The sequence below is a fragment of the Rhinatrema bivittatum genome, chromosome 5 (genome assembly GCF_901001135.1).
Source record: "Rhinatrema bivittatum chromosome 5, aRhiBiv1.1, whole genome shotgun sequence".
In the NCBI taxonomy this organism is placed as follows: Eukaryota; Metazoa; Chordata; class Amphibia; order Gymnophiona; family Rhinatrematidae; genus Rhinatrema; species Rhinatrema bivittatum.
Genome location: NC_042619.1, coordinates 18459908 through 18530844, shown reverse-complemented (window position 1 = coordinate 18530844; position 70937 = coordinate 18459908). Strand labels below are relative to the sequence as shown.

The following is a 70937-nucleotide window of genomic DNA, read 5'->3' as shown; positions in this document are numbered from 1 at the left end:
ATTTGGTGCATTTTGATAAATCCAGGCCATTGTCAGGAAAAAGACATGATGACACTGAAAATTGTGTTTGGTTTAGTGCCATTTGTTGCCATCCTCACAAACTCCATTTTACGGTGTCCTTGCTACAAAAGTATAGGCAAAAAATAGTTCTGTGATTTAATGGAGCACTGGGAGATGTTGGTGATGACGTGGCGTTTAATGCATGGGTTTGCTGCAGTCAGTCACACGATGAGGAAGTGTTTTGCAAGCCCTCGGCCCTGTTTTTCTTTATGCAATGTTTGTCGAAACTCTTGAAACCAGGGCCCCTCATTTCTGATTGCCATGCAGTAACCCAGCCTACTGCTGTTCCTTGAGTGTGCTTTCTTAATGCCCACCTTGAGCACAATCACGCCCTCTCTCCTCGCTAATAGGAAGCAGCATCTGAAGAGGGGACCGAGGTGGGCTCGACAGCCCCGTCTGCTTTGTTAATAATGATATAAAAAGGTATTGAAACTTACAAAGTCTGCACTAGAGGAAAACTTTAGGGGAAAAATCCTCATACACAAATCTTTGCTTATTTTATTTATTTTGGTCCCTCAGTGTGAAGTACAATTAAGAGTTTACAGTAATAATCATTTCCATACCAGTAACTGGTCATAAATGAAACTACAGACCAAATAACAGGCAGACTAGCAATATAAAAACAGTACACAGGCCAACAAAGTGGAGAAAAATGAAGAATTCACAGTGAAAGCAGTCTATAAATCCCTGCCTCACTACTCTAGACAGCAGGCCTCAGGATTGTCATTGACCAAGTCACATTTCTTCATGCATCGCAGGATCACCTAATCCATCGTTCTCGAAAACCACCCACAGATAGCAGGGCAGCTACAAAACATTGTCTATGTATGCACCCCACCCTAGCTGAATAAGACATCTCTTGCTAGACAAAATGATCAATCAAAAAACATAAAGGGGGTACATGAAAGGCTATTGGATGTCTCCCTAAATAGCAAGGCCCTGAGTAGCTTCCTAACGTGCAGGCAGTGGGGCATCATCGTAACCCCCAGAGGTAGTTTTGGTGAATGGATGTATGGAAGGATTCCTTGCATGTCGTGAATTCGCATTTATCAGACAGAACGCTCTGTTTAGCTTTCCTCATTACATTATTATTATCTTTTTTTTTTGGATTCCGCTTTTCAGCACTTCAAAGCGGATTACATTCAAGTACTGTAGTCATTACATTAATGCTTACACGTGCACAATTCACTCTTTGCAGGGGTGTTTGGCTTGGCAGATCCTCTGGCTTCCAGCTCACTGGTAACCGGCCTCTATTAGGCTACGGTGCTATGAGTCTTCCTCTGGAACTACATGGGAATTTTCACCCTCCTCCATGTCACTGCAGCATCGGTCCTCAGCCGGGGGGGGCTGCAAGCTGCAGCTGGCTCCGGAACTCGGCCAGTGTGGTGCCTCAGTCTGGTCTTTAGGTGTCGCTGCTGGGCGATGGCTGATGTTTCCCCTCCACCCTACCCCCAACCAAGGGCTGTGGGCACCACCTCGGGGCTGCCTCAAGGAGCAGGGGGTCTGGCTCAGGAATGGAAGCCACGTCTGTCCAGCCCCAGGTCTGTCCAGCCCCACGGCTCATGCATTTTATTCAGATGTGGCTCTTTTTTTTTCCCTTCGTAGACATTGCTGCACGTTAATAAGTCTTTGCTTCCCCATAAACTGAAGTGGGTCACTCCCTCCTTGTGTTTTTTTGCAACTGAGAATGCCAATGCTGTGTATGCGGATGTTACCTTTGACTCTCACAATACTGCAGGGAGGGAGGAATATTTTACTGGTTAGAGTGCATTGGACCAGGGTTCAGAAGCACTGTTCAAGCAGAAAGTAGATTTGGGATTTGAGTAATGGAGGCTGAAGCCTTGAAGATTAGCGTTAACACAAAACCAAGTTGACAGACTGAATTCTCTTTGGTGCTGAGCAAGTGCTGCCCAGTTAAGTTAGCATCTTGCCAATGGCACAAACACCTTGTTATCTGGCTATTCCTTCCAGTGTGCAAAAACTTCTCTCTCACAAACCCACACATATACACAGTGTTTGTGCATGCACTGCTCTTTCTGTAAACACACAAAAAAGTGTCAGACAGAGGAGAAATTGACAAATGTTGGCAAGGCTGCTTTTCTGTTCTAACTCTGCAGATGGCACTATAAGCAATACACTGTGCAGAGTCAGAGACAAAAAGAAATCTCTCCTGTTAACTGCTTTTCTGTCTCCACTGCCCAATGAAAAGACAGAATGCAGTGCTTGTCTCTCTCTGACAGTGAGAGCCCTGGGACTGCAGCAGTGAAGATAACAACAAGCCCTTTGCAATGTCAAAATTATTCTCTCTCCTTTTCAAGAACCTTTTCTTTCCCTCTAAGACAGCTTCCAAAAAGACAGAGAAAATGGAGTTTCTTTGCACGTGATCATACCTTTCAGTGAGAGGACATCAGCATCACTTGAACCAACTGCCAGCTATAGGCTAGTTAAAAAAATGTTTCACCTTGATTGATCCTCCATCCTGTCTACTTGCTTACTTCTCCCGCCTCAGCTCTGCTTAGATTACTACCCACAGGTATTGCTTGGTTGCTAGTTATCGTCAAGAGAAAACCCCCAGTCTCCTTGCATTCTTTTCTATGGGCTATAGTCTTGAATGGGGAAACATAAATTAATTTAAAAAAATGCGTTTATATTCTGGGCACTCTCCATTTGTTTTGGGGGCTACAAATAAAACAAAAATGGTCAAAATCATTGTATTTTACCCATTTGTTTCAAATTAATGCACATCCCTGTAATTCTGTGGGGAAGTTCTGGTAGGGCCCCTGGTCCCTATAGCTCTGTGGCAAGGGTTGCAAATTTTGGCTTTTGTTGTGGAATTGCCAGGTCCCCAGGGAAATGGGGAGTCAAGCACAGCAGAGTCGATCTAATTCGGGAGTGGGATGGCCTGCTCCTCCCTTCCCTCTTTCCCTCACTCAGAGCTGTTCATATGGATGGGCAAACTGGACTTGCCATTCAGAGTGCCAAGTGGGGGTGGGGGGGGGGGGTGATGATGATGATGGAGGGGAAATAGGCAAGCTGTGTACCCCCTGGCCCACTTGCATATCCTCCCCTCCACCCTTGGACAACCTGCCCGAGTGTAGGGGCAGTCAGCCAGGCCCAGAGGTGGAGGGGAGGGAAAGGAGACGCAAAGAAGGAGCAGGGCTAATGAGGGGGGAAGGGGCATCTCCATATCTCCCAATGTGGATTCTTCCTCCCCCGACCCCCCCTCAGTCCCACATATCCTGGTAACATCCTTCCTCTCCCTCTCTCCCCCAACCCACACCCTCTCTCCTTCCTTCCCTCAATCCCAGATCCTCTCTACTTCTCCCCCTCTCAGACTCTTCCCTTCTCCTCCCCAATCTTCCCTCTCTCTCCTCTTCCCCCATCCCTGTTTCTCTCTTCCCCCTCTTCATTACCAGGATCCCCTTCTCCCCATCCCTAAGATTCCCTCTTCCTCCCCTCACTGTAGTAATGCCAGAGGTCCCTTTTCCCCACCCAAAAAAAAAAAAAAAGGCAAAATAAATTATTCACGTACACAAGCAAAGTTGGAAAACTATTTCCCCAATGTAATACAATTCCCATTATTTAATATACAAATCCATTTCACAAATGTTGCTGTCTACCCGAGCTGCTGCAAGCTGTGATAGTTTGCAATGTCAGGGTTTAAAGAAAAAGGTGACATAAGCAAAGACAATTATATGCGATCCACAATTTTGTTAAGATAAATATAGTAAAGTTTATTTTTTTAGTCTAATGAATGCAATTTGGATGTCTTAGTCATTCGGTGATTGCATACTATTTTCTTTTGCAGTTAACTAAAGAGAGAAGCTAGCGCACACACACACACACACACCCCATTTAAATGTACATTAAAAATAAAGTTAATCCATCACCCTTCTAAAAATAAGATTCCTGGCATATCAAGTGATTTTTCAACATTTTAGGAGGTCATTGTGTATGTGTATGTGTAGGCTGATGTCCCCCTGCCACCCCTCCAATAACTTTTGTGTTTGGTGTCCTGTCCACGTCACATTTTCAGGATATTTCAGGGGCCCAGGAGGATGCTGACAGAGTGTTTCGTTTTTGGGCTCCACATCTGTGTGCAGACGGGAGTATGTGCTTCTGGAAAGTAGGGAGCTTCTTGTTTTATGGGACATGCTTGAATATTGCATGCACGCCTGGGCGCCCATACGTGGCTGATGAGCATCTATCCAGGATCAAGAACAGCACATAAACTGCTCTCTCCTCAACCAATGAGTTAAGCTCTTTCCGCAGAGCCTCAGCAATAGATCCAACCCTAGGTTCAGTTGCTCTGCTTATCCATGACTGAAGATCAGGTGGCTAACTGATAGACCCTGAACCAACAACCTAAGCCTTGTCATAGACACCATCGATGCCGCCACTCATCTCCAGGATGAGTCTGGCCCTGGCTACGCCTGACGGTAAGGATGGATAAGAACACCCATGCTTCCAATGCCATGTGGTCCTTTCTGATCTGCTCATAGACATGCCTTGCGCTTTTGCTCATGTCTACATGGATGAGCAGCATGGGATAGTAGTCAGAGGGCTTGATGTGTTTCAGCAGTTTTTCTGTTATGTCTTGGATTTGGGCTCCTGGCTAGCTGTGCACCTCCCTGGAGAGCATATCTGGTCTGCAGATGAGTTCCTGTGTCCTACAATAACCCTCCTCCTCTTTGTGAATGCTTCAGAAGTGCTCTGTTCCCTCCTCTTTTGTGTGTTGCATGCCTGTCTCCTCCAGTGATCCAAAGGACTGCATATTGGTTTTATCACTGATTTGAAGGGGGCTCAGCGCCACGTGCTCTCTGCTATTCGTGGCTATCTTTGGATTGGTCCTGTGGTTCGATGGCAGTGCTGTACGAAGCTATGTGAAGGAACTTGAGTTTAATGAATGGCCCAGGTCCCTTGCTCCCCTGATTGGCTAAGGATGATACAGAGGCAGTGTTCACAGCCCCGAAGGTCAAGGGAGTCATAATCATTGCTCAATGGTGACACCTAGTGGCTGGATTTAGAGTTTGTGATTACATGGTACTTGGCCAAGGACTATAGTTCCAATGTCTGGATTAAAGTAAGTTGAAAGGGGATATAAAATAGGGGTAAAATCCCCAGATTCTTGTGAATTAAGGCTCATGGGGATCCAATCCCAGCCTGGTTCCAACTGAGCTGAAATCCAAAAGGAGCAGGGGGCAATTTCCAGTCAAAGAAAAAAGCAGAGAATGAGAACTTCAAACAAAAATGATGGCAATTTTACGCCACATCCACAAGTACACGATCCACAAGTACATGCCACATCCACAAGTACACGATTGTCAGTAAAGGGCGCTTCTTCCAGATGGTGAAGCCTGAACAGGAATGAAGAGGGTCACGGGTCTTTGCAGACACGTGAGAAAGGTTGAAACGTCCTTCTGCTGGCACCGAGAGGGTTCCTATTTCTTTCCAGTCCCAGATGTCAGTTGGGTAAGTCAGTGACCCGGACATCCATGCAACACTTGAGGGTCGGAAGGACCTTGATCCCTCATGAGCCAACTGCAGGACCATCAAGAGGAAAATATCCCAAAGATCCCCTATCCTGGTGGCAATTTTCACATTGCCTGCATTACTGCAAAGCCTGGGCACCATATGTTGGGTTTTTTTTAATTGTGAGTACAAAGCATCATGGACATTTTCATGGGAACCGTTTCAGTGGAAAATTAACGTGCATTACTTCAGAAATGCAGACTACTGTTAAGCGCCAAAACACGCTTTATGATGCTTACCCATGGATACAAGAACATTTAGATTTTGTAGAAAGCATCATTTTTTATTGAGCAATGTATCAGTTTTCTTTGGGGATGCTGGATGCCACTTCTCTGACAAACTGACCACCAGCATCTCGTTGTATACAGGAACTGATCCTGTATGCAACCTATGACAACCTATCGTTTACATAGGTTGTCATGTCAACAGCATGATAAGAGTATCCCTACATGACCCTGACCAGTTCTCCAAGTTGGGGCCCATTTACCATCACTCTTTAGCTAATCCTTTGTCCTGTTAAAATCTTGCTGCTCAGGGCAATCGTTACATCTTAGGCTGTGTTTTCAGATGCCCCTGTAATGACATTCTAGCCTGAGATTCTAACCGTGGCCTTCTGCTCTTGTGACCCTATAATTAGGCATCACAAATTGTCGCCAGCTTCAACTGCTGTCCAAGTGTCCTTGGAATTCCTCCAGGTCAGGCTCAGTAGAAAATTTAAAGTTCACATAGACAGAAAGGATAAGATAGCATAGGATTCTGGGTCAGTTGCCGTCTCCATGTTGGTATCAAGCTCAGGCACACATATCACTACGGGCACTGTTTCCCTTTCCCGACCTAAGCGTGCCCCCAGCAATGCCACTCCCTGGTACATAAGACATGCCATACGGGATCAGTATCCTGTGTCCGACAGTGGCCAACCAAGTCGCAAGTACCTGGCAAGTACCCAAATGTTAAATGGATAGATCCCAAGTGTTATGACCGTCAGCTGCGGCCACCCGCAGCAGGCTCATGTCACGTCATGCTTGGTTCTCTACCCCCAGTACTCTCGCAGCGGTGGCCAGTTGCTGCTGCTGTGTTCCTCCTGGCTTCGTGCGCTCCACATGGCGGCTGGGAAGACGCCGACCAGCGTTCCGATCCTGGCCCTCTCTAGGTGCGTGCGTGCGTGCGCCATCTGTCCTCCCTTTAAATGGCCAATGGCGGGAACTCCAGGCTCGTCCCCGGCTGATGACATCACTGGCCCGGGATATTTAAGCTTCACCTCCAGGCACCACTAACCTTGGTTCCTTTTGGTGCCAGTTCCTTTTCCATGGACCTGTTGTTCCTGCCTTCAGATCTCTGCGCTTCTCCATCCAGGTTCCTGCCTCAGCGCTTCCCGCTCCTCGGGGCCTAGCTCAGCACTACTTCATCTGGACTCTCTCTCTCAGTGCTTCCCGTTCCTCGGGCCCTGGTTCAGCGCTACTTCACCCGGACTCTCTCTCAGTGCTTCCTGCTCCTCGGGCCCTGGCTCAGCGCTACTTCACCCGGACTCTCTCTCAGTGCTTCCCATTCCTCGGGCCCTGGCTCAGCGCTACTTCACCCGGACTCTCTCTAAAGCGCTTCCCGCTCCTCGGGGCCTGGCTCAGCGCTACTTCACCCGGACTCTCTCTCAGTGCTTCCCGTTCCTCGGGGCCTGGCTCAGCGCTACTTCACCCGGACTCTCTCTCAGTGCTTCCCGTTCCTCGGGGCCTGGCTCAGCGCTACTTCACCCGGACTCTCTCTCAGTGCTTCCCAGTCCTCGGGGCCTGGCTCAGCGCTACTTCACCCGGACTTTCTCTCAGTGCTTCCCGTTCCTCGGGGCCTGGCTCAGCGCTACTTCACCCGGACTCTCTCTCAGTGCTTCCCGTTCCTCGGGGCCTGGCTCAGCGCTACTTCACCCGGACTCTCTCTCAGTGCTTCCCAGTCCTCGGGGCCTGGCTCAGCGCTACTTCACCCGGACTCTCTCTCAGTGCTTCCCGCTCCTCGGGCCCTGGCTCAATGCTACTTCACCTGGACTCTCTCTCAGTGCTTCCCGTTCCTCGGGGCCTGGCTCAGCGCTACTTCACCCGGACTCTCTCTCAGTGCTTCCCGCTCCACGGAGCCTGGCTCAGCGCTACTTCACCTGGACTCTCTCTCAGTGCTTCCCGCTCCTCGGGCCCTGGCTCAGTGCTACTTCACCTGGACTCTCTCTCAGTGCTTCCCGCTCCTCGGAGCCTGGCTCAGCGCTACTTCACCTGGACTCTCTCTCAGTGCTTCCCGTTCCTCGGGCCCTGGCTCAATGCTACTTCACCTGGACTCTCTCTCAGGGCTTCCTGTTCCTCGGGCCCTGGCTCAGTGCTACTTCACCCGGACTCTCTCTCAGGGCTTCCTGTTCCTCGGGCCCTGGCTCAGTGCTACTTCACCTGGACTCTCTTTCAGCGCTTCCTGTTCCTCGGGCCCTGGCTCAGCGCTACTTCACCCGGACTCTCTTTCAGGGCTTCCTGTTCCTCGGAGCCTGGCTCAGCGCTACTTCACCCGGACTCTCTTTCAGGGCTTCCTGTTCCTCGGGCCCTGGCTCAGTGCTACTTCACCCGGACTCTCTCTCAGCGCTTCCCGTTCCTCGGGGCCTGGCTCAGCGCTACTTCACCCGGACTCTCTCTCAGTGCTTCCCGCTCCTCGGGGCCTGGCTCAGCGCTACTTCACCCGGACTCTCTCTCAGTGCTTCCCGTTCCTCGGGCCCTGGCTCAGTGCTACTTCACCTGGACTCTCTCTCAGTGCTTCCCGTTCCTCGGGCCCTGGCTCAGTGCTACTTCACCCGGACTCTCTCTCAGTGCTTACCGCTCCTCGGGGCCTGGCTCAGTGCTACTTCACCCGGACTCTCTCTCAGTGCTTCCTGTTCCTCGGGGCCTGGCTCAGCGCTACTTTACCTGGACTCTCTCTCAGTGCTTCCTGCTCCTTAGGGCCAGGCCCAGCGCCTATCTGTGAGTCCCTACCGCAGTGCCCTCTGCTCCTTGGGACCCCCACGGCACTTCTCTTTGAGGACCGTGCTCCAATGCCTTTTCCCATCGAGGCTTGGCTCAGCGCCGTGCTCCAGCAGACGGTGTCTCGGCGTCCCCGCTCCTCGGGGCACTCCCCAGCGCTGCTCCTACAGAAGGCCCCGTCACCGCATTGCCGTGTCTCGAGCAGTACCTCCGCTCTCCTGGCACCTGCTACAGCGGGCTCCCCGCTCTAGCCCTTGTTCAGCATGCCACAGTTCGTGTCCCTGCACCTCCTCACCTCGAGGCCACTCCCACGTGGCCCTGCCCTACTCTCTCCAGAGCTGCGGTGGCCTTGCTCTCGCCGAGACTCTTTCTCCTCCTCCCTCCGCGAGTGCTCCTGTCTGGAACTGTGCCTGACCTCTCTGACCCTCTCTGCGCCCAGTCGTCCACCCTCTCCGGGACCAGCCACACAGAGGTGCTCCTAACTCCTGCCCGCCCCGGCACCCAGAGGCTCAACCTGCGGGGAACGAGGGTCGGCACAGGCGAAGTCCCATCTCCCCTCTGTTCCCGGCCATCCTCGCCTCCCGACGGAGGGGGACCTGCGGGGCCCAACCCTTCAGGTAGCAACAAGCCCACCTGGGAGCAAGGGTCCACAATTCCTAACACCGAGCCACTAATCCTCATTAACAGCGCGCAATTTCCGCCAGGTTCAGGGTTGGGAAAAGCTCGGGTGGCCCTTAAATTGTTTACTTACCTAGGTAATTGGCTTTTGAAAATTACCCTCCCCCAGGCAAACTGGGCTTACCCTGTCTGCTCACGGGCAAAAATGGCGCCATCTTGGCCTCGATTACTCAAAATATTCTCTCTCCCGAGGCAAGCAACCTCAGCTCCTCACTGTCTCAGAGGTCCTACTTCTCACGCCTCGCTCCCTCTCCAACTCAGAGGCAATTCATGCATTCCTCTAGTGCAGTGGTCCCCAACCCCGTCCTGGGGGCCCACCAGCCAGTCGGGTTTTCAGGATATCCGCAATGAATATGCATGAGAGAAAATTTGCATGCACTGCCTCCATAACATGCACATTTTCTCTCATGCATGTTCGTTGCGGATATCCTGAAAACCCGACTGGCTGGTGGGCCCCCAGGACGGGGTTGGGGACCACTGCTCTAGAGATGCTCTTACCCGCTGGCTGGCACATCCCACGACTGCCCACATTAACGGGGGTGCCTGGGACTAGGGCAATACCATCTCTGATTGAGAGTAGGGATTTCACTATACATTTAAGTAAGAGACCCTAGGGGCCTTGCATAAATGTAGAATAAAAATCAACATTATTGTATCTATACAATTATGCAACTGTATGCAAACTCTTGCTCCGGAATCTACCCCCGAGCCTCCGCAGGAAACTGGGAAAAGGGGGGTGGGGGTGGTTTCTGCCTACGATCTTTCTGTAAGGGTTGCTGGCAGGATCGGCCTGGGGACTTCGCTCTGAATTCTGGGAGATTCCAGGACATTCCCAGGATATTCCCGGGTGACTGGCGACCCTAAATCTGGCTATTGGCAGTCCCCCCCCCCAAACGGCTGGGGAAAGGTGTGCTGCTGGAACGATAAGATGACCGATTCGTTAGAGGTCAGATATTTTGGTCCGTGTCACTGGACTGGATGTCGTAGTCTGTTTTGCTTGGAGGTCAGCCCAGGGAGCCTGTGAACCACCTGACCCCCAGGGCTGGACCGCTGTGTGCTTTGGACGGATGAGTGAGCTGCGCTCCCTCTCTGTTTTGAGTGCGGTAGCCCTTTTGTGCTGCGGTGAAGGTGAGATCACTGCTGTGCACAGAGAGTATCATGATCAGCATTCACGTTTTCATTACCGGTATCCTGTCATTCCTGAAGGCCACACTAGCTAATGCGATTTGAACACGGTTGGGGGCCAGTCCAGGCTCACATTCCATCTCTTTGCAACTGTGCATTCTCTATCCTAGTTTGGGGAGAGGTTGGAGGAGACGGGGTGGGCTTTGCACCACTAACCTGAGACGATGTCGTCAGGGTCCATGCCGCTTGCCAGTGTATCATGGCGATTCTCTGCTGGCTGCTTTCCTGTTCCCAGCCGCTCCCTTCTCCCCCACCCCACCCCACTACCCAGCACCAATCAGCTTTCCTGCTTTTCCCTTTAGGCGACCAGTGCAGCCTCAGAAGAAGGGAGAAGAGACGAAGAATATTTTGAAATAATAATAATAATTAAAACAAAAACTCAGAAGCCCCCTCGTCAAGAATGGATGGTGTGTCCACGTGCCCCCCTCCCCCTTTGTTTCCAGCCTCCATGCCTGTTGCTGGGCTATCTGGGGAGGGAGGGGGGGAGATACAGGTTCTCCATGATTAACATAGACCAGTCTGGCCAGCCAAGCCCAGCAGACCCTGGTGGAGGGTCCTGGCTAAGGAGCAAAGCAGGACGTCTGCTGCTTTAGCAGTGGCCACATTAGTGCCCCAGACAGTTGCCTACCATGCTTCCCCCCTCCTCTCCCGAACTGCCTTGGCTCCCCTCTCCCTCCACTCAGCATCCCTCTGTCTGACTTCCTCTCTCTCTCTCTCCTCTACAGCTCTCTGTCACCAAGCCTGAGAGAGAGAGTCAGATATAATTCTCCCGGAGCTTCTCAAAATTCTGGTTTTCCACTCACATGGCAGCAGCACATTTTCTGGTGCACCAACCAAATTCAGTGGTCACCCTAGGACCCTGGGAGGAGATGGTTTATTCTCTCCTAGGACAAGCAGGATGGTAGGCCTCACACATGGGTGACATCATCAGATGGAGCCCGGCACGGAAAACTGAGCATGCTCAGCATGCCACTATCCCTGCGTCCACGTGGGGGCCCCTTCTTCAGTCTCTTCTTTTCCGTGGAGCTATTGTCTCGCGGTTGTGGAACTCTGCTCTTTTTCTGTTTTTCAAGTCATTTCCCGGTCGGTTCTGACTTTTTCCTGCACCGGGGTCCCTTTTCTCCTACCGGCTTAGTCAGTAGGGTGGCGCTGTAAGTTTGCTTCCTTCTTTGCGGTCTGTTACCGGTGTGTCTCACTCTCGGTGTCTGCTCGGCACCGACAGCTCGACGGGTACTTTCTGCGAAGGTGTCGTCGGGTTTTCGCTGGTGACCCCAGTGTCCATGGACCCGCATGAGGTTTGTATCCTCTGCCTGGGGGCATCGCACGACATCCAGGGGTGTCGTTTTTGTGACCAGATGATGCCCAAAAGCGGTTGCGCCCGGTTGGACAAGATGGAAAAACTCTTAGGTTCCAAAAAATCCAAACTTCGACTCTGGCATCGGGGACTTCGACTCCAAGAGCCCTCGCTGTCCACTCTCCCTCTAGGGCCTCCTCTGGAGAGAGGGGCTGAAGATCAACCATCATCAGTGTCTTCATGCTCCAGGATGTAGGGATCGTCTCCATCCTCCTCGGCACCGAGGAAAGACCGGGCCGAGCATCAGGGGAAGTCACGGAAGCATTGTCATCTGTCGCCATCTTCGCATGGGACCGGGCTCAGGTCGGCACTGGCATCTGCTTTGATGCCACCAAAGCAACCCCGCGGAGAGGAGGCATAGCCTTCCATTGAACCCAGGAGTCCCAGGTGTTCCCCACCGACATCGGTGCCGGGCAATGATCTCCCTCAAGGCTCTGAGGGAGATCTGCTGAATCATTCTCCTCCATCCATTCTGTCCTCGGTGGACTTCCAAGAGGAGTTGGATTGTAGGGTGCAATTGGCGGAGCTTCAAGCCCTTCAGGGCATTGAGCCACCGGCACCAGAGCCTGCACCCTCAATGCTGGTACCACTGCTGGAGCGCCTCAATGTCTTTCTAGGCGTCCTTCCCACACAGCTGCTGCCAGTGCCTAGAGGTCCATCGATGCCCCTGTGGTTTCCATTGCCTCCCCCATCTGGGGCGATTCCCATTGTGCGTTCCTTCAAGGAAGAGGGCCCGGCGCAGCCCAAGGGACCGCCAAGGCCCTTGGTTCCATGACTGGCATTCCCCAGTCCGGTTCCTTCAGAGGCCCCAGTGCCTGTGGTGCCCAAACCGAAGGGCCTGGGCAAGGGCCCTCCACCGGTGTCTCTGTGTGATCTCAGTGAAGAAGATGACCCATATGATCCATGTTGGGATGATACTTCTGAGCCCTCTTTCGATGACTCCGGGGATTTTCCTTCAGACCCGTTTCTTCCAGAGGAGCAGTGCCGGTCCCTGCCTGAGGACTTAACCTTTGTGAGTTTTGTCTGGGCCTTGGCAGAAACCATTCTGTTTCAGCTTCTGATGGAAGAAGATGCCCGACATAAGATGCTGGAGCTTCTCCAGTTCGTTGATGCTCCTAAGGAAGTGGTAGCTGTTCCCATACATGGCATCTTCAAGGAGCTACTCCTTAGAATTTGGGAACACCCCATCTCCGTGCCTCTGGTAAACAGAAAGACGGATGCGGTCTACCTGAGGCCTTAGGGTTTGAGAGACGTCAACTCCCACATCAGTCTGTTGTGGTAGAGTCTGCGCTCAAGAAGACCAAACATTCCCACACCTATGTCTCTGGCCTTCTGGGCTGAGAGCACTGAGTGTTGGACAGGCTGGGCAGGAAGGTATTCCAAGGCACCATGGTGATTGCTTGTATTGCTTCCTACCAGTTATATATGACGCAGTATTCTCAGAACCTCTGGAAACAAGTCCAGGAGTTGTCCAAGCATCTGCCCCAGCAACAACAGGACGCACTTATGGCTATTTTTCCACAAATGTGGCAAGCATGAGGTGCACTCCATCTACGACATATTTGAAACGTCTGTTAGGGTGGCAGTGGCAGGCATTGGTGCCTGCAGAATGGCCTGGCTCTGAGCCTCAGATTTCTGGCTGAAGGTGCAGGAGAAATTAACCATGAGACCCCTCCAGTATCTGTCGGCCAGTACATCGGAACCCCCATCCTCTGCCAGGAAATCCCTGCGACAGGGTTCACGGAGGTCCTTTTACCACCAGTGGAAATATTATCCTCTGGCATCCGTGCCCATGCTCAATGGGTGAGTTCTAGGGGCCACTGTAGGCAGTAGCAGCAGACCCCCAGCCTCAGCTGGCACCCCATCCAAGCCCCAGTACGGGATTTGACTGGCTGTGAGGGAGCATAAGACAATTGACCCTATCCTGGGACACCAAGCCCTCTGGTTGGAGGCCGGCTGCAGTTCTTTGTAGACCGCTGGCCCAGTGTCATCTCAGACTGGTGGGTCCTCTCCATAATTCTTCGAAGATATCAACTCAATTTTCTGAGTGTTCCTGTGGACACTTCCCCATGCCTCTCTTGGGTCATCCCTCGCATCATGAAATACTCTTGACAGAGCTCTCCACCCTCATAATGGCTGAAGCAGTTGAACCAGTCCCGCTGCGGTAGCAAGGGAGGGGGTTCTATTTTCGTTATTTCCTGATTCCAAAGAGAACAGGGGGACATCACCCTATTCTGGACCTGAGAGCTTTGAACCAGTTTCTAAAAAGAGAAAAGTTCTGGGCACTCTAATTCTCCTTCTGCAAGGGGGGGGGGGGACGACTGGCTTTGCTCCCCCGATCTCAAGGATGCATACACCCACATAAAAATCTTCCCTAGCCACAGAAAGTATCTTTGGTTTGTCGTGGGCGAAAGACATTTCCTATACAGGGTGTTGCCGTTCGACCTAGCCTCAGCCCTCCCGTTTCTTCGCCAAGTGCCTGGCAGCTGTGGACGCGCACCTCCGCCATCTAGGGGTGCAGGTCTTCCCCTACTTGGACTGACTGGTCAAGAGCAACTCACAGGAGGGGATGCTTCGGTCCCTGCATTTGACCATTTGGGTTTTGGAGTCCCTTGGGTTTGTCATCAACTACCCGAATTCCCATCTGACCCCGTCGCTGCAGTTGAGCTTCATCAGCACTCAGCTGGACACAACTTAGGTCAGAGCTTATCTGCCCCACAATCGGGTGCTTGCACTGGTATCCCTCGTGGGTCTCCGCCGGCCTCATGCTCCATCTTCTGGGTCACATGGTGGCCACTGTCCATGTTACACCTTTGGCTCGCCTGCATATGTGAAGGCCTTAATGAACCCTGTGGTCCCAGTGGCGGCAAGTCACCCAGGACCTCCATGTGCGCATTCTCGTTACTCTGCCGCTCCAGGCCTCCCTGTCTTGGTGGGAGAGCCTGCCCAATTTGCAACAGGGGCTTCCTTGCCAGTCTCCCCCTTCTCAGATTGTACTCATCATGGATATGTCGACCCTGGGGTGGGGCACCCATATGGAGGGCCTCCACACACGGCCTGTGGTCTGCTTAGGAAGCTCAACTTTCTGGAGCTTCGAGTGATCCGTTACGCACTTTGGACATTCCGAGATCGCTTGTCCAATAAGGTGGTTTTGATCCAGACTGACAACCAAGTGGCAATGTGGTACATCAGCAAACTGGGGAGGAGGGGGGGGAGATCGTTCTTCCTGTGTCAGGAGGCAGTTCCAGATTTGGTCATGGGTTCAATCTCAGGGCATGCTGCTCCGAGCCGTGTACCTTGCGGGGACGGAGAATGTGGTGGCGGTCCGCCTCAGTCGGGCGGTTCCCGTGTCTGAGATCTGCAAGGCGGCGACGTGGAGTTCCCTCCACACTTTCGTTGCTCACTACTTTTTGGACAGATGGCCGACACAATAGCAGCTTTGGCCAGTCTGTCCTCCAAAATCTCTTTCAGGTGTAGAACCCAACTCTTCCTGCCTAGGGCCCTTTTTTGGGTTCAGGCTGTTCCCGCTGTTACCAACAGCACCTTTGTTGTTGTGCCCATTGGCACCTGGTTGGGTGCCTGTTGGTTCTGTATGTGTTCGGGAACAGCCTGTAGCTAGGGATTCACCCATGTGTGAGGACTACCATCCTGCTTGTCGTAGGAGAAAGCAGAGTTGCTTACCTGTAATAGGTGTTCTCCCAGGACAGCAGGATGTTAGTCCTCAGGAAACCTGCCCGCCACCCCGCAGAGTTGGGTTTCTTCTATGTTTGTTATTTTATTTTTTCGTAATGCTATATACAAGACTGAAGAGGGGCCCCCACATGGGCGCATGGATAGTGGCATGTTGGGCGTGCTTAGTGTGCATAAGTTTTCTGTGCCAGGCTCCATCTGATGATGTCACCCATGTGTGAGGACTAACATCCTGCTGTCCTAGGTGAATACCTGTTACAGGTACGCAACTCTGATTTCCTTTACAAAGGGGACTACCTAAAGCAGTTTTCACACGCCTAGTGAGCAATGGACCCGATTCTCTCAGCTTTTTTCCTCCATAGAATCAGAATGAGAGAAAAGCCTTAGTAAATCAGGACCAGGGTCAAAAATACCAAGATAGACCTTATCATCTCTTATGCTTTCTTGTCCCCTCTTCACGGAGAGAGTGGTAGATGCCTGGAATGCCTTTCTGGAGTAAGAGGTGAAGACAAAAACAGTCAAAGAATTCAAAGGGGCCTGGGATAAATACTGTAGATCACTAAAAGCTAGAAGATGGAAATGAAGGAAAAGTTGTATGGGGATAACCTGCACAGTGCGGCAGTTATTACCCTTAATAGAAGGCACGGGGATTTCTACCTTTAACCAATAAGCTTTAATATTTTTGATGCAACTGTAAAACTTCTCTTCACTTCGACAGCAAGGGAGGAAAAAAGGGGAATTGGATTCAGATGACAAACAACGCAGGATCCAACTTTTACATCTGGGGTACTCATTCGCAGACGTAAGGGAAAAAGCACCGGACTGCTTCAAAGACCAAGTCCAAGGGCAAAGCATGTCAAGCATTATTGTCTGAATTTTCAAGAAGACTCCTCAGCCAGGTAAAAATGTTGCTAGTGGTAATTTTTTTATGGGTTTGACAGTTGCTTGGTTTTGACTGTAAATATTATTATCCTTATCATAAGGTTTGGGGATAATTGCATGGAACGGCAGTTACTACCCTTTGTTCCATCTTAATGAAGTAATGTCTGACCAGCCCCAGACTACTGAAGCATGAGAGATGAGTCAAAGGTAAATGGAGACCTGAGAATGAGCTGTATACAAGAGCAACATGGGAGACATTTCAGCGAGCCTCTCTGAACAAGCTTAAATTAATGGCATCTGAATTTAAACAAGGCTCCTGTGAGCTTCACCCGCCTCCTGCATGACTTTTCAAGAGAATATTAATGTTGGATTGATGGTTTGGCTTTGGGCCATAATCAGTTCTCTTAAAACCAGCTGTTATCCTAGCTCTTTTAAATCTTTGGCCCTTTTGGTAATAAAAAGTCAGAATTGGCAGACTCAGAACATGCAAATTACTGTTGCGGGAGTGGACACTTGAACCAAGGTGGAGCTGGAGGAAGCAGAGGCCCAACTGGAGTTTCACATATACCGGCCCATGTTCCCCTTTAGGCTGAGCCCTCGGGTGCCGGGGCCAACTGGACTTGGGTGCGGGCCTCTGTGGAGGTGAAGATCCAACAAGAAGATGGCATAGCAAACCAAGATCTAGCACAGGAGGAATACAGGTGGAGATGGTGTCTGGGCAGAGGTCAGTGGCAGGTGGAGTTCAATCGGCGTTGGGAATCAGGCCAGGATCAAACCAAAGAGATCCTTCTGAGGGCAGGCAGGGAATGAGGTAGGCAGGGAGACAAGATGAGGCAGGCGGGCAGGATGGATCAGTGAAGAACTGAAGACCAGACAACAAGGAAGACAGGAATTGAAGACTGACCATGGATGAGGAACTGAAGACTGATCACAGAAGATGATGAGAACCGAAGACCAGGACCAGGTACAAGGACTGGAACACCGGAATGAGGAGGCCATATACATTCAGCAAAGTTGAACTATTGCTGAGACATTGGAGGGGCAGCCCAGGTGGTCCTTTATGCAGCAGAGGAGATGAGGTCATCAAGTGGTGCCTCCCGAGTGTTCCCGCCATCGGCCCTTTAAATATACAGCAGATGACACACATGCGCCCTAAGGAGAGCAGGGCCATTTCTCTGAGGGTGAGAAGCTGTCGTGAAATCCAGGGTTATGCTGAATTTCTTGCACAATGATGATATTGTATTAGGTTTTTTGTTTTATTGTTGCAATGCAGTTTAAATTGTTTCTTGATTGCATTATCTTGTGATTTCTTTATTGTTGCATGTACTTCGAGTTGAATGAGTTATCTACCTTGGAAAGACAGATACATGTCTAAATTAAATTTAAAACAAATCGATCACAGCAAACAACAAAACAAAATGTCGAGTAAACAGCTAATATAATCTAAACATACCATAACATAATCTAAACAGCATATCAAAGGGCACAAAAATAAACATAACATTTTTTATGCAAAACCATAAAAGCACACAATCAAATAAAGCCCTAATCAAACTTATCTATAATGTCCTTCCCTGCTTTTGAAGAACCCATACTTTAAAAAAACCAGATAAATTATTTGATTTCAGATTCTGAATTACCATCCTTCAAAAGCCCACAATCAAATAAAGCCCTAATCAAACGTATCTATAATGTCCTGCCCTGCTTTTGAAGAACCCATACTTTAAAAAAAACAGATAAATTATTTGGATTTCAGATTCTGAATTACCATCCTTCAAAAGCCCACCACGTGCAATTCCATCCATTTTGGGGGGCTCATTCCCTCCCCTCTTGAAATTTAAAAAACGGTGGCTTCCAGACGCAGGACCATCGGTGGAGGTAACAGCGCTCCGGGCAGCGGGGGTTCCCTTCGGATGGTGCGACTGGCCTGGGGGACGGAGCCCTTTCGTGACACGGACAGCCTGCTGCTGAGAGCAGCTGCGCGGCCTGGGGGGCACACCTCCGCCGCCGGCCGGGCGCCCTTACGACTGACCTGCCAGGCCCTGGCTGTTAGTTTTAATGTCCCCTAACGGAAGGCTTTCCCCCCAAGGCCACTCTTCAGCGTAAGGACCCCCACTCATCGTCCTGGACCTCTGCCCCTCTTCTTGCAGGCAGGCAGGCCCGTAGGAGGATGCCAGTACCCCTGCTACCAGCTCGGTCTCCGGTGTTCATCTGCTGCTGCTTAGTGGCACCTCGGGACTTGGCCTCACCTGTGTTTCAAAGTTCAAGGCACCTCCTAGATGGGTGAGGGGGAGAGGTGATGAACCTAGAGGGACTCATTTTAATTTTGGGGAGATTTATTTATTTATTTATTATTTTTATTATACCGAGTTTCATGATAAGAATCACATCAACCCGGTTTACAATTAACATGTGTGTGGAGGCAGGGAGTAACATAGTGATAAACATGAGAAGTGGGTCCGGTGTCAAGCAGGAGGGAAACTGAACTCCTGAGGTGTAGTTAGCTTTCCCGTCTTAGCTGGCACGCACGTGTCTAATTGTAAGAAATTAACATATTCATAAGCTTATTTTTATTTTTTTTCCCCTTTTTTCACCCAGCAGTTCCCTCCTCCTCCTCCTCCTCCTGCTTTGGGTTTCAGGGCCGGGATCCGGTGCCGTGAGCTTTCATTTGCAATTATCCGGGGCTGTTTTTCCCCCTCTGCCTTCCAACTAACATTCGTCCACTCGCCGCAGTACTCGGCCGACCCGGCATCATCCCCAGACCTGGCTGACCTGAGGGGCAAAGGAGCTGCCCCCTTCCCCCCCCCCCGGCATCGAAGCCGGCAACCTGGCTCCCTGGTTATGACCCCCCCCCGGGGAGGAGCAGGGGGCAGCACAGATCAGCAAGGGAAAGACCGAAACGGCGGCCATTTCCGGCAACTCAGCTCCTTTCCTGCAGAAGGGTTCATGGGGAGGTTAAACCGTCTGCTTGCCCTGCCCTGGCCCCTGTGCCAAACAGACTGCAATGACGGCTCCTGTGGCTGCACGCAGAGCCCCCCCCCCCCCCCCTGGGTGGAAAGTAGAGCCTGTGGCTGAGGCACGGAAGCCGTCAAGGACCCTTCCCCCTCTCCCACGCTGAGCTCACTCGCCGTGCAGATCCCAGATTGGGGGGGGGTGGGGGTGGGGTTCCTGGGCCAGTGGTCAGTGGACTGCATTTAAGAAAGTGTCCCAGCTGACCTCTAAGGCCTCGGGGCAGGGTTCTTTTCCGCTCTAGCTCTGCCTGGCTTTCTGTAAGGTCATCTTTGGGGCAGAGCGCAACATCTGGATATGTTGTGTACACACCGCTGTCTGTTTCCCATTTGACTCCAGGACAGAGTTGCTTCCCCTCAACAGCTGCTTCTCCACCGGAGGGGGGGGGAAGACGGCATTCGGGGCGAGGGCCAGCCCGGCGGCTCGGTGACACAGCCGAGGACCCGGGCTCAGTTCCCGGGGTCGGGGCTGGGGGTGCCGCAGAGGCCCACGTTCACAGCCGCTGGGGGATGGGATGGGATGGGGGGGGGGGGGGGGTCAGTTATTATACAGTGGTGACTCCCGGCGGCTCTGCCGTCTGGCCCCTTGGCCAAGGCCAGTCGCTGACTGCATTAAAGGAATTGGGGAGGGGATGTGACGGAGGCAGAAAACCGCCCAGGCGTTTGTGAAGGAAGGCTCCTGCCGCCAGGACCCCGGCGCTGGTTCCCACGGAGCTGGAAGATCAAAGGAGCAAAAAGAAATTGCATGAAAGGATTCATCTCTGCTTAGTGAAGTTTCTTCTCCCCAGCTCCCACGAATCACTGAGATCCAACAGAGGGCCCGATGTGATGAGAGGCGCTCAGCACAGCCCACACTTCTACCTGCAGTTGTCTGCACATTTTTTTTTTTTGCACACAAACGTTAAGCCCGAGGCAGCAAGGAGTTTCGTGTAAAATCGTGAATCCCACTTAGCGCCCTCGCATGCAAGTCCCCATGCAAACAAAGACATTGATTATAAAACTTCCCCCCCCCCCCCCCCAATGCCCCGGCATGACTCAGGTTTCCTTAGCGCCGGGAATTTTACTCCTGGTCAGAGGTGTGGAGTAAAGAGTCCAGCACTAGGGTCACTCTAGGGGCAGAAAGCTGAAATTCCAACACCAGGACCCGTCATCGGGATTTATAGGCGCAAAACAAGCTTTGTGCACACGTATCATGTTCTCTGAGGATAAGTATGATTTACGTGGAGGGATCACCAGTTGTGTTGCTGTCCATGAAAGTGGTTACAAGGAGTTTAGGTCTGAAACGTTGGCAGGAAACATTGCATACTGCGTTGTAGTACCATGAAGCGGCCATTAGATGGCATTGTGTGCAACTGATGCTTGTGTTTTCTTGCGATGTGTTTAACCTTTTGGGCACTAAGGGGCTAGTGAGGGTTTCCCTTTCATTGAGATAGGAAGTGATGATTGGTTGGGGGCGTGGCCTGGGAGGATATAAAGACTGGGTCCCTCTGGTGGGAATTGCACTTTCTGAGTACGGAGTGAGGAGGAAAGGGACCTCCAGGATGTAGGGAGCCTGGAGTAGCGAGCCTGGGAGGGGAGGGAGGGCGGGCGATAGGCCCAGATCCCGCCCCCCACCCCCCCCCCCTCATAAAGGGAAGAGGCCTGAGGCCGAGGGTGCTGGAGAAGAGGTGAGGAAACGGTTAGGAGAAAGGAACAGAAGAGGGAAAGAGAGTACAAACTTTCTCTCCTCCCCCAACTCATTTTCTCTCTCCTCCCTCCTCAGACTTCACTGCCACCATTCTCCCTCTTCCCAGACTTGATCCCAGCTCCTAGCCAGCGCGTACTCTCTTTCCTCCCCCACCTCTTCTCCTTTCCTAGCTCTTCACCACCTCTAAACCTCAGGGGTCGGGATGGTGATGATGTCAGCTGATTTTGCCACCTCGTCTTTGGTGAGGACAGATGCGGGCCTGATGGCTCCGGGGGGCCCTGATAACAGCCACCGTTTTTTTTTTTTGGGTGACATGGTTTCTCCCCAGTGTGGGGCCCCAATTCCTCCGCCCCCCCCCCCCCCCCCCCTCCCAAGGACTGTGTGAAGGATGGCAGGTGTTTGACGCAGCCTCGAGGGAGTGCCCACAAGGCCTACGCCGGCAGCTGGCGAACGCGTCCTCCAGCGGGACAGTCTGGAGCTTCACCTTTACCAGCTGCCTCCCCCGCGGGCCGAACCCTTGCGTTCTGGCAGCCGGCAGGACTTAGGTGGTGTTGCGTCCGTCGGTCTCAGACGGCTTCGACCCATGTGCCTCACCTTTTTCTCTGCTCTCTCCGCTAGCCTTGGGAATATGGCTACCGCCGCGTCTGCATGCCGCTCTCTCCGGCGTCCCCGGAACGGCTATGGCGTTGCCTCCTGCCATGTTTCTCCTAAGAGCCTCCTATGGTGTGCGCACCTGCACTACCCACATCTTTATTCCAGCTATGGCGTGAACCTTGGGGGTGTCCCCCTCGAGTGACATCACGCCATCCGGGTATTTAGCCTACACTTGTTTGCTAGCTCATTGAGTTAGCAAGGATCGTGATACGGTTTGTATGGATTGGACTCGTCTGGTCTAAGCTACTCTGCCGCTTCCGTGTTGCCGCTGGAAGCTCCCTCTTGCCCTTTGGGGTATTCTCTAACCTGGGTTCCCGCTCCTCAGGGGTCCTCTGCTTTCCTTTCAGGTGCCTTACTGGGATCAGGTACTCGCTCCTCGAGGGCCTGCTCTCCCTGCCTCGGTGCCTGTTACCATCTTCTTCAGCCTAGTGGAATCACCAACCTTACAGCTACCATCTAGTGAGTAATCTAACTCTCAGTCTGTCTCATCTACAGCTCTGCCGTGCTGGGAAACCTACACTGGAATCTCCCTATACCAACTTGGTGAGATGGGTTCCCTCTGCTGAGGGTCCCTGGACTGCTACCTCTGCATCTCCTCACTACTGCCACCTCTGGTGGTTTACTACGAAACCTTGGAGTTCTAATAGATCAACAACCTGAACCTTAAAAAACACATCAACTCTGTATTAAAAGATGGCTTCTATAAGCTCAATATTATAAAAAAACTCAAACCTTTACTCCACACCTACAACCTCAGAACAGTCATTCAAGCTACCCTATCGTCCAAACTGGACTACTGCAACTCCCTGTATCTAGGCCTTCCTTTCTCCACACTCAAACCTCTCCAAATGTTACAAAACGCCATTGCCAGAACCATCATGAATGCCCGCAAATTTGACCACATAACCCCCCCCCTCAAAGACCGCCACAATAATTCACAAATCTATCTCCAAAAACAAGTCCAGCTGGCTTAATGAGCCTCTCCGTACCACGCACACTCCTCACGCCCTACCAGGACGAACCGTAAAGGTACCCTGCACATCCCACCCCCTCAAGAATGCCCGCCTCACCTCAACAAGGGACCGCGCCCTATCAGTTGGTGGCCCTGCTCGCCGGAATGCCCTACCCACTAACCCACGCCTTGAGCCCTGCCCTTACAAATTCAAGAAAAAGCTAAAAACATGGCTCTTCCACCAGGCATTTCCAGACTAGATCCATGCATTGCATTCCCCTCATTTCTAATCCCCCCCCCAACCTCCTTACTCCATTAGGTTAATTTAATGTCTTAAATCCGGCATTTACTGATGCTATGTTTAATATGTATAATATGTTTCCTTGACGTTACATTAATTTGTTACTCACTAGTTCGCCTTTCTTTCAGTTCTCTTTTCCTCAGGCTCACCCTTATAGCCTTCCTTTAATTGCAGCACCTCTGTTGCCTCTCGCTCCTTCCTGCTATCCCCCGTCCCGCCCCTGTTAAATGTAATTTCCATCTTTTGTTGATGTAAACCGATACGATGTGTCTACTAAGGTCGGTATAGAAGAGCTGTTAAATAAAAAATAAATAAATACCACAAGCTGTACAATAAAAGACATAAATCACTCTGTGTTTGTGCGTCTCGAGTCCAGCCCAGTACCGTGGCTCCCCGCGGGGGCTCCTCCCCGTGGGTGCGGTCAGCTGCCACAGGACCCGAGAATCCACCCAAACGCCGCTCAACCATAACAGGTGGGTCCCATGGATGCAGAAGACAGCTACAGTTCAGAGGCACACTGGGGTCAGGGCAGACAGCAGGCTAACGGCGTCGGGAACAGGTCAAAGCTGGGGCAGGCAGCTAACAAGAGGGGTCGGATCCAGGCACAGGGTCAGGTCCAGGCGGCAGGCAATCGTGGTCAGGTCCAGAGGGTCAGGGCCAAGGGAGACGTAGAACCACACACAGGAGATACTGGACGAGATGGGCAGGACAGAGCAAGGCCGGACGAGGACGGCCAGAGAAGACAAGACTGGACGAGGCAAGGCTGGAGGAGGCAAGGCCCAGGAACACAGGAATCGGCGCCGGCAGCAAACACTGCAAAAGCAGGGAGACCCGTTGGCGAGTTCAGGCAGGGAGGTCCGGGCAGAACTGCTGATGTCATCCTGGGGCGCTGTCAGGCGTTTCCCGCTGCGCGCCTTTTAAGAGACGCCGCGCGCCGTGTGTGCACACCTGGGGGGGGGGGGGGGGGGAACCGCAGGGAGGAGCACGAGCATGCCATTGGGGAAGTGGCGTCGGAGGCAAGTGCAGCGGCTCGTGGGGCCGACCTGCAAGCTGCGAATCCTGACAGAATGCCCAGCATGAGGATCTGTATCTGTTCCTACCCGCTGGGGGGGGGGCTCCATCTGCGCAAGGCCGGCCTGCGGTCCTGCGATCCTGGATATAGCCTCTCCCTGCTCTTGCTGTATAACGACATAGCATCTTCATGTTTTACCGCCTTTCACTGGCTTTGGTCTAGAACAGCGGGGAGCCCGGCCAGGGGTTCTCACTGCCGGTCATACTTGTGCGCGGGTTTCTGCTCCCTTCTCACGCGTTACGCTCCTGCTCTGGGCGGGGCTAAGGACGGCGCAGAGGCAGCGCTCACAGCTCCTGCGGAGTCATGATCGTTGCGCAACAGCGACACCTAGTGGCCAGATTCATGGCCCGCGATTCAAGGGTTCCTGGGGGAGCCCATGTGCACGGGCCCCTGGCTCAGACTGTCGATGCAACGAATGCACTAAATGCATGCTGGAAGAGGGGGATGGGATATAAAATAGGGAATATATCCCTGGCTACTTGCAAATGAAGGCTCACGGCACTTGCCAGCTGGCTCCAGATTTTTAGGACAGTTTGATCCAGTTCTGGTTTTACCCCGGTGCCTGCATGGAGTTGTAGTTCTGACGCCCCTATTGATTTCCCTAAGAAAAGCGACGGGATGCAGGGCCACAGTCGTATCTTGGATCTTGTCGGGAGGAAAGGCTAACGCCACCCTCCCAGAGTGTACAGGGGTGGCCTGAAATAGTCCCTAAGAAAAGCGAAGACTACAAGTCCATGCAGTCGGGGGGGGGGGGGGGGGGGGGGAACCAGGACTGAATCAGCCTGTCCTGAAACTCCGGAGCCAGTTGCCAACCCTAGCACCAAATCCCAGCCCTGCTTCTGATTGAGCTGGAAGTACAAAGTAGCAGGAGGAAATTGCTAGATTCCCCTCAAAAAAACCCCAAAACAGAACAAAAGTAAAAGTACAAAAAGCAAGCAAGAAAATAAACAAAGTTAGACAGGTGAACGCTTTCTTGGAGTTCACAGAAGTTCCAAATACACTTTTTGTGTCTGGTGTGCTGCTTGGTCTGCCTCACTCTTAGATGCGGACAGACAGCCACGTCGTGGTCCCACAGTAAGAGGCTCCCATAGTAAGAGGCAGGTAGCATTAAAGGTGGTGACACGGCGCATCAGGGAAATGATTGCTCTCTGGATGACCAGCCCCTGCAGACCATGAGAAACGAGCGATTCAAGCAGCCGCGTCACGCTAGGTCAAGCCTTAGGTCGTGGTGTGGTTAGGGCAGCCGAGTCGGCAAGCCCACTGGGCCCGGGCCAACAGCTGGCGGACACGGCCTTGCTGGGACAGGAGCTGGAGCTTCACCTGTACCAGCCCCGTTCCCCTCGGGTTGGGCCTTTGGGTTCCAGGTGCCGGCAGAGTTTAGGCGAGAGGACCTCAAGGGGGGCGGACAGGGAGAGTCCGGGTGGCGATAGTGGTCAGGGCAGGTGGCGCGTAGAAGCGTGGTCGGGTTCAGTCCGAGGCAGGCAGCGAGAAGCTGCAATCCAGGCCCGAGTCAAGGGGTCAGGGCAGGCCAGCAAACCAGAGAGAAGTCAGAATCCAAGGCAGGGATCAGAACTGGGAAGTCAGACGGGACACCGGGCGGGGGACCAGACAGGACAGAATGGACCAGACAAGAAAGGGAGACAGGTAAGGTTTATGGAAAAAAAAAACAAGGACCAGGGCACAGCAAGGCAAGGGCAGAGGCGCGAGGACGAAGCAATACGCACTGCGGAGCAGGAGGACCCGTTGCGGAGGCACCGGTCGACCGCTGAGCCAGCACTCGAGTACCCAGCGCCCGCGATGTCATCTGGGAACGCCGCGCTGGCTTTCCCACCTCGGGTCCCTTTAAGAGGCCGCGGGGTAAGGCCTCGCGCCTGAGGAGGCTGAGGCAGCAATGCGGCCCGGCCGTCGGTGTCCTTCCTCGTGGCGTCGAGGATTCCCGGGTGGGGGCCGAAAACTCCTCCCGAATATTTTTGTGCCCATGAAAAACCTTAGCGATATTAAACGCCTCGTCCCTCAAAACCAACGCGAATCTTGTGCGTTGGCGGCGGTTCCAAAACATGGGAGGCTGACGCGTCTCTGGGTGCATCAAAATCCGGACATGAACTCGCCGAGAGAAGGGTTTGTAATTAAAGTACTCGGCCTCGGTCTGTAGTACTTACCTTTCACGTAAGAAGAGGAGTCAAGTTGAAGAAAAATCACAGTCGTGCAGGTCTGACCTGTCCTGATATTTTAAACGAATCTTAATACGGTTTTCTTAATCAGTCATAAACTGCACCGAACATCAAAATGAACCTTCTGGAAGCACATTTTTTCAGGTGAAGTACTCAGTCCCAGCAGGTAAGACTTATTTTAGGATGATTCAAGCTGAAAAAAATAATCACTGCATAAGTCCAAAATTGCAAACAAGCCTTAACAGAGCAACCTCCCCCCTGCAGAGCCGACGTGGGCGACATTTTGCTACGTGACTGCTTCAGGGCCTGTTTGAATCCTTTTCATGCAGTACAGACGTCCGTGGAGCGGCAAGCTTGCAGAACTCGTAGCTTCGTACCGTAGTGTGTAAGGATCTAAACAGCCCCAGAGCAGCGCCATTAAACGAAACCTCGCTCCGCTGGCTTTCCCTGAGTTTCCAGGCAAGTGGCAGGAGGACTGTGTGCACAGCTACCAGACACATCACGCTCAGAGATCGCGCATTCTCCACAGCCGGTCCAACATTATGGAACTCTATTCCCCCGGATCTTAGAATGGAACCCAACATCTCAACATTCAAGAAAAGACTCAAGACGTGGCTGTTCACGCAGGCCTTTCCTAACTCCAATTCCATCTAACTTCCTTCTTTCAACACGCTCCGCTAGCATTAGCATTAATAGCCACCTCTTACAATGTTATTTATACATATATATAATTATCTGATCTTCATTTCCTTCTCACTCCAAGTTATTGATTTCCTTGTTATATGTAACTGCTTTTCTGCACTATTATTTAAATGGTAAAGTTTATTATAATTACACCCCTGTTTCTTGTGAACCAGCATGATGGGACCACCGTCTTGAATGTTGGTATATAAAAAAGTTAAATAAATAAAATAAATAAATAAGGGAGATGCCGCCCGGGGGTTCGGCCCTCTGTGCCTTGCTGTGTGCTTAGCCTGGTTGTTGCTCTTGCCACTCCTGCCCGGCCCTGCCTCCCTTCTAGGTTCGTGCCTTGCTGCTTTGTTACTCCGCTCTTACCTCCCGGCCTATTCCCCCCAGCCTGGGGGGCACTTTTGCCTTTGCTCCTGTTGTCTTTACAGTTCGTTTCAAATCCGCTTGCAGTTCTAGCTGACTCTTGGACTTGCCATGCTGATCTGATGTCTTTTTATGCATTCGCTGCACTTCTCTTGCTCACTCGGGCCCAACGTGGCCCCGGTCTTGGTGTCTTGGGGGGGGGGGGGGGTGCTCTTCCCTCCCTGCCTGCAAGTTTCACAAAGCTTGGACAGAAAACTCTTAATTTTAGAGCCTCAAAAGTAGGATGCATTGCTTCTCCCACTGGCCTTAACGGAACGTGAATGACCAAACGACCCGCGTAAACAAATACTTTTTTTGGGCCCCAAATTGAACAAAAACAAAACAAAATAAAAAAAATCACCAAGCCAAACAAGGTGAACCGAAAATGTTTTTTTCGACCACATCCCTGTTCAGCTGACTTAAGAACAGCCGTAACAGGTTGGATGACTACAACTTGTTGACCCCTGGCCAGCTGGTAAGGAGTGAAAGAAAGGAGGAACCTGCCAGCAGCCGTTACACAAATTAGCCATGGGAGTGCCTGCCAGCAGGAAGGGATGTCTCAACCCCGCTGAGGAGGAAGCGTTAGGCCAGACCTTGAAACTGCTTCTGGCCTGCTAAGGACCCGCCATGACTTTCCACAGCTGTCAGATTTGTTTTAACGAGGACCAGATTGAGGAAGTGAGAGGGAAGCCAGCATGAGTTTTCAAAAGGCCAGAGGAAAAAGCTGGCAGAGCCTGTAGTCTGGGGGATTCAGAAGGAAGGACAGCGTGGCTCGGCGTAAGTGCAAGGGAAGGGTGACAGGTCGGGCCCAGAAATCGAACTCCATCCCAGGGGGACAAGGAAAAATTCACCAGGGGCAGAGGAGGACAGTAGAAGGACGCTGCATACCCCCCCCCCCCCCCCAGGCAGTGCTGGATATCCAGCCCTCAGGAGGATGCTCAGTATATAGAGAGCCCAGGCCCGTGCAGTCAGTGCTGGATATCCAGCCCTCAGGAGGATACTCAGTATATAGAGAGCCCAGGCCCGTGCAGTCAGTGCTGGATATCCAGCCCTCAGGAGGATACTCAGTATATAGAGAGCCCAGGGCCGTACTGGCAGTGCTGGATATCCAGCCCTCAGGAGGATACTCAGTATATAGAGAGCCCAGGCCCGTGCAGTCAGTGCTGGATATCCAGCCCTCAGGAGGATGCTCAGTATAGAGAGAGCCCAGGGCCGTGCAGGCAGTGCTGGATATCCAGCCCTCAGGAGGATACTCCATATATAGAGAGCCCAGGGCTGTGCAGGCAGCGCTGGATATCCAGCCCTCAGGAGCATACTCAGTATATAGAGAGCCCAGGGCTGTGCAGGCAGCGCTGGATATCCAGCCCTCAGGAGGATACTCAGTATATAGAGAGCCCAGGGCGGTGCAGGCAGCGCTGGATATCCAGCCCTCAGGAGGATACACAGTATATAGAGAGCCCAGGGCCGTGCAGGCAGCGCTGGATATCCAGCCCTCAGGAGGATACTCAGTATATAGAGAGCCCAGGGCCCAGGCAGTGCTGGATATCCAGACCTCAGGAGGATAATCAGTATATAGAGAGCCCAGGGGCGTGCAGGCAGTGCTGGATATCCAGCCCTCAGGAGGATACTGAGTATATAGAGAGCCCAGGGCCGCGCACGCAGTGCTGGATATCCAGCCCTCAGGAGGATACTCAGTATATAGAGACCCCAGGGCCGTGCAGGCAGTGCTGGATATCCAGCCCTCAGGAGGATACTCAGTATAGAGAGCCCAGGGCCGTGCAGGCAGTGCTGGATATCCAGCCCTCAGGAGGATACTCCATATATAGAGAGCCCAGGGCTGTGCAGGCAGCGCTGGATATCCAGCCATCAGGAGGATACTCAGTATATAGAGAGCCCAGAGCCGTGTAGGCAGCGCTGGATATCCAGCCCTCAGGAGGATACTCAGTATATAGAGAGCCCAGAGCCGTGTAGGCAGCGCTGGATATCCAGCCCTCAGGAGGATACTCAGTATATAGAGAGCCCAGGGACGTGCAGGCAGTGCTGGATATCCAGCCCTCAGGAGGATACTCAGTATATAGAGAGCCCAGGGCCGTGCTGGCAGTGCTGGATATCCAGCCCTCAGGAGGATACTCAGTATATAGAGAGCCCAGGGCGGTGCAGGCAGCGCTGGATATCCAGCCCTCAGGAGGATACTCAGTATATAGAGAGCCCAGGGACATGCAGGCAGCGCTGGATATCCAGCCCTCAGGAGGATACTCAGTATATAGAGAGAGCCCAGGGCCGTGCAGGCAGTGCTGGATATCCAGCCCTCAGGAGGATACTCAGTATATAGAGAACCCAGGGCCACGCAGGCAGTGCTGGATATCCAGCCCTCAGGAGGATACTCAGTATATAGAGAGAGCCCAGGGCCGTGCAGGCAGTGCTGGATATCCAGCCCTCAGGAGGATACTCAGTATATAGAGAACCCAGGGCCACGCAGGCAGTGCTGGATATCCAGCCCTCAGGAGGATACTCAGTATATAGAGAACCCAGGGCCGTGCAGGCAGTGCTGGATATCCAGCCCTCAGGAGGATACTCAGTATATAGAGAGCCCAGGGCCGTGCAGGCAGTGCTGGATATCCAGCCCTCAGGAGGATACTCAGTATATAGAGAACCCAGGGCCGCGCAGGCAGCGCTGGATATCCAGCCCTCAGGAGGATACTCAGTATATAGAGAGCCCAGGGCTGCGCAGGTAGTGCTGAATATCCAGCCCTCAGGAGGATACTCAGTATATAGAGAGCCCAGGGCGGTGCAGGCAGTGCTGGATATCCAGCCCTCAGGAGGATACTCAGTATATAGAGAGCCCAGGGCCGTGCAGGCAGCGCTGGATATCCAGCCCTCAGGAGGATACACAGTATATAGAGAGCCCAGGGCCGCGCACGCAGTGCTGGATATCCAGCCCTCAGGAGGATACTCAGTATATAGAGACCCCAGGGCCGTGCAGGCAGTGCTGGATATCCAGCCCTCAGGAGGATACTCAGTATATAGAGAGCCCAGGGCCGTGCAGGCAGTGCTGGATATCCAGCCCTCAGGAGGATACTCCATATATAGAGAGCCCAGGGCTGTGCAGGCAGCGCTGGATATCCAGCCCTCAGGAGCATACTCAGTATATAGAGAGCCCAGGGCTGTGCAGGCAGCGCTGGATATCCAGCCCTCAGGAGGATACTCAGTATATAGAGAGCCCAGGGCGGTGCAGGCAGCGCTGGATATCCAGCCCTCAGGAGGATACACAGTATATAGAGAGCCCAGGGCCGTGCAGGCAGCGCTGGATATCCAGCCCTCAGGAGGATACTCAGTATATAGAGAGCCCAGGGCCCAGGCAGTGCTGGATATCCAGACCTCAGGAGGATAATCAGTATATAGAGAGCCCAGGGGCGTGCAGGCAGTGCTGGATATCCAGCCCTCAGGAGGATACTGAGTATATAGAGAGCCCAGGGCCGCGCACGCAGTGCTGGATATCCAGCCCTCAGGAGGATACTCAGTATATAGAGACCCCAGGGCCGTGCAGGCAGTGCTGGATATCCAGCCCTCAGGAGGATACTCAGTATATAGAGAGCCCAGGGCCGTGCAGGCAGTGCTGGATATCCAGCCCTCAGGAGGATACTCCATATATAGAGAGCCCAGGGCTGTGCAGGCAGCGCTGGATATCCAGCCATCAGGAGGATACTCAGTATATAGAGAGCCCAGAGCCGTGTAGGCAGCGCTGGATATCCAGCCCTCAGGAGGATACTCAGTATATAGAGAGCCCAGAGCCGTGTAGGCAGCGCTGGATATCCAGCCCTCAGGAGGATACTCAGTATATAGAGAGCCCAGGGACGTGCAGGCAGTGCTGGATATCCAGCCCTCAGGAGGATACTCAGTATATAGAGAGCCCAGGGCCGTGCTGGCAGTGCTGGATATCCAGCCCTCAGGAGGATACTCAGTATATAGAGAGCCCAGGGCGGTGCAGGCAGCGCTGGATATCCAGCCCTCAGGAGGATACTCAGTATATAGAGAGCCCAGGGACATGCAGGCAGCGCTGGATATCCAGCCCTCAGGAGGATACTCAGTATATAGAGAGAGCCCAGGGCCGTGCAGGCAGTGCTGGATATCCAGCCCTCAGGAGGATACTCAGTATATAGAGAACCCAGGGCCACGCAGGCAGTGCTGGATATCCAGCCCTCAGGAGGATACTCAGTATATAGAGAGAGCCCAGGGCCGTGCAGGCAGTGCTGGATATCCAGCCCTCAGGAGGATACTCAGTATATAGAGAACCCAGGGCCACGCAGGCAGTGCTGGATATCCAGCCCTCAGGAGGATACTCAGTATATAGAGAACCCAGGGCCGTGCAGGCAGTGCTGGATATCCAGCCCTCAGGAGGATACTCAGTATATAGAGAACCCAGGGCCGCGCAGGCAGCGCTGGATATCCAGCCCTCAGGAGGATACTCAGTATATAGAGAGCCCAGGGCTGCGCAGGTAGTGCTGAATATCCAGCCCTCAGGAGGATACTCAGTATATAGAGAGCCCAGGGCGGTGCAGGCAGTGCTGGATATCCAGCCCTCAGGAGGATACTCAGTATATAGAGAGCCCAGGGCCGTGCAGGCAGCGCTGGATATCCAGCCCTCAGGAGGATACACAGTATATAGAGAGCCCAGGGCCGTGCAGGCAGCGCTGGATATCCAGCCCTCAGGAGGATACTCAGTACTGAGAAGGGCAACCAAAATGATAAAGGGGATGGAACAGCTCCCCTATGAGGAAAGGCTGAAGATGTTAGGGCTGTTCAGCTTGGAGAAGAGACGGCTGAGGGGGGATATGATAGAGGTCTTTAAGATCATGAGAGGTCTTGAATGAGTAGATGTGACTCGGTTATTTACACTTTCGAATAATAGAAGGATTAGGGGGCACTCCATGAAGTTAGCAAGTAGCACATTTAAGACTAATCGGAGAAAATTCTTTTTCACTCAACGCACAATAAAGCTCTGGAATTTGTTGCCAGAGGATGTGGTTAGTGTAGCTGGGTTCAAAAAAGGTTTGGATAAGTTCTTGGAGGAGAAGTCCATTAACATCAAGTTTACTTAGGGAATAGCCACTGCTATTACTAGCAATGGTAACATGGAATAGACTTAGTTTTTGGGTAATTGCCAGGTTCCTGTGGCCTGGTTTGGCCTCTGTTGGAAACCGGATGCTGGGCTTGATGGACCCTTGGTCTGACTCAGCATGGCGATTTCTTATGTTCTTATATAGAGAGCCCAGGGCTGCGCCGGCAGTGCTGGATATCCAGCCCGAGGTCGCTACCCATGGTTGTTTCCAGATCTGTATCGGTGGTTGCGGCGAGGGGCGTGGTTACGTTCTATGTATAGGGCGGCGGGGGGCGTGGTTACGTTCTATGTATAGGGCGGCGGGGGGCGTGGTTTTAAGGCTGTATCGGGGGCGGGGCTTCCCTGCTCTGGGGGCGGGGCCTCTCCTCTCTCTCCCGGCCCCGCTGCCTGCTATGTGTCCCGCGATCCTGCCAGAGCGTCCGTCTGCAGGCAGGTAAGAGGGAGCCTCCCCCGGAGGGTTTCCTTCCGATGGAGAGCGGTTCGGGGGTTTGGGTTTTGGGCTCCGTTGACCTCGGAAGGCGAAGTTTGCGAGCGGTAGATGAGCCGGCGGAGTCTGTGCCTGCAGCTTAGACCACCCGTGCCCCACGAACTTGCTGTGTCTCCCTCCAACTTTATTCTCTGTTTTGACAATCGGGGTTTTTTTTTTTTGTTGTTGCTCTTGTTCGTTTGCTGCTTTATGATCCGCTTCCTGCTTCGGATTGCGGAACCCGCTGGGACCCGAGGTTGGGTTATTCCGATTTGCAGATTGATCGGACGGGGCAGCCTATGCAGGATGCCTTTGAGCGGAATTGGGGGCTGGGTGGGGGGTAATTGATTGATTTAAAGTAGGAACCTTCGTTTTCAATTTTTATTTCCCCCCCGGGGAACTTTTCGGTATTTATTATAACGAACAAAAGTGGGAGAAAAATGAGTCTCCTTTTTCCCACTGATTGTCTCTCTTATTTTGTTTGCTATAATAAAAACTGACAAATAAAGGTGAAAACGAAGGTCCCTGTTTATAAGCCTTTGATTTTCCTCCTTTTCTTGCGTGCGATGCAATGACCCCTGCTGTAAATAGTCACTGGTGGTTACCCAGCCTTTAAGTGTACAGTCACTGATGCCCATTGCAAACGATATACTATAGATCTCATAGCTTTTGTATTTGAAAACAGGCTGTGTCTCGCCTGCAGGTAGTTTTACCCAGGACAGAGAAGTCTGTAACATTTCCCAAGTAGTTGCAGCCCGAGCTGAAGGAGCCTTGCTGTCCAGGACCCACATCTGTGCTCCTTCTATATGCATGCATGCATGCATCTGGGAAATCATCCCCCCCACACATGTCTCTCATATACACACCACACACACTGATCTCATAAAGCTTCTTTTCCTGTGGAAAGTAGGCTAAAAAAAAAGAATACTTGGGTTACGGTCTGTAGCCCACAAAATTCGATACATGCAAAAAAAAAATTACGCCTAAGGATAAATCCCTGTGGGACAATGGCTGGATATCCCCCAGATGCTTTTTTTTTTTTTTGGTAACCTAATCCCACAGTTCCATCAAAGCCAGACCCATGGAACTGTTTGCCTTCCTTCTCTCCATCTGCAAACAGAGCTGCCACGAGAGGATCCCTGCGTCCCGGCCGCCGTGGGACTCCGGCTCCATCACAAAACGCGTGGAGAGAGGCCTCTGCCGGCCCCGGGATACTTGGGCTGCGGCCGCCGGTGCAGACTGTGAGTAGGATTCGTTGAGACACCGTGGCTCAGTGGGAGCTCCTTTTTGAGCAGATAAAAGATAAAAAATGATTTCTTGTGAAAACCATCTGATAAAGGAATGGGATCGGCAGAAACAGATGCACTAACGCTCCTATCTGTACAAAAGCAGCAGCATGAGGGAGAGTTGGTTTTTTTTCCTGCTTCCTCCTTTCCTGTTTGTTCTGTTTTAGTTCTTAAGGGTTTTTGTTTTTTTTTACACTTGATATAAATGATTACACATTTTGTAGGGGCCTAGGGTGACCGCTGAAGTTAGTTGGTGTGTCAGAAAATGTCCCATGTGACTGAAAAAGGAGAATTCGGAGTCTCCAACCGAAATGCAGTCTCTCTGGCCCTCTCTCAGGCTTGCTGGCAGGGAGGTGTAGGGAAGAGAGAGGGAGGCCAGACGGAGGGGGAGAAGAGGGAGGAGCCAGGCTGGTCGAGGGGCACGACAGCCAACTGCCTGGAGCACCAATGTGCTACATTAGGAGGCTGGGCACCAGTGCCGCCTGCTATTGCTGTAGAGCCAGGGCCGGTGCAAGGGGATTGGGTCCCCTAGGCACCTTCAACCTTGCACGGCCCCTCCCCCCCCCCGGTCGCAGCCCTGACTCTCCCCCCCCCCCTCCCAAAAGAAAACTCACAAATCACCTAGTGGTCCAGCGGGGGGCCCGGGATCCATCTGCCACCCCCGGGTCGTCGGCTGCCACTAATCGAAATGGCGCCGGTGGCCTTCAGCCTCTACCATGTGACAGGAGCTACCGGTGCCATTGGTTGGCCCCTGTCACATGGTAGGGGGCTAAAGGCCACCGGCGCCATTTTGGTTAGTGGCAGCCGAGGCCCCGGGAGCGGCAGATCGTTCCCAGGCCATCCGCTGAACCACCAGGGGGCGTCAGGAGGGTGGCACTGGGGGGGAGGGGGGGGAGGCAGGGGCTGGCAGAATTTTGAAAGGGCATTTTTTGCCCTTTCAAAATTCTGCCACCTGTCGCAGCGCCCCTAAGTCTCGGCGCCCTAGGCACAGGCCTAGCTCGCCTAGTGGTTCCTCCGGCCCTGTGTAGAGCCTTAGTCTCCACGTAGCCGCTGGATTTCCTATATATGCATCACCTTGCAAATTAGCTCCGTTAAATTTCATCTGCCATTTGGATGCCCAATTTTCCAGTCTCACAAGGTCCTCCTGCAATTTATCACAATCTGCTTGTGATTTAACTACTCTGAACAATTTTGTATCATCTGCAAATTTGATTATCTCACTCGTCGTATTTCTTTCCAGATCATTTATAAATATATTGAACAGTAAGGGTCCCAATACAGATCCCTGAGGCACTCCACTGTCCACTCCCTTCCACTGAGAAAATTGCCCATTTAATCCTACTCTCTGTTTCCTGTCTTTTAGCCAGTTTGCAATCCACGAAAGGACATCGCCACCTATCCCATGACTTTTTACTTTTCCTAGAAGCCTCTCAAACGCCTTCTGAAAATCCAAGTACACTACATCTACCGGTTCACCTTTATCCACATGTTTATTTATTCCTTCAAAAAAGTGAAGCAGATTTGTGAGGCAAGATTTGCCTTGGGTAAATCCATGCATATAGGGAAAAATAACCCTTGCTGTAGTTACACGATGTTAGGTTCCATATTAGGAGCTACCATCCAGGAAAGAGATCTAGACATCATAGTGGATAATACTTTGAAATCGTCGGCTCAGTGTGGTGCAGCAGTCAAAAAAGCAAACAGAATATTAGGAATTATTAAGAAGAAAATGGTGAATAAAATGGAGAATGTCATAATTCTTCTGTATTGCTCTATGGTGAGATTGCACCTTGAATACTGTGAGCAATTCTGGTTGCTGCATCACAAAAAAGACAGAGTTGTACTGGAGAAGGTACAGAGAAGGTTGACCAAAATGATAAAAGGGATGAGCAGCTCCCCTGTGAGGAAAGGCTGAAGAGGTTAGGGTTGTTCAGCTTGGAGAAGAGACGGCTGAGGGGGGGATATGATAGAGGTCTATGAAATCAGGTAAATGTGAATCAGATATTTACTCTCTCAGATAATACAAGGACTAGGGGGCACTCCATGAAGTTAGCAAGTAGCACATTTAAAACAAACTGGAGAAAATTGTTTCACTCAACGCTCAATTATGCTCTGGAATTCATTGCCAGAGGATGTGATAAAGACAGCTAGTGTAGCTGGGTCTAAAAAAGGTTTGGATAAGAAGAAGTCCATAAACTGCTATTAATCAAGTTGACTTAGGACTGGATTTTAAAATCTACGCGTGCGGGGTACATTTGTGCGCGCTACCCTGCGCGCACAAATCTACGCCCAATTTTATAACATGTGCATGCTGCCGTGCACATGTTATAAAATCCGGGGTCGGCAGGCAGAAGGGGGTGCACCTTTCGCGCACCGAGCCCTAGGGGAGCCCCGGTGGCTTTCCCCGTTCCTTCCGAGGCCGCTCCGAAATCAGAGCGCTGTGCCTGAGACAGGGTTGTTGTTGCCAGTGGCCCTCGGCTCCCAGAAGGAGCCAGCACGGCAGGGCCGCGAGTGTCACCGCACTGGATGAAGGAAAGACTGATGTAGCAGCTGCAGCCCTGGGGCCTCACCGAATTGAGAGGGAGGGAGGCAAGCAAGGAGTGGCAGGAAGATGAGCAGCGCACCAGGAATGTGATTTGTTGAGCACTTGCCTCTCTCTTCTCCCGTCTTCTGTGGTTGCCGCTGGCCACCTAAACGAAGAAAGCGGGGAGGCTGATTGGTGCAGTGCGGGGCGGGGTGGTGGGGGAATAATTTTGCTACGAGGGGGAGCCGGGCGCAGGATAACAGCCAGCAGAGGATCGCTGCAATAGCTGTCCAGACCCTGGCGATGGCATCTCAGGTTGATGGTGCACAGCCCTCTTGTATATTGGTGGTTCCTGTGCACTATGGACGTTACGCCCCGACCTTTTGTCATTGCCGAGCCCAGTTTGTCTAAAATAAATCTCCTTTCCTGAGTCTACTCTTCTGCTGTTTTCACTATATATATGCTATAAGTTCATGTCATGCTCATAGTTTACATGTATCACTGTGGTGCCTGCACAGGGTGTGGGGAGGATGGGCTTCTGATGATGATCGGCACAGCAGCACCCCTGGTCTATTTACATTCTCAATGGTGGGAATGACTAAGATGCCTTTAGAGACCTTACATACACCCCCCTCCCCCACACACTTTTCCTCAAGGCTGAAATAGGAATCAGAACGAGAAGGGGAAGCTTAATGATTCTCCTTTTTTCTCGGGGAAAGAGAGGGAGTTTCCGCCTGTCCCTTTGGGTTTCCAGCTCAACGGGAACAGGCTTCCGGCAGGCTACATCACCACGAGCCTTTATTTGCAAATAGGCAGGTTATTTTCCCACTGTTTTTATGTTCCCTTCCCAGCTTAGCCCGGCTGTTGCAATGACCCTGCTTATCGCAGGACCACAAACTGCAGTGCTCTGTGGCACGCAAGGAACGGAAGCCAAGGTATCCCGGCTGCAGGCAGAGGGAGCCTACGAGCCGGCAGCAGGGGCACCCAGTGAGTCTGACCTGTATGGGCCACCATGGAGCGATGGCCGAGACCCCTCTCCTCCCCTAGCCCGGGCTTTGAACTCTGCCTTCCCTGGCCCGGGATCGCACGTCTCCCGCACGGGTGCACTGCGCTGTCACTGAGCGACCGGGCCCACCCTAATGAGTCTCTCTTAACAGACCTATTCCCAAATCTTTTGCTGACATTTGTTTTTCGAAGACGTGATCCCTTGGCGCACGTGCCCCTGTATGTCACCTAAGACGGGTATAATGCCACGCCAAGCCAGGATCTTAACGGCGATGCACAGACAGTGCCAGCACCTCGCAGTTCCCGTCACATGAGCGCAGAATTGTAAAAAAAAAAAAACGACAACTGATGTCACAGGAAAGCTTTGTGATGTCACTGCATAAACGCTGTGGTGTCATTTGCAATGTGGTGACAGCGGGACAGGAAACTGAGTTATGGTCAAGGGGGCCCTCTGACATTTCCTTTAATGCATGGGTTATAGGAGTTTTTTGTCCCTTCGACAGAAATGCATGAAACAGAGTAGGATGCAGTCGGGAGACGATGAGTCCGATCATAAAGGGGGTTAGATACTGCTCTACCCACCTTCACATCGACTTCCGGACCACTAATGTATTCATTTTTTTTGAAAAAGAAAGGCTTTCGCCCCGAGAATCAGTCGCAGGTGTTCACATGCCGATGGATGTATGCGCGGGTTTCTGCGCAATTCATTGCATAGGGCCACGAGCACCCATTACTGCACGCATTATGTCGCACATGTATGGTGTGTGTGGATTTTGTGGCCGTGCCTAATTAGCGTACACGGCCGTTATTACATCCTGTGCTGCCGCTGGGTTTTGCTGTGCAGGCTAAAAAAAAAAAAAATACGCGTAGAAAAATCCGCGCGGCTCTTATTACATCAACCCCATAATATCTCCATGCTGTCGGCCTGCTTGCCTCCCTCTGCCTTCTGCCAGTCATGCTCGCCTCTGTGGTCTGGAAGCAGGGAGCTAAGAGCCGTCACTCCTGCGGACAGAGCCCAGTGAGAGGAGCTGGGCGAGGTCTGGCGCGGAGCAGGAGGCATCACTGCGCCTGCAGCTCACTCAGATGTGGCCAGAGCTGTGTGAGGCGAAAGTGGAAAGGAACCCCGAAGGCTGGAGGTGGGTTAGGCCAGAGAACAGGTGATAGGGCAGAAAGCAGCTGGGGAGTGGGGAGAGAAGTGCCCAAGGGACCTTGATAAAGGATAACAAACAAAAAAAATCTATAAGGTGATACCTTTTTATCGGACTAACTTAATACATTTCTTGATTAGCTTTCAGGAGCTAGCACTCCCTTTCTCGGGTCAGAACAGAATGAGCAAAATGTTGAGTGAATCCTAAAAAGCATTCCAGTGCTAGCGTGAAGGTGGAGGGGGCTTGATGGGTCATCAGAAAGTGACTGCCAGTCAATGTGCATCTAAGTGGACTAACAAGGCAGCCACACGACAGTATCCCAGAAAGGGCGCCGGCAGGCAGGATGAGTGATCTGGCTGGGTCAAGCTTCCTGGCTGTTTTGGATAAGGTGCTCTGGCTCTGCCGCAAGCCGTTTCACCCCATGATGTAGCACCGATCTCCTTAGTCAGGGGTTCTTGATGTCGGCTCTGCTTCACTCCCTGAGGCGTTCTCTGTGTTCATAGAATAATAGTTAGGAAGAGGGTCCTGGAGACCTGCCGAAGCCCCCCCTGCGACGCATCGCTGCTCTCTCCTGAACTCAGCTCTGCTCGGTTTTCATCCAGCCAGGTCGGTCTTCCACAAAAAGTCACAGGCTTCCGCTTCTATCTGTTATCTGCTGTCTGGCAAAGGTACTTAAATAAAACCGCCTGGCAGGAAATTGCATTCCGTCCCCCGAAGAAGCAATGGAAGGCGTGAAAAGCACTGGGATTTTAGCCCTTTGTCTACTTGCCTCACCCTTGTGAAGAGTAGAAGTCATTTGAGGTGAGGGGAACGTGCAGTGCTCTTTGGATTTCGTGTCTGGTGGGTGGTGGCATGAGCACTGGTTTGGGTGGCATTATTGTACTGCAGCCTGCTCTCTTCTTGTTTGTGGCAGGCTCAGGGGGGAACCATGCGAGGTGGCTCAGGAAGCCAGTCGTGCCCACGTGCAGATGATGGTTGCCTTGAGTTGATAGGCTGACACGATATGAATAGTTCTTTGCTGCCAGTGCCTGCATGCAGCCAGTGCCCTGGCTGCTTTCACAGACCTTGCCGCTGGCTTCCACAGAGCTGCTGTAAGGTTTATAGGGCCGGCTGGCACTGTAAAGCGCTTTGGTACACATCGGGTCTCCTTTAGCTTACTAATATATTGGACTCGGGTAGACAGATACTGGATTTTCCTTGGGGTACAGTAGGAACATGCTGTTAACGCGTCATGTTTGTTCTTGGCCATTCCAGAATAAATTAGCAAATTCTTCAAGCACAGAGCAATAGCCAGAATGTGCCGGGACATGCACAAGCCGAGAACTGGTGCTCTGTCGCAGATTACTGGACTGTATTATCTTCTTATATTATATTGCAGGGCGGGTTTTCTGAGTGTATGCACTGCTGCGGTACATGCTGGGACAACCAATGTTTATCTTAGAGGTGTTTTGCAGGAAGAGGGTGGGGGCGAGTAAGGGGTCTCAGGGTAGCTGTGATGCTGCACAGTCCTCAGGCACGGGAATCCCATCCTCTTGCGTTAAACTGCATTTCCACTGTAATGCACAAGACCCCCAAGGCGACATCCCGGCAGGCCGATAGCCTTTGGAGCCGGGGAGGCTGATGCTCCTCTTTCCTGAAAACTGGCAAGCAGCCTGATAGCTGTGGTGGCCATTGGTGCCGGCAACGTTCCACGGTTGCTGCAGCTATGACAGAAAAGAAACATCAGAAGGGCCTTCTCTGGCAGCCCGGCCTAACCGGCAAACGCCAGGTGAAAAAAAAAAAAAAAAGAAAGCCAGCCCAGAAGATCTTGGCTTTGTCTCCGTTACTGTTTCTGCCCCCACTCACCCCAGGCCTGTGCCTTTCCTGTTGGATACGTAACCCTCTCGTGTTTAGGGCTGCTAAGATCCACGTCCCAAAGGATAGGCCGAGTGTGTCCTGGTTTTACCCCTGGCGACTTTCTGGATGTGTAGGTTCCAATCTCTTAACAAGGAGAGCTAGGAATAAGACCAAAAGCAGGGCAGAAAAGAACCAGAAAGTGGGCAGGCTGCTCTACCGCTTTAACAGCGTTATGGCGTTTTCGCATGCGTTAAGCACCTGATATCACCATAACCTATGGCTTTATTGCATGTTGCGGTGTTGAGAGAGAGAGAGAGAAGCCATAATGCTCTCACGCTAGATAGGTATTTATATCTCTATGGGAGGTCCACCTAGTAACTTGAGGTGAGGTTTAGGTATTAGTGTAGGGGTTAGGGGCCACTTTGACATTCAAAGTGAGATGTACGAACTTGATGGACTCGCTACCTGGGTAAGGTCAAGCTAGGTTGAGAGAACACTGCACAAATCTCATCTTTGGGTGAGTTTTCTCACTCCGAAGGTCTTCAGATCTTCACAAGAGAGCACTGTTCTGTTCGAACGTCTCACTTTGAATGTCAAAGTGGCCCCTAACCCCTACACTAATATCTAAACCTCACCTCGAGTTACTAGGTGGGCCTCCCATAGAGATATAAATATCTATCTAATGTGAGGACATTATGGCTCTCTCTCGCTCTCAGTGGCCCTGATAGTAAACATGGTCCCCGCAGTGGTTGTATGTAGGAAATACCACAATTCTGGCACTTATATCAAAGTGCAGAGGTATTAGCACAAATTGCAATAAACTGCCTGTTACCATAAAACATGCCCCTTTTTCTATCGCATGCGATATTTAGTGCATTTTGATAAATCCAGGCTTAAGTCACACCTTTCAGCGCAAAACTGACTTCAAAGCTCTTGTCTAGCGCACGAAGAGCCCGAGTTCCGTCGCCGCGTGCCGGGAATCCTTGTGGGCTCCGGAGACTGCCGCGTTCTGCATTGCCTGCTGTCCAAATAAACACCTGGATTGTATTTCGCGTCGAAATCTAGTGAGGTTACCACTGACCTCATCTGACGGCGTTCCTCTAAAAGCTCTGACCGCGTCTTCTCTATTTTTCAATCGCGTCCCACGTCCACCCCCAATACCTCCCCTCAGAAAATACTGAGATCCTCTAACGTCTTCCAGAACTCTGGCCTGTGCATCTTTTCCACTTCAGCAAGTGACTTTTCCTCTGTACGTTAACCGCTATCGCCGTGACTCGCCGCACATACAGCAACACCGGGGCACCGGCGGGCCGTGACACGCCTTTCCAGACAACGTGCACCGTTGGTACAGCGTAATAAAATGAGCATGGTGTGACGTGCTCGATAACAGTGGGGTAACAGTTGGCATAGAGGGTTGCTCTAACCACATGAGAGAGGTATAGAAGGTTACAATGGCTGCATAACATTATTCGAGGAAAGACTGAAGAGGTTAGGGCTGTTCAGCTTGGAGAAGAGACGGCTGAGGGGGGATATGATAGAGGTCTTTAAGATCATGAGAGGTCTTGAACGAGTAGATGTGACTCGGTTATTTACACTTTTGAATAATAGAAGGACTAGGGGGCATTCCATGAAGTTAGCAAGTAGCACATTTAAGACTAATCGGAGAAAATTCTTTTTCACTCAACGCACAATAAAGCTCTGGAATTTGTTGCCAGAGGATGTGGTTAGTGCAGTTAGTGTAGCTGGGTTCAAAAAAGGTTTGGATAAATTCTTGGAGGAGAAGTCCATTACCTGCTATTAATTATGTTGACTTAGAAAATAGCCACTGCTATTACTAGCAACGGTAACATGGAATAGACTTAGTTTTTGGGTACTTGCCAGGTTCTTATGGCCTGGATTGGTCACTGTTGGAAACAGGATGCTGGGCTTGATGGACCCTTGGTCTGACTCGATATGGCATGATCTTATGTTCTTCTTATCAGTAATGTGTAAAGCTGTATACAATTTTTAATAGAGATTAGTTCATCATTTAAATAACGTAAACAGTCCAGGCATGGGCAGGGCAGGGCAGCTGAAGGCTATGTGCAGAGTCTTTACTGGTGTTTGTGTCACTGGCTCACAGCAACAGGACCGGCTCTAGGCCAACCGGCGCCCTGTACACAAACTTAAATTGCTGCCTCCCCCCTTGGCAGCAGCTCTGGCATAGCCCGCCCTCCTTCAGCAGTAAATCCATCTCTCCCCCCTATCCCTCTCATATATACACACACTTATCTCCCCTCTGCCTAGCACCAGGATCCCTCCCTCTCTCTCTCAGCCCTCCAGCATCCTTTTCTCTCTCTCCCTCCTCAGTTTCTCACCTCCCCTCTTCTTCCTCTTTGCAAGGTGACCCTTCGCCTACCACCAGAGACAGAAGCTTCCTTTCTCCCACCCAGCCTTTCCCTTCACCCCCAGTCTCCTGCCTGCAGCCAGCCTGGGAGGGGGCAGCGGCGCCCTGTGCAGCCGCACGGGTCGCCTGCCCCCAAAAGCCGGCCCTGGACGGGCAAATGACGTTTCGTTGCCAAAGTCTTGACCATGGGAAAGGGAAGGGCAGAGGACTGGAGCTGGAATGTCAGCTCCTTTCTCTCACACCTGAAAATAAATAAATCGCCAAAATAAAAACCCCTCTAGCCAGCCTTTTCAGAGTAACAGTGCTTCCATCTGATCAGGAGTAACCAAATTAGAAGGTGACTTGAAATACAATTCAGATGTCCGCTTGGGACTGCAGGCAGCGCAGACGCCGGGAGCCCGCCAGGAATTCCATCACGCGTTCGCTGAGCGATGGCCGCTGGGTCGGGATTCAGAAGCCCTTAGGGACGACGGAGGCCAGGACCTGGAGCTGGCCCTTCTTACTGTTATCATCGCTGTTGTGTTTATATAATTTGCTCTCTTTTGTTCCTTTTATTTGAAGCCCATTATGTCCTACCTTGGCAACGCGCACAACTGCCAATAAAGTCTTCCGTGAAAAGAGAGCAATCCCTTGAGCAGGAGGGCTCGGGAAGCAGTTCTGGTGGGCAAAGCTTACAGTTTCCTCCGTCATCAGCGTTTTGTGTTTACAGGGGAGAAGCTCTCCTGCTGCTCGCGGGTGGAACGGCCCAGCTCCTCCTCCGCTGCCTCTGGCAACAGCTGTCTGAGGAACGTGGGGGGAGGTGGATGGGCTTGAAGACCGCCCGGTGCCTTAGGATAATCCTAAGCGGGAACAGCTGGCAAGGCCTTGCACATCTCTGGCGCAGTTGCCCCCTCCGCGGCTGCATCCGCCTTGCGCTCCAGGACCACCGAGCAGTGCCGATTATCCACGGGGGGGGGGGGGGGGTCATATAGCTGGAGTTGCCAACTGGCCCCCAGGTTTTCAGGACCGGGTTGATCCGGTCCTGGCTTTCCTCCACCGCACGCACGGACCTCTGGTCTGCTTTTCCATGGGAAATCAGATCCACAAGTTCCTGCATGCGGCGGGGCAGAACCCAGGACCGACTCAAGCTGCCCTGAAAAAAAAAAAAAAAAGTGGAGCCAGTTGGCATTGCCAGGAAGCCAGAAGATCGTAGGCCTGTGCTGGAATATTCCATCGTTAGGCAAACTGAGGGGGGTGGGGCCAGAGGCCTGCTGCTAACTCCGGGACTTTTCAAGTGAGCACGGCTTCCCCCCCCCCCCCCAGGACACAGCACTGAGACCTCTCTAGACAAGGCGCCGGGTACATGTCCTCAGCACTGAATACCCCGTGTCCCTCGGCAGAAATGGGGTTAGGAGGGACCGTTTTTAAAATGGTTTGCTTGGTTTTTGAAGGCTAGGGTGGCTGTCGCCGAGAACTCTTCAAGACCCTGGCCAGCTGTGCTAAGGCCTGCCGCGGGGCTCGGCCCCGCCTCGGGCGTTCATCAGCGTTTAACCATTGGGCGAAATTGCGTGTGGCGGTTGGTGGCGGTTGGTTGTTGTTGTTGTTAACGCTGGAAGGAGGCTGAAGGCATGATTGCAGGTTCTGGCTGAAAAGGCAAACAAGCCAAGCCTGAGCCCTGAAAAAGAGTCCAAGTCCTTGTGGGAAAGTAATAGAGGAGCTGTGGATTCAAGTTGACATTTGGGGCAAGATGTTTTGTTGCTATGGAAGCCTGAGGTTGAGAAATCTGGAGGTTCTGATGGAGGCCAAACTTCAGTTTGGAGGGGCAGGGAACTGCAGGAGCCAGAGACGCGGCTCTGGAACTGCACTCAGAGCACTTATTAAAACCTTTGCTGCGGTCTTCGGTTCTCAAAGTGATCTGGCAAGCCTTGAATTAAGATTATTGCAGTTCCCTGTGTAACCTCCCCCCCCCCCCCCCCTCATCTCACACACACACACACGCCCTTTGCAGGGGAGGGGGTCACCTTCCCAGCCCTGGGGAGCACCAGATTGCTCAACCAGGGTGGGGGGAAAAAAGATTCTGGGTCCCGTGGAACGAGGTCGCTGTCCGCACAAATGATGGCGTTTCAGACCAGAAGGAGATTTTCTTACAATAATAAGCAGGTTTCGGCAAGCACAAAGATACGAAATCCAGACATGAAATGCCGATGCTCAACCCTCCGGAGCAAGTTCCTCTAGAAGTCTGGTCCCAAACACTAGGAGGTTGATATTCAGGGTCACTTAACCGGATAAGTTCGGACTTGTCCAGCTGAGTGGCGGCGTTGGAATATTCAGCTGTGCTGAGCGTCCGCCATTTTAGCCAGATAACTATTTACACTTGTGCTGCTCCAGGTGCCTCTGCTCCTTGCCATGGGATGGTTTTCCTTCCTAGGATGACTGCTGCAGAATCCGCTCCGTGAACCTCCACGTCAGTACTCCAGGCAGGAGAAGCTCAACGGGTGACTCCCATCGCTGGGAACTTCCACACTGGTGGCGGGGCCTAGTGGGCCGTTACACACAGAAAGAAATCCAGACTCTCCCTCTCACTCACACACACACACACACACACACACACACGTACAGTCTCACTCTTGCTCACACATCCGGTCCCAGCCTACTCGCGTCTCTCGCGCTCACAAAGCGATTTTGGCAAGCCGTGCTCCGTGGGAAGAGCGCCTCGGGGGGGTGGGGGGGGGAATCGCGTGTGTGCTCCATGGCGGCCGGCCTTCCAGTCTTGGAGGAGGGGGCGCAGAATCCGGAGAGGCTGGAGGAGTTGCGTGGTGACTTGCGGCCCCCCCCCTTGCTCTGCAGATGGAGAGGGGCCGGAGAGACGTGACCTGCCTTCGCTTCACGATGGGGATGCAGTGTGAAAGCCTGCGATATTCTCCCCTCCCCCTGCTGCGGGCAGAGCTAGGCAAGCGGCGGGTCTGATCAAACCGCCCGGTCGCCCGTGGCGGGACTAACGGGCAAAGCTATTTCCCCGCACGCTGACCAGTGGGTAACCACTGTCTGCATCCTTTTGATGCGGTGCTGAAAGGCTGGCGCAGGGGCAGAGGTGGTACCCGCACAGAGCTTGGCTCCGGGAAGGATCCTACCAGCCACTGCTGCAGAAGGAGGGGGTTCGTTGGTTCACGTGACGATCGCGGCGTGATCGAGCGGAACTAACACACGGTTTTCAGGAACACAGGGCTTGCCCAATTAACTCGCTCAGTTTTACGTTTGCTGCTGGTTCAGTGGTGCAATTTCCGGTGCTTCCTTGCTGTTGGCTCCAGGGGTCTCCTTATGGGTGACTCGGTCTGTGAGTTAGGGGCTGAGGGCTTTATTTATTTATTTGAAGAGTTTTTTATATACCGTTATTCGGTAAAGCCATCTTATTATTTAATATTTAATATTAAATATTATATTTTAATATTTAATATTTAAATATTTAATATTATTATTGTGCAAATAAAGGGTCAGCCTTGCAGCCCATCCCAGCGGCTGCTTTTCTTACTGTATACAGACTCTTGGGAAGCCTTCTTCAAGTAATCCCCTGGATAAGGTTTATCCCCCATCGTGGCCTCGCCGTTTGAATTCAGAGTCTATTTCTTTAGCCTCCGTGCCATATGTGTCTGCCCTGAGCGGACTGCACACTCCCTCTCTCTCTTCCGCCTCTCCGTGCTCTGCCGGGTCTGCCTGGCATGTGCTGTGCTGTGCGAGTACTTCTGAAGGTCTGCGCTCCCTCGGGAAAGTCCGCCTGCCGTGCAGCAGAGCTCAGCCTCGCAGGCGGCATCTAAAACCCTGTTCATGCGATTCCGCTGTTTTTTTTCCTTTTTCTCTAAGACTGACGGCGGTGGCTTGTCACTCACAACATCTGGATCTGGGAGCCCTGCTAAAATGGAAGCAGCTGCCCGCCCCTCCCCCCATGCACTGAGTGTGTGCTTTCTGGATTTGGTGGTGGGAGGGAGGGGGGAATCTGGGCACCGGCTGCTGGGCCCCAGCAGTGACGTTTTTTGTTTTTTTTTCCCAAGGCGGGATCTGGCTCTCTGCCTAACTGTAGCCCCATTTTCAGGGCCAGATTTAGGATTTCGGCCTCCATGGCCAGGATCAGAGGGTGAAGGCAGCGACCTCCGCTCAGAGCTTCAGGAGTGGTGGTGGGGGGGGGGGGAGAGGGAAAGCTGGGGCGAGGGTGCTGGGCCAGAGTGCCACGGTGGTGGCTCTCTGAAGTGGTGCGGGGGCGTGCTCCTAAAAACTCTTCCTTCCGCCCGAGTATCACCGTTCGGCAGCCTGTGTCTAAATCCAGGCCCGCCCGGTTCCATAGCACGGAACGATGTAATCCTGTCCGTCCGTTCAGTCTGAGGAGAGATGTGACTGTCCGGCGGGGGGGGGGGAGAGAAAGTTGAGTGCATGTGTCTGACGGGGAAGAACATGCATTCTGGGCCTCGTGAATAGAGCTCACAGGGGGAGATCCTGTGGTTAACCAGCCACGAGTGGTGCTGGTAGGCCGAGGAAGGGCCTCGCGCTCTGCTCGCTTTTCAACGCTGGGCTGAGCGGGAGGTCTCTGGGAGCCTCTCTCAGAAGGGTTGAGGGTTCTCATCTGTCTGTCTGTCTGACCTGCAGCTCAGGGGGGTGGGGGCAGCAATACCAGAGTCTTCTTAACGGTTGGGTAACTTCTGAGGTCTGATGGGACCGTGCATGGAGTAAACTCACCGCAAAGGCAGAAATCCTCTCCAGAGGTGGATAATAAACAAATTCTGTCTCATCTGATCTGACTTCATTTACAGGAGAAATGAATTGAGGTTTAACGGGTTTCAGGTTCTGGACAGAGCAGTCGCTCTGTCACGCACCAGATTTTAGGTGAGATCTCCTTCTTCGGAGCCGTACTTATTTCCACTTTCACTTCTTGGCTTCCAGTAGCCGCTTTGGACTTTTTTTTTTCTTCTTCTTCTTCTCATAATCCAGCTGTGCTAGCTTTATGCTGTTTGTGTGTAACCAGCATCGCTTTCAGGTCACTTTCTTGGGATAAGCTGAGCTAGCACCCGGTGCTATTGACTTGGTTGCTTTTCACTCCTGAAGGGGCCTCCCACAGTACTCGCGTTTCTGTGCCTGTGGTTCACGTACTTCCTCCAGGGCTGATTGATTGCAAAAGGATTGTTCCTCATGAACGTCCCACAAGCATCGGTTTGCCCAGCTTGGGAGCTATATAGGTTTTCCCCATGTAACAGTTCTGGCCAGCAACTCATTAATTCCCCTACCCACAAAGGCGGTCACACCCTTGATCTAATATTTGTAAACGACTTTATACACTCCCCCAACACCCCATCCTGCACCCCTGTCCCATGGTCTGACCACTCTCTCATAAAGGCTCACCTAACTGTGAAGCACACCCCGTCACCCCCCCCCCCTCAAACTCAATAACACCATACAACTCAGAAAACCCTGCAACAACGAAGACCTAATCGCCGCCCTCTCTGACTCCCTCCATAACCTCGACCTTACGAACCCCGACACAGCACTCACCTCCTGGAACAACCTTACAAACTCCATTGCCAACAACCTATGCCCCCTGACAACCAAAAAAATGAATCACTCATCCCATGCAAAAAAAACCTTGGTATACACCTGAACTAAGGAAACTGAAACATGACCTCAGACAAAAAGAGAGAAAGTGGCGCAAAGAACCCTCCCACGCTACGCAAACCGACTACAAAACCACCTTACACCACTATAGAACCTCCATACTTAAGACCAAACGAGACTATTACGCTACCAAAATCCACAACTACCTCAAAGCCCTCTTCACATACGTAGCCGAACTCACCAAACCATCACAGCCCCCCCCCCCCCCCCCCCCCAGATCTCTGAAGAGGACACAAAAGCGAAATGCGAACTGATCGCCGACTTCTCCAAAGAAAAAAAAATCGCAAACCTCCTTCGATTCTCAGCACCCTCTCCCTCCATGCCTTCCGCCTCTAAATACACAAACGCCACACTTGAAGCCCTCGACACCACCATGGCCTCAGAAATTGACACCATACTATAGAGATTACACCCCTTGTCACACCCGGCTGACACTATCCCCAGTAAAGCTCTCTTACCCATTGCAAGCACAATTGCCAAACCCCTTGGCTGAGATAATCAACTGCTCTCTCTCCTAGAAGCCTCTCATGAGGGACTTTGTCAAACGCCTTCTGAAAATCCAAGTATACTACACATCTACCGGTTCACCTTTATCCACCTTTATTTCTTTATCTCGAGTTTTATTAACTCCATGTTTATTAACTCCTTCAAAAAAGTGAAGCAGATTTGTGAGGGAAGACTTGCCCTGGGTAAAGCCATGCTGACTGTGTTCCATAGAGAGGGCACGTCTGTGTGTGCCTGCATGAGTGAGAGGCCGTGGCTGTGTATGAGAGAGGTCATAATTTTGTGTGTGTGCATGTATGAGAGACAGGGCATATCTTGTGTGTGCATGTTGGCCCTCAGATCTGTCGCACAAAACCAGTGAACAAGGGTGGATGGAGCATATGCCCCTTCAGCATGTGGTAAATTGAGCCTGTGCTCTCCAGGCACAACACAGTGACCAGGGCATATAACCCCTGACAGCCTGGAGATGGGACCACAGGTGGAAGGGAGACTACGAGGAAAGGACGAACTGAGCTGGAGGTGAGGCTAATGGGAAGCACAGAGACGTTCAGACCAGCGTCAGGTAGTGAAGGGGGGCTATGCACTGTTCTTAGGCACCGTTGCCTGCCTTGTCTGACTTCTTCCAGTGACATCTACCTGCAAAGGTTTTGAAAGTTCAAAGAAAAATGTAGATACACCATCTAATTTAATGAATCCAAACAGAAACAATGCAGAAAGAAACATTTGCACAGGAAAAACTAGATAATGTCTGGGGGTTATTTCATGGGATGTTTTCATCCTGGCACTGTTGCTATTTAGTTCTGAGTTTTGATATCATTTTATAATGTGATGATTTGAACAATACCCCTTTGAAGATTTTTGCAGCACAGCTGGATGGCATTTGCCATTTTTGTGTTCCATTTTAATGATTACTATATTTTTTCCCATGGCTTTTTTTTTTTTTTTTTGGCATCGCTTAAGGCATTTTTTGCAAACCAGCAGCTTGCCAGCTGGAAGATGTCACATTGCAGGAGTTGCTGCTGGGAGACTAAGTGATACACAAACTGAAAGGAAGCTCTTGGAAGCAGAGCCAAGATCTGAGCAGCAATTGAAAGGAAAGAGGGGCTTTGGATGCACTGAGCAGCCGTTTAATCCAGTGCCTCAGAGAGATAATGAGGTCAGATAGCTCACGGGAGGCCAGAAATGGACCAGCTGGGCGAGAAACGGCCTTGGACTGGAGGCACCTTGCACGTCAGTTGGGGCACAGCACCGTGAGCCTTCTTAGTCTGTCGTAGCAGCACAGACATTTGACACAAAAACAGAAGGGAAAGAAGAAAACACGAAAGCAAGCCCCAGACTTGTGCAGTACGAAACTTTATTGAGTGCTCCGTACATCTTGACCCCAGAGCGCTTACATGGCAGAAGGAAGTACAGCGTTCCAGGAGCAGGGTCAATATTGACTTGTGGTTGGGGGGGTGGCCAACCCAAGACCTGCTGCTGCCTGTACCAAATGGGAGGATTGACCCTTCCCATGGCAATGTCCTGGGAGGGAGGGAGCTCCACCCTGGGCCAGCTAAAAGGTCTCTGCACAATGCTCGGGTTACGTATTGGTTGCTAAAGGAGATGGGTGAAATCAAGGTGTGCGCGCCGCCTCCCGTCAGCCCGGGTCTTTTATTCGTTACCAGTAATGCAGGTTATTTACAGAGCGTGGTTAAACAATGCCGGCTGCAAGGCCCTGCCCCTAAGATCTTCTAATACTCTTACAAGCAGAGAAGGGGACCCCGGGGAGTCCCTGTAAGGGCAGGTGTAAACCTCCATGGACCGGCGTGGGCCTGTCCGCTCTGCGCATCGCAAGAGCCCGGGCTCTCTTCCTGCCCCCTCTTACCGGTTCACAGAGCTGCCAGGCGAGCCACTTCCAGGAGGGGGAGGTGTTTTGATACCTTCCGCGCCGATTCCGGGGACCCGCGGACACACGCACCTGGGAACGTGCGATTTCTGCCCGCGTCCCCCTCCCCCGAGATTAGCCGGGGCTCGCAGGGGGTCCGGAATGTCTCGCCGACCATTTGAAGCCGGAGGCGAACCGGCCGCCAAGGAAACAGGCCGGACAGACACGAAGGGGACCCGCACGGCCATAAGAAGAGCCAGGGAAGCGCTGAAAGCCCCCACCAGTTTCTCTTCCATGTCTGGAAATGAATATGGGCCCAGCTCCCTCGGGAGAAAAGAGAAGTTGGTGTGGTTGGGGCCGCCGGCTCAGTTTCTTACCTTGACTGCTGCATCTGGCTGCCGGAGCTCCTTCACTGCTGCTGCTCCCAACATTCAGAGTCGGTCACATCCAGGTGACCAGAATTGCACACAGAGAGGCATCGTGACATTTTCCATTTTATTCACCATTCCCTTCCTAATAATTCACAACATTCTGTTTGCTTTTTTGACTGCTGCAGCACACTGAGCCGACGATTTTAAAGTATTATCCACTATGATGCCTAGATCTCTTTCCTGGGTGGTAATCGGGGGCGGATTGCCCTCTCGGGGGAATCGGGCATCCCCCGGTGGGCCGGTCGCTCTAGTCACGTGATCTGCCGAGCGCGGCTGTGACAGAGCCGCGCTCGGCAGACCACGTGGTATCTCCTGGGCCGGCCTAGGCGGTGAATCCCCGGGCCGGTTGTCAGCGGGAATCGGCCCCTGGTGGTAACTCCTAAGATGGAACCTAACATTGTGTAACTACCGCAAGGGTTATTTTTACCTGTAATCATCACCTTGCCCTTGTCCACATTCAATTTCATCTGCCATTTGGAAGCCCAATTTTCCAGTCTCGCAAGGTCCTCCTGCAATTTATCACAATCCGCTTGTGATTTAACTACTCTGTGTCATCCTCAAATTTGATCACCTTACTTGTTGTACCCCTTTCCAGATCATTTATAAATATAATAAATAACCCTTGCTGTAGTTACACGATGTTAGGTTCCATGTTAGGAGCTACCACCCAAGAAAAAGATCTAGGCATCATAGTGGATAATATTTTAAAATCGTCGGCTCAGTGTGCTGCAGCAGTCAAAAAAGCAAACAGAATGTTAGGAATTATTAGGAAGGGAATGATTAATAGAACGGAAAATGTCATAATGCCTCTGTATCGCTCCATGGTGAGACTGCACCTTGAATACTGTGTACAATTCTGGTCGCCACATCTCAAAAAAGATACAGTTGCGATGGAGAAGGTACAGAGAAGGGCAACCAAAATGATAAAGGGGATGGAATAGCTCCCCTATGAGGAAAGGCTGAAGAGGTTAGGGCTGTTCAGCTTGGAGAAGAGACGGCTGAGGGGGGATATGATAGAGGTCTTTAAGATCATGAGAGGTCTTGAATGAGTAGATGTGAATCGGTTATTTACACTTTCAAATAATAGAAGGACTAGGGGGCACTCCATGAAGTTAGCAAGTAGCACATTTAAGACTAATCTGAGAAAATTCTTTTTCACTCAATGCACAAAAAAGCTCTGGAATTTGTTGCCAGAGGATGTGGTTAGTGCAGTTAGTGTAGCTGGGTTCAAAAAAGGTTTGGATAAGTTCTTGGAGGAGAAGTCCATTAACGGCTATTAATCAAGTTTACTTAGGGAATAGCCACTGCTATTAATTGCATCAGTAGCATGGGATCTTCTTAGTTTTTAGGTAATTGCCAGGTTCTTGTGGCCTGGTTTGGCCTCTGTTGGAAACAGGATGCTGGCCTTGATGGACCTTTTGGTCTGACCCAGCATGGCAATGTCTTATGTTCTTATATTAAAAAGCACCGTTCCAAGTACAGATCCCTGAGGAACTCCAATGTTTACCTTTTTCCACTGAGAAAATTGACCATTTAATCCTACTCTCTGCTTCCTGTCTTTTAACCAGTTTGCAATCCACAAAAAGACATCACCTCCTATCCCATGACTTTTTAGTTTTCTTAGAAGCCTTTTGTTGAACGCCTTCTGAAAATCCAAATACACTACATCTACTGGTTCACCTTTATCCACATGTTTATTAACTCCTTCAAAATAAAATGTAGGAGATTTGTGAGGCAAGACTTCCCTTGGGTAAATCCATGCTGGCTGTGTCCCATTAAACCATGTCTATCTAAATGTTTTGTGATTTTATTCTTTATAACAGTTTCCATTATTTTTCCCGGTACTGAAGTCGGGCTCGCCAGTCTATAGTTTGCCGGATCACCCCTGGAGCCCTTTTTAAATATTGGGGTAACATTGGCCACATTCCAGTCTTCAGGTACAACAGATTATTTTAATGATAGGTTACAGAAGATGGCCTCGAGCAATTCCCTAGTCACCCAATCAAAAAAGTCAATCAGATTTGTCTGACAGGATCTTCCAATGGTGAATCCATGCTGCCTCTGGTCCAGCAATTCTCCCGACTGTAGATAGCTCACTATTCTCTCTTTCAACAGTGATTCCATTAATTTTCCCACCACCGAGGTGAGGCTGACCGGCCTGTAGTTTCCAGCCCCCTCTCTACTCCCACTCTTGTGAAGCAGGTCCACCACCGTTCTTCTCTGATCACTCAGCACCACTCCCGTTTCTAGGGATCTATTGACTAAGTCATGCAGCAGACCTGTTAGCACCTCTCTGAGCTCCCTCTATCCTAGGATAAACCTCATCAGGCCCCATGGCTTTGTCCACTTTCAGTTTCCCCAGCTCTTCCCATGCATTCTCTACTGTAAATGGAGTTACATCTACTCCACTCCCCTCCAGTTTCTTGTTAACTAGCGACGGTCCTTCTCCAGGGTCCTCTTTAGTGAACACCGAACTGAAGTATTTGTCTAATATTTCTGCCTTTTCTTCGTCTCGCTCCACACATTGATCCTTTTCACCTTTCAGTTTCACTATACCACTTTGGACTTTTCTCCTTTCTCTGATGTATCTGAAAAATGTTTTGTCACCTCTCTTTACCTCTTTGGCAATCCTTTCTTCCGCTTCATGTTTTGCTGTCTTGATTACTTTCTTCGTCTCCCTCAGTTCCACCAGATATTCTTCCTTGTGTTCCTCCCTTTGGGATCCTCTATATTTCTTAAACGCTTTTCCTTTGGGTTTTATTTTTATCAACCACCTCCTTTGAGAACCAGACAGGTTTCAGTTTTCTCTTCCTTTCTTTACTTTACATGTCCACCCATACAGTATATGCACACACTTTTCTCCCAGTCACTCCAGTGCTCACTCACGCCCTCACTTCTTTCCCACACACATACACACTCTCTCTCTCTCATTCACTCACACACATGCTCACTCATCCTCTTTCCTTACCCCAACCTACCAGCGACACCAGCCTCCTCTTCCAGGCCCGCTGGATCTCCTCCTATGTCTGCAGCTCTGGGCCAGGGATTGCCTCCTCCTGCTGCCCCATGAGGGCCAACCCGTTGCCTCCCTTTTCTTTCCCTACATGGGCCCCCTTTTTCTTCTTCCGTCAGGAAGGTAGGGGGGTCTTTGATGTTCTGACCCCCTCCTCCTCCTCCTCCCCCGCTTTTCAGTGTGCGGCCTAGACAACATTTTTATCCGGGACTGGTTTTGCAGCAGCACTTGCGGTTTTCAAATATTAGGCCCGGAGACCCAGCAGTGCCTTTAGAATTCCAGAGGGTTCCCAAGTATGTCCGTGCCCATTAATTCCCACACTTCGGGACTCGTGCTGTTACCAGGAGAAGGAGGGGTGCGCGATTGCACGGGTGTTCGCAGAAAGGAGCTCCTGCACGTTAAGAGCCACCACCGCTGGTGTCTCCTGCGGCTACAAGGTGCTGGCCTGGATCTGCGCAGCCGGCAGTGGTGACTTTTCCCTGGCACGCCTGACGGGCACGCTGGTTGGGAAACACCGCGTCAAGTTGTAGAGCAAGGCACTTCAAACATTTTCAGGAAAATGTAATTGTTTAATATTGCAGAGGGTTGCATATTCCAACTACTACCAAAATAAAAACTGGTTTTCTACCTTTGTTGTCTGAGATTTATTTTTTTTTTTTTAATCCATCTTAGGGTTTGCAATCTTTCCTCTTATCTGTCTTCTAAGCCTTTCTCTGGTTCTTTCCAATTTTACCTTTTCTTGTATCTCATCCTTTTTTTCCATCTCACCTTCCTCTTCCACTTCTTGGCAAAATTCCCTCCCTCATCCCAGAGTCGGTGCAAGATTATTAGGCTCCCTGGGTGAACCTTCTGCCTTGTGTCCCCCTTGGACTCGGCCCTGATTCCTACCTCATTCGTGCCCACCGAGTGTGTGCTTTTCTGGGGCGCACTGCTTGCGGCCCATCGAATCTCTACTCCTCTTTGCCGCGATCAGGATAGACTCCGCTCGCGGTCCCCACATGGCTGCTTTTTGGCACCCTCTAGTGGTCGGCGCCCGGGTCAACCGCCTAGTTCGCCTAATAGGACGCGCCAGCTCTGCCTCATCCAACCCCAGTGACCCCCATCCCCAGCCTCACACATCATCCTCTCCCCCAGCACTTTCCCCAGCCTCACTCATCCTCCTCTCCCCCAGTTCACCCCTCCCTCACTCATCCTCCCCCAGCAATGCTCTCCTCAGCTTCAGAGCACAGAGAGTTCATAGTGAGCGAGGGCGTGACCCCCCTACTGGTCTTGGCCTGACTGCAACCTGTGTCCAGAGAAGCAGGAATCTGAATAAAATCCTGAAGTCTCCTGCTGAAACCAGGGGAGCTCCTGGTTTGGGCAGCGTGTCGGGATGTAAATTCGGTGACCAGGACTGGCTTCTTGCAATGGGTCACAGCTCTGGAGTTCTTTTGAAAGCACAGTGGAGGCCCACGTTGGAGCAGAGAGATCCTGCAGCACATAGGAAGGTTGAAGGTCATATACTAATTGTTTGTGTGCGGAGGGGGATGAAGATTTTATTTTTGGAATCTCATATCCTGTTTGTGTTCCTTGGATGTGTCTCACTCTCTTTCTATAAGTCACATTTTTTTAGTTTCCTGGTACATCTTCGGGGCTAAAGATAATATCCGACCTTCTTGTCTGTACAAAGGACACCGAAGTCGGCCGTTGGCACGGAGAGTGGCCTGGGAATCCTGCCGCCGATGGGGGCGTCACGACGGAGGCGCTGACCCGGGACAGCTAGTTTCACCCAATCCGATGTGGTCAGACGGTTGCCTGTGGTCTGTGAGCAGCAGGCCCAGACCACAGGCCTGTGAGCAGCAGGTCTGTGAGCACAGACCACAGGTCTGTGAGCAGCAGGCCCAGACCACAGACCAAAGGTTCACCCAGGATCAGTGAACCTTTCCCACCCTGGTCAGGTGTGGACTGAATCCTAGGATCTCCCCTTGCACAGTATGGCAGAGCGTGGTCTGACCTCAGCCGAGGTCCAGCTCCGTCTCTCACAGAAGAGCTGCGGTGATTGTGGGGTGATTGGGGAAACCTGACTTGGCAGATTCCCCAGGCCTCTTACTGACCATCTCGACACATCACGTGCCACAAGGTCAGACCTAGCCAGTTCCTATATACATATTTTTAACTGGCCGATAAATGGGTTCAGGGCACGTGATCCACGTCTCAGCTTTCTGGTGCCCTCTCTTTTTCACAGGTGCGTGTTTTGCAAGGCCTCTTGAGTAAAGAGTACAGTTATCTAGTATAGGCTTGCATAATTAGTTGCTGATTTATTTTGGTTGCTTGGTTGGGGTGATCTAATATGATGCAGTCCCCGTAATTTTTGCTCTGGATGTGTTACCGGAGGAGCTTAGGTTTAAGCCGGCTGCGTGCAGACGTCTTCCCGGTGGTAGGATATGGAAGTGAAACACGGACGTAAAGAGATCACGAGCAACATTCAGGCAATGGGAGCGTGGGGATTATAAACGAATTCTAACGGTGAGCTGGAAGGACCGGATCTCGAATGGGAGGTGGAAGGTCCCTGATAGAACATCGATGATGAATTATTGAGCCTCTCGCTTGCTCTTGAGTTTCATTTATTGTGTTTGCATTTATTATTTTTGAATTGTATTTTTGGCCTGGCAGTTTCCGCCTCCTTTGGGCTCCCGGCTCAGTTGGACCTGGCTTCCGCTGGGCAAAGGAAGCGTCAGGCTCTCCCTCCATTGTATCTGCGCGGCGCTGAATACGTCCAGTAGCGCTATAGCGATGGCGAGCGGTAGTAGCGGTGGCCGCCTTCACTCGCAGCTCCCGGGGGGGGGGAGAGGGGGTGTGTCCCCTATTTTTGTATGCTTCTCTAGCCCAGCCATTGCGACGGTGGCCCACGGCCGCAGATTGCGATGCCCCGGGTATGTCTCTCCACCCCTAGCTCCAGCCGGTGGATGCCACCATTAAGCAATGGCCCAGGCTCCCTCCCCCCCCCCCCACGTCAGGGAGCTGTGAACGCTGCCTCTGTAGGGTTCCCAGCCCTGGCTGACCCAAGGAGCAGGTAAGCTGGGTCTGGGGATTTAACTCAGGATTTCCGCACAGCAGTGCACGGCCCTGTTGCTAACTCAAAAACAGGCCAGCCCTAGGTTTCTGTGTATTTATATTTTTGGTCCGTTTTGCCCTTCTAAGACCCTGTGGGGGTCAATATTCAGGGCTTTCACCCGACTAAGTTTGGGACTTAGCTAGACAAACGCCAGCATTTCAAATTTACTGAACACCTCGGAATTAAGTTGGCCCGATATTTAGGAGCGCCTGAAAGCAATCCTAATTAACTTTCCGATAGTTGAGCCCATTCAGTGGCACATCCACACTGCTGACTATCCGGTATAAGTTTATCCGGCTAACCCACCCACTCTCCACCCGGCTGAACATTGGCCTCTAGAGTTATACATTGATCTGCGTAGGGTTTGTAGTTTGCCAGTAGCAATCCCTTGAAAACGTACTGGTTAGGTTGAAATGCTTTCCAGTTAAGTTGCTATTCAGTTTGTTTTTTCACGTTTGCTATATAAAAGAAAATTTTATCTCGAGCTTTTGCCCTGCTGCCCGTGCTGTGCCAGGAGCTTTTCTCTGGGCGTTCACTTTTGGTTGCTGCCTTTTGGCGCCGTCTGCTCCCGAGCAGCGAGACTGCCGCTCTGTGCTCTCCCGTCGTGAACGGTTTGTGCCTGACGTTGGATCAGACACGGGGAATCCGGGAGCATGCAGCCCCTAGAGAAATGTTTAGTAGCACGTCGGGGGAATTGCCCAAAACAGGGACAAGGGAAAACTGGAAAGGCTTCTAAAACCAGCACTGCCCCGGGGGAACAGCAAGCCAGGAATTGCCCCTGTGTGTTTTTCCCTGCAGTCGGGGATCAGTAGGAGACCACCTGGGCAACCTGCAGTAAATCTAGCAGCCAGCCATGGATCGGCACGCCGCCGGCAGTTGTTTCGATAACGTTCAGGTTGACCGTGATCCTCTGACTGGCCTGATAGGTCAATTGGGTGTTGACTGGCGCGTATGGTTGCAGTACCCGTGTCATGACCGTACATTTCCGTGTTACTGGCTGGATGAGGACTTCAAGGTGCTGCCGAACTGTGGGGACGAGCCACAGGAATGAAAGAGAGGGCTAAATTTAGTATCTGGTTGATGCCAGTTTCACTATATGGTGAGAGGGCTCACCTATGATGGAGACGGCACTGTTTCTTTCCAATGTGCAACGGTCATTTGGGAATCTCAGAACGGGGGACGTACAGAAATGTCTTCTGAAAGGGATTTCTTTATGTAGAGGTTACTGTACCCACTGGATTATAGCAAGGGGATAACAACTCTGCTTCTTCTACTGTGATGCCTTTTATTCTGGTCAATGTGTTTACTGATCAGTTTCTCATTTAATTATATTATATTTTTTAATGTATTCTAGATAAAGTTGTTTTTAATTGTTTTATTATCTAGTTGTTTTACTGCTGTTGTATTATCCTGTTTATTAGTCCTTGTAAAATGCTTTGAGGTCTTGATGGAACTGCGGTTAATTCGCTAAACGGAATAGTTTAAATCATCTGCATAGGGGCAAGGTTACCAAATGCCTCGTTGACCCCAGCTGGATCTACAGACTGGAGTTCGAGGATTTTCTAAGGAAAGGGGGACTACCGGTCCAGGGATGCAGTGGGATAAAACCAGGATTCACTCACTCTTTCCAGGTGGCCTGGTACCTACAGTGCCTGAATGTAATTGAAAAAGCAAAATATAAATCAAATAAATTCATAACGCACTGGCAACCCTACGTACCAGGGATGTGCAGCCAAAAAATGTTCATTTTCTTGTTTTTTGTTTCGTTAAGTTTTAGTGCACGCTAATTGAAATGAAATTTAAAAAAAAACAACGCTGCGCATCCCTACTTTGTACGTGCAAGGTTCAAACCCGGGCTAGGTCAATTTAGCCCAATATGCAGGTAAACTCATACACCTATGCCTCATTCATACGTAAGTTTATCCAGCCTGAGCGGAGGTGTTCCTGCGGACGGATTTGGGGAGGGGTTTGCACCTTTTGGATTTTAAAAAGGTAATTTCTGCATACGCTTTAGTGGCTGAAATAGTGTGTGGATAGATTTGCCGAGATAAGAACATAAGAACATGCCATACTGGGTCAGACCAAGGGTCCATCAAGCCCAGCATCCTGTTTCCAACAGTGGCCAATCCAGGCCATAAGAACCTGGCAAGTACCCAAACACTAAGAAGATCCCATGCTACTGATGCTAGTAATAGCAGTGGCTATTCCCTAAGTAAAATTGATTAATAGCCATTAATGGACTTCTCCTCCAAGAACTTATCCAATCATTTTTTAAACACCGCTATACTAACTGCACTAACCACATCCTCTGGCAACACATTCCAGAGTTTAATTGTGCGTTGAGTGAAAAAGAACTTTCTCCGATTAGTTTTAAATGTGCTACTTGCTAACTTCATGCAGTGCCCCCTAGTCCTTCTGTTATCTGAAAGAGTAAATAACCGATTCACATCTACCCGTTCTAGACCTCTCATGATTTTAAACATCTCTATCATATCCCCCCTCAGTCGTCTCTTCTCCAAGCTGAAAAGTCCTAACCTCTTTAGTCTTTCCTCATAGGGGAGCTGTTCCATCCCCTTTATCATTTTGGTTGCCCTTCTCTGTACCTTCTCCATCGCAATTATATCTTTTTTGAGATGCAGCGACCAGAATTGCACACAGTATTCAAGGTGCGGTCTCACCATGGAGCGATACAGAGGCATTATGACATTTTCCGTTTTATTCACCATTCCCTTCCTAATAATTCCCAACATTCTGTCTGCTTTTTTGCTTTTTTTTTCAAATCGGCCCTGTGCGCGTTAAGTCTGCTTTGCAAACTGGTGAAATGTGTGGGCCTATTTTGCCAGCTTAACTTGCAGCACTGTCTCCAGTATGAAGCACGGTGGATGGAAATGCTCAGTGGGAGCTCGGATATTAGAAACTGCAGTTAACTCTTGCTATTCTGTTTCCTCAGGTCCCCGGGAACCCGTTGAGCAGCCAGCGAGCGGACGACATCCAAGGCCTTCCATCCCTCGGCCTTGCTGGCGACGTTTCTTGCGATGCCTGCGGACACGCAGAGCGAGAAGCTGGCGGCGGACGGCCTGTACGAGAATCTCCAGTACATGCTGAGCGCCTTGAACAGGACGTTGAACAGCCTGCACTGCCAGCGAGATCAAAGCGTCAATCGGACGGAGTCCCCTGAGGACGTGGCCCCCGGCAAGGACGACTACGCCTACTTGTACATCCTCTTCGTGATGTTTCTCTTCGCCGTGACTGTGGGCAGCTTGATCCTGGGCTACACCAGGTCGAAGAAGGTGGAGAAAAGGAGCGACCCCTACCACCAGTACATTAAGAGCAAGCGGATATCTGTGCTCTGAGGAGGAAAAGGACTTTTTTTTTTGTTTCACCGCCGGTGCCAGGTTGAGCATCTCCTCGGCAGGACCCTGGGATCGCAGCCAAGTAATGAAAGAAGGCTGAGTCACCAGGGGGGCGATGGACATGATTTCCGGCATGGAATGCAGGTTGAAATGATGAGAGAGCAAAAAAATGCGGGGATCCCCGAGAAATTTGAGTTCTAAAACCGTTTTGTAAAATAGAAAAATGCATATCTTTTGCTGGTAGTAAATATTTTATGATTTAAAGCCGAGCTATCTTATGCGCAGAAGACTGTCCCATAGCTTATGACATCCCCGTCGTTTCCTGCAATGCTTTTTTTTTTTTTTAATCCCACACAGCTCAACCACGATGTCATCGGCACCTGACAGAATGTTCCTTTCTGGGGATTGGTATTTTTCAGTGTATTATAGTTGTTGTTTATTTTTAAAATAAGATTTTGCGGCCTCAGTTGGGAATAGGTTTAATCACGTGGGAAGGATGAAAATTTGTTTAAAATATAAATATTCTGAGATCGATATTCAGTGCCACTTAGGCAGATAGATTTGGCTGATCTAGCTCAGTGGCGCTATTTGAATATTCGGCTGCAGTCAGCGGCCAGCACGTAGTCTGATAACTATTTATCCAGCTCAATCCTTATCTGGGTCAGAGCTACTTTAACTGGATAAATTGCCAATATTCAGCTTTATCCAGCTCAATCAGCCGGATGAGCTAGACCTGCTGTGGAGCAGATAAAATGATCCGGCTCGTAGCCTGATGTAATAAGCACCGCTGAACCTCTCTGCCACGTTGGCCGGATCTGTTTATCCAGCTCCCTTGCTCGGCCGGATGGTGGCTGAACGTGGCCCTCGTTACGGAAGCCTAATGTGTATAGAAATTAATTGTAGTGTTTTGCCTGGGTGGCCTGGCAAGTTTCTTCTCGGCCCCTTGCGCTCCCAGCTCAGTGGGAACCGGCCCCTAGCAGGAGGGAGAACAGAACCGTGAACCTTCATAACTACGTGGGGGGGGGGGGGGTGTCTTCCATATTTTTATGCTCCCCCCCCCCTCCCTCCCTCCCTCCCTCTCCAGAATCCATGCATCCCGAGCCTGGGAAGTAGATATCACCGCTGCGTGATAGCTGGGCCCCCCCCCCCCCGGAGTGCCGTGAGCGCTGCCTCTGCAGCATCCTCCAGCCCCCCACCTGTCCAAGCAGCAGGAGCCGGGCTTTGGGATTCCACGATGGAGCACAGGGGGCGGGGCCTCAGGGTGGGCCCCCCCCCCGTGTATAAAATTAATTCCGCACCAGCGTTCTGACGTAACCTCACGCGCGGGAAGGTAGAGGGGACTTTTAGAACATATTTTGTTTTTTTTTAATTTTGCCTTCCGGCGTCGGGGCTGAAGTTCAGAGGTAGCTAGACCCGTTTTCTTTGCGGATTACTAGTAACAGAATCGGGGCTCGCCTGCCGGGGGTCGGGGTGGAGCGGTTCCTCGCGTTTAAAATCCTCTCTTTGCTGAAGCGTGGCTTTCTGCTCGGCGCGAGCCCGGCCGGGGAGCGCTCGGACGCCTTGCGGGTCAGTCCGGTTTCTCAGCCTTAAGAGTCGACATGGTACGGGAGGGGTTAAAGCCGGCGGCCAGGGTGGGTCTGCTCTCCAGCGGTCTGGAAAGGGAAGGGGCAGAGACTGACCAGTGAGCTCCCTTCAGCAGGCCGGGCCCGAGAGCAGTCTGATCATCATCTCTCGACGCTTTACCTTCTTACCTTTCTTTCAACCGATTTTATTATCAAAATCCCCTCTTCCCGAGAGCCGCCCTCCTCCTCCTGCTGTTACTTTCCTCCCTCCTCGCTGGCTTGCGGTTCGGATCTGTTCTCCCAGCCACCCATATAATGTAAACCTCTGATCCACGAGGCAGGAGCACCGCTCGCCGGACCTCTGTGCATCTTCAGCTGAAGCTGGACCGGCCCACCGAATCTTCTGTCGGTCCTGGCCCTGATCCGTTGCTGCTGCTGCTGCTGCTTGGGTCAGGAACGGCTTGATTTGGAAGGTTGCGTGGGACGACGGGGCCTGCGGCACCCGCCCGCAGGCCTCCGTGGCGGAGATTTGAGAAGAGGCCCGTTTTAGAGCCTCCCATCCTGCCCCGAAGCCCGGGGAGTGGCCTTCAGACTTTTTATCAGAAATGTTCAGCTGTTTAAGGGCAGGCGGCAGAGCCAGGATGACCATGGATCGCAACCCCGGCCCCATGGACAACATTCTCCTCTCGCCCGCCTCCCACCCTCTACCCCCTGCATCGTCGCCACCTCCCGGGAGCGCCCCTGCCATCTCCCCCCCCCTCTCTCTCTCTGCACCTTCTCTGCTGCCCCCCCAGACCCAGACAGTTCCTATGCAGCTGGGGCCCACTCCTGCTTCTGGAGGGGAACCAATTAAGACTGCTAAGGAGATAACCTGAAAACGTTCTCAAGTCTGCGAGACAGCTACAGGATAACCGTAACAGCAAGCAAAGGCCTTACAGGTATTCACGAAACCTCCAAAGACACCCGAGAGCAGCCGCTCCTTCAGACCTGGTTTTTACTTAGAATGACCCAAAATCTTTGTATTATTCTTCCGTCCTATACCGCGTCCAGTCCTCTCCCATCAGCAGCGCTAGCTCTCATTCCCTGAAAGTTTAAAGCAATGGAGCCACAAATACTCCCAATACAGACCCTCACCCCCCACCACATGGATTCTTTACAACCAGTCTCACGTGCAACAGGTGCTAATACCCTCCCCCCCCCCCAACTCCCACCATAAGAAAAAACAGCTGAGCGATAAATGAAATCATGCAATGAAAAGAAAAAGGAACAGACTGCCCGCCAGCGGGGCTTTCCGGAGTCTCTCCTGGCCTTCCTCAGTCCTGTTCCTCCAGGGAGAGAGCCTGTATAAGTATGTGGGGGTGGGGGTGGGGTGTGTTTACGTAGATAAATGACTGCCTGTGTGGGTGAGAGCCAGTGCATGTGTGTGTGTGTATGGGGAGGAGAGCCTGTGTGTTTGTGTGTGGGGAGGAGAGCTAGTGCGTGTGTGTGTGGGGAGGAGAGCTAGTGTGTGTGTGGGGAGGAGAGCCAGTGTGTGTGTGGGGAGGAGAGCCAGTGCGTGTGTGTTTGTGTGTGTGTGGGGAGGAGAGCCAGTGCGTGTGTGTGTGTGTGTGTGTGGAGGAGAGCCAGTGCGTGTGTGTGTGTGTGTGTGTGTGGGGAGGAGAGCCTGTGTGTGTGTGGGGAGGAGAGCCAGTGCGTGTGTGTGTGTGTGTGTGTGTGTGGAGGAGAGCCAGTGCGTGTGTTTGTGTGTGGGGAGGAGAGCCAGTGTGTGTGTTTGTGTGTGGGGAGGAGAGCCAGTGCGTGTGTTTGTGTGTGGGGAGGAGAGCCTGTGTGTGTGTGTGTGTGTGTGGAGGAGAGCCTGTGTGTGTGTGTGGAGGAGAGCCAGTGTGTGTGTGTGGGGAGGAGAGCCAGTGCGTGTGTGTGTGTGTGGGGAGGAGAGCCAGTGCGTGTGTGTGTGTGTGTGTGTGTGTGTGTGGGGAGGAGAGCCAGTGCGTGTGTGTGTGTGTGTGTGTGGAGGAGAGCCTGTGTGTGTGTGTGTGTGTGGAGGAGAGCCTGTGTGTGTGTGTGTGTGTGTGTGGAGGAGAGCCTGTGTGTGTGTGTGTGTGTGTGTGTGTGTAGGAGAGCCAGTGTGTGTGTGTGTGTGTGTGTGGGAGAGCCAGTGTGTGTGTGTGTGGGAGAGCCAGTGCTTGTGTTTGTGTGTGTGGAGGAGAGCCAGTGTGTGTGTGTGTGGGGAGGAGAGCCAGTGCGTGTGTGTGTGTGTGTGTGTGTGTGGAGGAGAGCCAGTGCGTGTGTGTTTGTGTGTGTGTGTGGAGGAGAGCCAGTGCGTGTGTGTTTGTGTGTGGGGAGGAGAGCCTGTGTGTGTGTGTGTGTGTGTGTGTGTGGGAGAGCCTGTGTGTGTGTGGGGGAGAGCTTGTGTGTGGGTGTATGTGTGTGTGTGTGGGGGGAGAGCCTGTGTGTGGGTGTATGTGTGTGTGGGGGGGGGGGAGAGAGCCAGTGCGTGTGTGTGTGGGGGGGGGGGGGGGGGAGAGCCTGGGTGTGTGTGTGGGAGGGGAGAACCTGTGTGTGTGTGGGGGGGGGGGAGAGCCTGTGTGTGGGTGTATGTGTGTGAGGTAAGTAAGAGCCTATGCGTGTGACCGTGTCTCGTACAACAGCTGCGTTGGGAGGGACCAATATTCACAGCTTTGCAAATGTTTGACTGTTAAGTGCAAAGTGCCTCCAGATGTTGTTAATATGCGGAACAGATGTGTGCAGGAAAACCGTATTTCTTTTTGTAAATGTTTTTGCATCCAGTTTATATCGCATTCAAAGGTTCAGGCAGCTTGAACCATTGAAGGCGCTAAATTGTCAGGGGACCGTGTAACTCTCACCACAAGCTCGCCGCAATGTCTTGCAATATATCTGTGAGACTTCAAATAAAAAGGCCTCAAGGACAAAGGGGTTGGACATTGAGATTTCTCTGCCCCCTCGATTGCACCAGGCCTAATGCCACATGGGTTCCCGCCTGTCTTTTGAGTCTTGGGGAGGGGGGGTTGAGGGAGAAGGAGGGGAGAGGTGACTGCTATAAATGGCGCCGCACGCCAGCGAGGCCGGCTCCGTTGCATTACTTTGGGACCCACGCCGCTGTTCACGGGGCTTGCACAGCCACCGGCCTCCTGGATGAATGCATCCGGTCTGGGAAGGGGGTCAGTGCTGGAGAAAGCCTGAGCCAAAACCAGCAGCACTCAGCCCCTGTGAAATGCTCGCTTCCGCCCACTGCATTTCTCTCTCTCGTGCGTTCACACCAGAAGCGAGCTGCGGCAGGAGCCGACGAGGAGGAGGAGGAGAGAGAGTTCTCTGTTCTGCACAGGCATTTTTTTTGTGGCTGAGAAAAATCCAGGGACTTGGGGCACCGTTCCCAAGCTCTGACGTGGCTCACGACCTTCAAGGACAGCCGTGGCTAATTCGCCTCCATCAAATGAAACGGGCTCCGGGCCGAAAAGGCCGAGCCCACGAGGCAATGGCAGAGATCAGCGCCGAAGGCGCAGGCAGCCCGCCGAACGTTACAGTCTGCGGTGGCAATGGCGGCTTCTCCGGTTTGTAACGGAGCTTACTTCTGCGGGCGGCCTGATCCGAGACTGCATCTCAAGTCTTGAACAAACTTCTTGTGAGTTCAGGCCCGGCTCGGAGATGAAAACACGTCGGTCGATATTTAGAGACCCCCCGGTAAATAAACGTCGCATGTGATATTACAGATTTAGTGCACCGCGCTGCGGAAACTCTCACCGGGCTTAGGAATGTCTCTGTTCCCAGGGGAAAACCCGAGCCAGATGTGTGCATTCCTTCACCTCCTGCCTCCTCACACGGCGCGTAGCCCTAGCCCTCGCAGACCGGACCCTGTAATAGCATTTCACTTTAAATGGAAACCATACTTCTCTCGAGGTTATGCTTCACTTTTTTGCATTTTTCTTTTAACCGGTCTTCCATCGGCTATTCACTCACGGAAGAGACTGAGCCCGGATTAAAAACAGGACTCGGAACAACAAGCGGCGTCTGCCAGTAACCCCAGGAATCTCCCTCTTCACTTCCAGGTTCATGTCCCCTCGGCGCCCCTCTGAATAGCAGGACATCTGCTTAAAGTTAACGGTCATGGAAACAGAAACCTCGAACAGGAGGGCAGTCCCATCTAATCTGCCCATCCTCGTCTCCTGCTCCGTTTTACACTGCTTTCCTCTCTCTTAGAATGGGACCAGCACAGATCTTTTTCTCAGATTCTGATACTGTTCCCTTGTATTCACCACCTGTACAGGGAGGATATTCCATGCATCTGCCCTGGCTGTGAATGAACATTTCCTTAGATTACTCCTGACCCCACGACCCCCCTCCTCTCCTTCTAGTGCCTCCTCTCCGCTGGAAGAGGTTAAGCCTCCTGTGCATCTATTCCTTGGAGGTATTTAAAGGTCTCTCTCATATCGCCTCCAGGGCACTCGTGTTTAGATTGAGCCTGTCCTCATGTGCTTTACGATGACGCCTGTTGACCTTTTAGTGGCAGCTGCCTGCTGGACTGACTCCAGCCGGTGTCCAGGGGCCAGAATTCTACCCATAATTCCAAAGGAGGCCTAACCGGAGGCTTATAAAGAGGCCACATCGCCTCTTTTTTTTTTTTTTTTTCCTGCGGGCTATTTCTCTCCTTGTGCACCCAAGCATTCTTCTGGCTTTTGCCGTTGCCTAATGCTCCCTGTTTGGGCACCTGAAGATCATCAGTTATGATCGCCCCCCAGATCCAGCTCTTGATTTGTGCCCAGAACTTCACCCCCATACCGTACTGCGCCCATGGATTTTTTTTGCAGTGCAGATACTTCGCTCTGCATTTTTTTAATTTTTTTTTTTAGCATTAAATATTATCTGCCAAAGTCTAGATCATTTCTCCGGCCTTAATGCATCCCTCCTTCATGTTTTGCAGGGTTGTTCATCCCGTTGCAGATTTTGGCATCATCCATAAAACCTTTACACCAGACCTTCAGCGCTATCGCCTCCGAAGATGTGGAACGGAACTGGGCCGGGTCCCGACCTCTGAAGCCCCCCATCGGTACCCCCCACCCCCATAGTGAATTCCATTTACCACCACCCTTGGTTGCCTCCCACTCCACCGCTTTCTAACCCAGCCAGTCCCGTTGGGGCCCATAGCTAGGGTGCCCGCTTTGTTTATAAGTCACGTAGGTGCAACTGCCTCAGAGGCCTCTACATCTAGTGCTCTCCCCGATCTCCCTCCTCACCCAGACAAAAAAACTGTGTTAGATTCGTCTGACCAGACCCACCTCTGCTGAAACTATCCTGCCTCCGATCCCATAAGCCGCTGAATTTCAGAAACCGCAGCAGTGTCCTCTGTTTGTTCGTAGCAGGGATTCCGTTCATGACCTCGCCACCAGGGTCAAAGTGAGCAGCCCGTGCTTCCCGGCCTCCACCCTTACCTCTGCTTTTGTGAAGAGGAGCCGCAGGGGTCGCTCTCCAGTCCTTTGGGACCACGCCTGACTCTAAAAAAAACCAAAACAAAACATTAAAAGAGTCAGAGAGCAGCACTGCCAGAGCTTCCCTTACGTTCACTTAATACCCTTGGATGTACCCCGTCCAGCCCCATTCCTCTATCTGCTTTTAAGTCTGCCAGATCCCCCCCTGAACACAATCTTCCCAAAACCGATTGGAGGCAACCTCGCTTCCACGTCTCCTTGGTGGCAGTTTTCTGTGGTCCCTATTCCAAGCTCTTCTTCAGTGAACATTATTTCAGATGTGGAAATAAAAGACAGCTGAAAGCCTGCTCGCCAACGGGTGCCACGTTGTATTCTACCCAGCAAGCAACACACAGGGTTTAAAGCAACAACAGAGGCAGAAAGTAAAAAAATAGTGAAGTATTAACAATCCGCCACAAGGTGGCATCAATCTGTACGCTAACATTGGTAACATCTTTTCTTTGCTCAGTGTCCTAACGATGAAGGCTCTTAGGAGGCTTTCAATATCAACCTCTGCAAGTGTAGATGCAGCTGCTGATCTCTGTCTGGCAACAGGAGGCTCTTAACTCTCCTGGCCATTGTGCTTGGCCCCCAAACTTCCAACAGGTGAGCCTGTGTGCTGGGGAAAAAAATGTGTTTTCGTTTTTTGGTTCATTTTCACTTGTGAAAAAAAACGAATGAAACAAAAAATAAAATCCCTAAAAAAAGAAACAAAAAAGGGGCCTCCTAAGGCCCCCGGTCCGGTCCCCACCCCACATCCCTCCCACCTGCAAAAATGCTGGAGCCAGGATCCACACCGGTCCCCAATTACCCGATCTGGTAGGGAACCACTATGTTGCATTTGGTAGCCCGCAGGCCCCTCCTGTGCACCGCTGCACTTACCCATTGAGCCATGGTCATGCTCCAACGCTGCCAAGCTGCTCAACTTCCCGACACGTCGAGACACCCCACATCAGCGCGTTAAGACACTCCCCACAGCAAGGATGCCGCCTATGCTCCCCAGGCTTCCCTAAGGCGAGCGCATATCCAACGTCCCCTCTTTTAAAGGGCCCGCAGCAGGAAAAGACCATCGGCGCCCTCTGATGATGTCATACTAAAAGGCCTATAAAAGGCCCTCTGGAATATCTTTTCCTTGTCTCAGCAACAGGTCTCCTACAGTCCTTGTAGCGTGAGTTGCCTCAGTGGTCCCTGGTCTTCATTCCTGTCTTCAATTCCTGGTCTTTGTTTCAGCCTTCAATTCCACTAGTCATCGTTCTCCTTGCTCTTCAGTTCTTGTGGTCAGTTCTTCAGTTCTTCTGTGTTCCATGTTGCTCCGTCTGCCCACCTATGTTGCTCCTTGCCTTCCTGCCCTGCCTATCCATCCCACCTTTCCTTGGATGGATACCCAGTATTGACCTCGGCTTGCTCCCTGGACCTCCCTTGATTGCTACCTGCCTTGGATCTCTGCCTGCCTCCTGGACATTCCTGCTTGCCACCTGCCTCTGCCATCTGCTTGCTTCCTGGACATCTCTGTATGCCACCTGTTAGTGACCCAAGCCTGCCTCTGACTTTGCTTGTTCATCACAGCCTCTTCAATGCATCTTCTGACCATCAGCAGAGCCCCCACCTAAGACCTGCCGGCCCCGGCACCCAAAGGATCAACCCAAGGGGAACAAGGGCTGGTATAGGCGAAGCTCCAGGTGGGCCTCTGCCTCATCCGACTTTGCCAGGTGACAGTGGGGACCTGTAGGGCTCCACCCTGCAGGTTGCGCCAACTCCACTTTGTGCCAAGAGTCCACGCCCAAAACATGCTGCTGGCAAGGCCTAGGCCAAGGCCACAGTCTATGCAAGGTTGACGCAGCAAGCAACTTACAAGGTTAAAGTAACAACAGAGACATGAAGTAGAAACAGTGAAATACAACAATCAGCCACAAGGTGGCATCAACCTATAAGTTAATGTGGAACAAAATCAATGGGTGGAACTCAAGATATCTCCAGAATGAATTCTGAAGGGAGCTGCAGTCTGCAAGGACTGTCACTTCTGTGGATGGTTGTAGAGAGTAGAGACTGAGGAAATTAAAATGGGAAAAGACCCTGGGAGGCTGTGGATGAAGGCTCCTGGCATCATAGCCCCAGTTGAGGCAGGTTCTGATTGAGCTGGAAGCCTAAAAAGCAGGAGGAAGCTCCTGATCCAACTGTCACTTCCCCCTCCCCCCCCCCCCACACACAAAATAAAGCTTATAGATAATTTAGTGATTTTAAAATTTTTTGTAGCCCCAGGCAACTTCCTTGATCCACTAGTAGCAACCATACTAGCAAGAGAGTTGCAAATTATCTCACACCCACAGGATGTGATTTGTCCTCACTGGCTATGACATCACAAATGACATCACACACTGCATGATCCAACGAAATCCTGTTCCATGTATAGGGTTGCCACCTGACCCAGGTCAATCTAAGTCTGCTGCTGCCCCATTGCAGATGGTGAATTTGTAGCCCCCACTTCTCTAGGAGAGACAAGACAACACGTGCACGGATTGTGAATTATTTATTTAGAAAGGTTTCTGGGCCGCTGATCTGACACGCATACCCTCAGGGGATTTACAATAAAAACACAAACGGCAACAAAATTACACAAACGGTCAACAAACAAATATCATTCTAAAATGAATACTCTTTAACACATTCAGAGCCTCAAAGTAAATAAAATTAAAACATTAAGACTAGAACATCTGCACCTGCCTACACTTCTAACTTATATTGCAGAATAGGCCTGCCAGAAAGTTTTTTTTTACTTTGCAATGGGCTAAAGCCAGCGCCAGACCTATCAGGCCTGACCTGGGACAGGTGGCCACCTTGGAGGGGGTGATCTTGCTCCCGGGGGTTCAGGGGAGAGGCGGGGGCACAGCAGAAAGATATTGCCGAAATCATGTTTAATGAATGAAGGTGGTGGGTGGGTT

General features: G+C 51.6%; 1 protein-coding gene across 2 annotated transcripts; it reads left to right on the top strand.

Annotated features, from left to right (window-relative positions):
- Positions 1-32737: 32737 nt before the first annotated feature.
- KCNE3 (potassium voltage-gated channel subfamily E regulatory subunit 3) lies at positions 32738-61222 on the top strand. 2 transcript variants are annotated; one of them, XM_029602071.1, is made up of 3 exons: positions 32738-32845; positions 33999-34119; positions 60554-61222. In XM_029602071.1, exon 3 carries the CDS (start codon positions 60639-60641, stop codon positions 60954-60956), a length of 318 nt encoding a protein of 105 aa, XP_029457931.1. In that variant the 5' UTR covers positions 32738-32845; positions 33999-34119; positions 60554-60638; the 3' UTR covers positions 60957-61222. The 2 variants fall into 2 exon arrangements, with proteins under 2 accessions (XP_029457931.1, XP_029457932.1); XM_029602072.1 differs by lacking the exons at positions 32738-32845; positions 33999-34119 and adding an exon at positions 56916-57014.
- Positions 61223-70937: the final 9715 nt, after the last annotated feature.

What these genes read in the sequence shown, in the direction of transcription:
- KCNE3 (XM_029602071.1), top strand. Translation starts at nt 60,639, where the DNA reads ATGCCTGCGGACACGCAGAGCGAGAAGCTGGCGGCGGACGGCCTGTAC.